The sequence below is a fragment of the Leiobunum rupestre genome, chromosome 5 (assembly GCF_980474605.1).
Source record: "Leiobunum rupestre chromosome 5, qqLeiRupe1.1.hap1, whole genome shotgun sequence".
Classification (NCBI taxonomy): domain Eukaryota; kingdom Metazoa; phylum Arthropoda; class Arachnida; order Opiliones; family Sclerosomatidae; genus Leiobunum; species Leiobunum rupestre.
The window spans coordinates 56179871-56251959 of record NC_143388.1 but is presented as its reverse complement, the minus strand read 5'-3'; the positions used below and the strand labels follow the sequence as shown (position 1 = coordinate 56251959).

The window sequence follows — 72089 nt, the reverse complement described above, 5'->3', positions numbered from 1 at the left end:
AAGAAAATTTCCACCTATGACATTGTTTTCATAGGGCTTGCTTCCTCACTTACAATGTATTCTAACGGGGTTAAGTTGGTAATTAACAATAACGCATATACCCATAAGTAAATTCTCACTCTCACGCCACCACCGTAGACGGAAATGCACTCAATGCAGCCTTTTTATGTCACCCTCAACACCCTATACTCCCGACCCTTGCAAAGCAGGAAATGAACTGGACAAGATGTGTAACCCTGTTTCTGACATCCTCTAAATGAGGCATGAAACATAAAGTTTGGTCCAGAATGACCCCCAACACTTTGACAGTTTTGACGTTACTAATCTTCTCACCATTAAAATAAAAATCGGAAGACGATTCATCACCCTTGTTTTGGGCAAGGTGATTGCAAAGGTCTTAGCACAGAGCTTTAACTTGTAAATTGTGCTCCATCATTGAGAGTAGTTAAAACGTCATTACCGATAAATTCAAGGCCACGTATCGAAGTTAGACCATCGCCAGAATAGCATCCATTATTAAATTAAAGAGTATAGGTCCTTTACAAGATCCCTGTGGGCACCCCTTGGTGAGGGACTTACTAAAATGATTACCACCAATATCAATAGAAGCAACTCTGTTCCTTAAGAAACTTTTATATAAATAGTACAAGTTTTTAGGGCACGCAATTTGTTGGAGTCTCGACAAAACGCCTGCAACCCTGACATTGTCATAGGGAAATTAATCTAGTATGCAGATTGTTCTTCAAGTTTCTGTCAGAGATAAAGAAAATAGTTTACGGTTATGATATTATATATAAAACAAACTAAAATACAATAACAATGTATACAAAACAATATTAAATCAAGAATGAATAAATTTATTTCGGGGTTTGGAACAGAAACTTCCCTTTCATTTGTTTAATGTCCAAAACCAAAAAATATCCGAATAAAACCTTAGTTTTTGCATCTTAAATCAGTTTATAGCCGCCAATAATATCAATATTAAACAGTTAATAATAACTTTCTGTTAATAATCTAAATTTTTGCGGTAAATTTATCTGTTCCCCCGAGCTCCATTTATACTGAGGGAGAACTTGTAGCAGTATCTATAGTACACATTAAAGAAACTGTGGGCTCTATCTGATTCTTCGATAAACGCGACTTTACTGGAGAGTGTGGTGTCATCTATTTATGGAAGCTAAAATTTCAAATAGTCAAATGATAACGTCTTCAGAGAGCCATTGTAGAGAGAGAGAGAGAGAGAGAGAGAGAGAGAGAGAGATATATATATATATATATATATATATATATATATATATATCTATATATATATATATATATATATATATATATATCTATATATATATATATATATCTATATATATATATATCTATATATATATATATATATATCTATATATATATATATATATATATATATATATATATATATATATATATATATATATATATCTATATATATATATATATATATATATATATCTATATATATATATATATCTATATATATATATATATATATCTATATGTATATATATATATATACTCTCCCACCCAGTTCCTTTCGTATTTTCGAGGTGTAGCTTAACCTGGAAACTTTAAGGCATGGAGACTTTCGTACCCTCCACAGGGCGATCAATAGATTTTTAAACGTTTCACGATCTTAAATCAGGTGTCGGCTCGACGTGTAGTAACTCGTTTTTCAATAGCCCCCAAATTGATTGCTCAACTACCGAAAGATAAGACAGAAAAATATTTGTACATTAATCATAAAGGAAAATCACGTTTACTAGCGAGATACATCACAATAAAATTTCAGTAAATATTTCAAACCTATGCTTTATACTATAGTTTTGTAAAATTTTGTTTTCGCGCGTTTTACCGCACCAAAAGTTGAAATATTGAAAACAAAACTATACAAATTTCGGAAATGTTATAAAACAACAAAAATTACATGGACCAGTCAATCAAAAATGTTTCGATGGATATAACATTGCCTTGGTATTTTGGTGCTACACCAGGGTACACGAAAAAGAGAAAAGAGATTGGATACTATAACAATAGTAAAACGTCCATAGGACTACAATTCATGCTTACTATTTCATCGTCGTGTATCCTGCTATATTGTTTTCAACGAAATCAAAATTTATAATTTAATTTATTTAACAAAATAAATTAAATTTTGGTATATTTACTATAATTTCATGAGTGGGAGTTAAAAATGACGATTTCGGTATCAAGGCATTGGCACCCCCCAAAATTATTGGAGCGCCCCGGAGTTTTGGCGGCTGGGTACGTGCCTGGACAATCCGGAGGTATAATGTACGAATTTTGATCTGGCCCGAGTGGGAAGGGAAGTAAAAACGTCACAGGCGTGTGCTTCAATCAATAGGGAACCAATGAGCTTCCAGACTGATTTGATTTTTCAGGAGGAAGAAGCTTACTCTTCGAGTGTGAGGGCGAATGGAAACAACACTAAAAATTTGTGATGGACACCCTCCTTTGAGAGGAGGGGAGATGCTCTAAGCTTCAATGGAGAGGAGCGTGAGGTGAGTTTCCAAGGTATGAATTTAAGTTGAGAGGACAGTGAGAGGAAATAAGATTTTTCAAAGAATGCATTTGGAGTTCGAGCCAGGTTAGTTTAATTAATGAAATCCGATGATAGGAGAGCAGCTAAAAAGCTAGTTTGCGGTGGTGTAAGAAGGTGAGTTTGAATTTAGATGTAAGAAAACCAAAATAAAGGAGATATACAAACATTAGACTTGTTGAGGTTAACGGTAATAGTGAGTGTAGGGAGCTGTTGGCTCGCGTGGCTTGAAGGGCTGGCCACCACCTTCCTACGCATTGTAACCAGGCCACCTGAATTAATGGCTTCAAAAGTCGCTTGATGACTTAGGCCTAAGGTGGTGCCTTGGGTATTAGCCTAGCTGATTATTACCTTCTTGGAAATAATTATGCAACTTTGGCTAATAACAAAGCCCAAACGTACAATAAAATAACACGCTGACGTTAGAAGGTTATAAAGAAGTTAATTACAGTAAATCTAATGTGGCCACTGGGCCCTGGCCAGTGGTGATAGTTGTTCTACCCCTGTGAGAACATTGTGATAATCTGAGAAGAGGTGAGATGCGCAAAACTTCAAAAGGAGAGGAGAGTGAGAGGAGTTTAACAAAGTATGCATTTCAGAGAGAGGAGATTGAAAGGAGATATTTTATGACTTCCTTAAACGAAAAAAGAGCATGAGATGAGATCAGATTTTTAAACAAAACTAACTGGAGTGTGCGTGAGATTAGATTAATTATCGAAATTCGATGAGATGAGATGAGATAAAAAGTTAGTTTACGGTGGTTAGAGGAGATGAGTTTGAGTTTCAAAGTTTAGAAACGGGAATGAGGTGGCGTGAGAGTTATCACAAAATCTTCAAAAATGCCACCCCTGCTAAAAATAATCTCTACGAAGAATTATCCCTTACTATAAATACATTTAAAATTAAAAAAATTAAAATTAAATTAATCAAAATGAAATGAATGTAATGTTTACTCTTGACTGTTGCTGTAGAAAATGGCGTAGTGCATCATGTCTGCAACAAGAAATGCCTCTTTCGATGTTGTTCTATGAAATCGCCGGGCATTCTCGTCAAAAATCACAAACGGAGCAGCATCCTAAATTAGACAAATTATACAGAAACATACTTATGAGAGTTTCTGTTAAAGGGGAATTGTCACAGAACCAAAATTTACGAAGTTTTTTGAGAGAATGATAGAAAATATATAAATGATTATGTCCCTGAATTTTTATAGATATTGGAAAAGTATTTAAAAAGTTACGCTTCTTTACCCGCAACCAACATCCAACGGCTCCAAAAATTTCAGAAATCGCGGTTGAACCTACGTGCAGCGCCAAAAGAATGAAGCGGCAAAAAATAGAGAAAGTGCGACGTGTAAGGCATTTTAAAAACACGATAAACTACAATCTACGAATATAACTCGGTTAAAAAGCCAAGGAGAATGTAGTAGCAGACGACAGTTCCGACCAAAAAACAATAAAACCGGGGAAAAAAATTTCGTTCACGAGATGGCGCTGCAGGTAGGTTCAACCAAGCGGTTCTGAAATTCTCGAGTCAGGGGGGATAAAACATTAAATTTGGTCAAAATACTGGAAATATTAACATGAAATTTTTGTATAACCATTTTCGGACGTCCTCTATCCATTTAAATGGTTTTTAACCAATTTTAGGGTGGTGACATTTCCCCTTTAAATATTATTATTTTTAAGAAGCTATGACCATTTGAATAAAAATTGACTTTGATATGGGTTTTTTGGATGTAGTGTACCGGGCAGTCGCACAAATTAGAAATAGGTGGTCAAATAAAACATTCTTCAAGGAAATCGCCAAGAAGTAATATTTCCGAGAGCCACGACCTGCAAGGACTGTTTCTATAGTGCTTGTTGAATTTATGGAATTATTGAAATTATGTCAAAAAAAGCTACCTGGTTAAAAGGATACACTTGTTGCATACCGTATAGGTGAAACGTTTTCATTATTTTAACAAGCACTATTTATTAACAGTGACTACTGTGACTTGCAGGTCTTTTCTCTAGGAAATATGACTTCTTCGCAATTTCCTTGAAGATGTTTTATTGAAGCGTCTATTGCACTCGAGGTTTCAGAGGCAGACCAATTTTTATTAATTGTTAAAAAATCCTGAATACGGGCGATATAATTAAAAACACATTTTATGAACAGCTTTGTGACAGACTGGTCTAAGATAGAGGGTCGGCGTTTCGTTTATTTTGTAAAATATATTTCGGACTAGGCTCAAGAGATATTACATTTTCCTTTTAGAACCTAAATAAATCTTTATAAAATATATAATTCCCGATAAATAATACTTTTATATTCCCCATAACACAACATTCCTGAACATGTTCATTTTATTTTATTTTTATTGGAAACATGAATTATTCAAAATTACGAAATCGAGTTTCGTTCGCGCAACCTTAACGCGCATCCTACCTTATGTTATTGGTCTGGATGCTATCTATCATAGTAGTGACTCGCGAGGTACAATTAATTTGTTTGGTCATTAGCTGCCACTGTTGAGGACGATTTTTAACGGATTAAATTTTCCATGTGTAAGGCTTAGGCAGTTCAGTGAGACATAATAGTTCACCATTCTAGGGAATTATTAACAACCCAAATTTAAAACTAGTCTAAAGCAATGTAAATAAATTAAGCCTTTGCGCCATATGATGCTCAGCCTCGCGCTCAACAGTACTGAACTAGACTCCGCCTCGTGACGTGCTGCGCGCAGAAAAATTAGAGATCGAGTGCCTGACCCTAAAGGGGGAAAACATAGGCATTTTCGGCATACACTCTTTTTCGCGGTATTTCTCTGGGCACCTCCATCCTTAGTTTCCCCTTTAACCCCCATTCTCCATACCCTCTGGCCATGGACAAATTATACTACTTCTTACAGGGACGCCCCGTTCCCAAAATTTACCCGGGGTGATTGTTAAATGTGCGCTCTGGCGGCAAGTTTTGAAACTCGCGGAAGTCTAGGTTCAAAAAGGGGGGAAGAGAGGAAAGTAAGGTAAATTTTAAAATATGACGGGTCAGATATTATTTGGATCTCCTACTAAAAAAAAATAAAAAAAAATAAAAAAAGTATGAAGTCTAGACTTAAAACCAGCCTTGTGTTAAATTTTAATGTTGTTGTATAAAAAAAATTTGTTATAGATGATGATGATGATTTTAAAGAATGGCCAAATTTTTAAAATGAAATGAATGAGTTTGAGCTTTTAGAAAGGAAGTGATAGTTCATATTAAAAATTAATATCATGGTTTCTGTGTTTTTTCGGTTGTACATTATTACATTTTGTTTTTAGTTATGGTTTCTGTGTTTTGTAATTGTTTTTGCTTATGGTTTTCCTTTGTTTTCCTTGGTGCATTACTAAATTGTTTTATTGGGCGGAACTCACGACCAATCTCTTTTTTCGTGATAGTGTGTACTAACTTTTGCTATACTTTGTTCGCGCAGCATTCTTCCTAATTTAATGAATTTGTTCTCCGGCTTCGCGTTTCACGTTTGGTGATGTCTTGGCAAGGATCACAACCTTCCTTAAGTCTTTGCAGTCAGTGTGGCAAGTCGTTTAGAAGTTTGAATGGCCATTATGGCCGTTCGTCCACGTGTTCCAGGCCCCTATTCGCAGTCCATCCGCCTTCTACTTTATTGCCTGCGGAGGGTTGTTTAGATATCGTCCGTCTTCTAGTTTAAAATTGTCTCGGCGTTTAATCCGCCGAATCCCGAAAAACGCCCGGTACATGGCTTCGATGGCCCTTTCCACAGCCATTAGGAAGGTTGTTCGCGACCACTCTTTTGTCGCGTGGAAGGCTTTTCTATGTTTCCCCGCGACCTGTTTTCAGGCGCCGATCTTCTGCGTGGGCAGGAAAGTTTCGTTGACTACTTCGGTCAAGGCGAATATCCAACGATTCGACGCGGACCTCGATTTACCTTCGAGCCTATCGGGAATACGACGTCAAAGAAAAAGGGCTCGCCAAACGGGCTGTTGGTAAGATCGTCGAGGCCAAAATCGCCGACGGCGATATCACCGGAGCGGTGCGTGTTATTTCGTCGGAGGTTTCTTTCGCGACCAACGATTCTTCAACCTTGGAAATTCTCCAGAGCAAACATCCTTCGTGAGACGATCACCAGGACTTCAGTTACGAGCCTGACACCTGGCCCACCCTGCCGAATCTTAACGTCACTGACTCTAAAGTCTGCAGCGCCATCATGTCCTTTCCGTCGGGTTCAGCAGGGGGTTTGGACGGTTTGATGCCGCAACATTTGAAGGATTTGATCGGTCCAGGAGCGGGTGCAGCTGGAGAAGTTTTGCTCAAATCCCTTACCAACCTTTGCAACCATATGCTCGTGGGTCAAGTTCCACCTGAGCTCTGCCCTATCATATACGGCGCCTCGTTATGCGCTCTCAAGAAAAAAGATGGCGGCGTTCGGCCTATAGCTGTGGGCTGTACTATTCGTCGCCTGGTTGCCAAGCTCGCCTGCTCCCACATCATGCCCTCTTTGGGAACTTCGTTCCGTCCCATCCAGCTAGGGTTTGGGACCCGTGGTGGTGCCGAAGCCGCAGCCCACGCAGCGGGTCGGTACGTTAACCACCCTCACTCGGACCCAATGGTTCTTTTCAAAGTTGATTTCCTCAACGCTTTCAACATGATTCGACGGGATCGCCTTCTCGAATGCGTTTATAAGGTACTAATTCCAGAGCTTTATACCTTTCTGCGCCAGTGCTATAAGAACTCTACGCACCTCTCGTTTGGCGACTCACTCATATCTTCCGGGCGTGGCGTGCAACAGGGTGACCCTTTGGGCCCCGCTTTATTCTGCCTTGTAGTTCAACAAGTTGCCTCTCGCATGACTTCGGAATTGAATATTTGGTATCTGGACGATTCCTCGCTGAGCGGTCGCCCCAACATAATCCTCAACGACCTCATCCTTCTTAAAGATCTTTCGTCCGATTTTGGTCTAGAACTGAATCTATCAAAATGTGAACTCCTCGTACTTAACCCGGGCGATTGTGACGAGGAGTATTTTAAATCTATCTTCGACGCAGTGGCCCCTGACATCAAAATCGTAGACCGTTCGAGGTACGTCCTCCTGGGTGCTCCACTCTCTGATGAGGCGATTTCATCCTGCATGAGTGATAAAATCCAGGCTTTGAAGGTCATGGCTCAAAATATCCACCAGGCGTCGGCACTACACGGGTTTTTCCTCTTGAAAAACTCTTTGGCTATACCCAAGCTGTCATACCTTCTCCGAAGTGGCCCCGTTTGGCTTTGTCAGGAAGACCTTATTTCTTTCGACGATACCCTCCGCTCGGCTCTTCAAGAGGTCACCAACACTTTACTGGACGAACCGGTCAGGGTCCAGTCGTCACTTCCAGTGTCCAAAGGTGGCCTCAGAATTCGCCACGCTAACGAACTCGCTCTTCCCGCCTTTTTATCTTCATCCTCTAGTGTGGCGTCTTTGGTGCGAGATATCCTTCCACGCTCTCTCATCGGTCAAGACCACGTTTTCGACGACGCTCTTTTGAAATGGAAATGCTTCACGGGGGCAAATCCCCCTCCCCTAGATCACCAAGGTTATCAGCGTTCCTGGGAGAACCCCGTTTTCGAGCAAACCATCAGGCGTTTAACGGAACTCGCCTCAAGCGACCGCAATAGGGCTCGGCTCCTTTCGTTGAATTCAAAGGAATCCGGCGCCTGGCTGAACGCACTTCCTTCGCCTTCACTGGGAACTCATCTCAACGATGATTCTTTTCGCATCACTATCGGTCTTCAGTAGTAGGAAAGTGCCGGTTCATTCATCACGGTTGATAAAATTTCCTTCGTCAATATTCCATTGACAAGTTTGAAGAAAGAGATTGGCGTATGATCGCATAAGCAGCTCATCTTTGAAATTTGGATTTAATGGTTTTGCCGGGACAGTACTACCATCAAGATATAGGGCGTGTTCTTTCAATCCTATTGTGACCACTGTTTAAAAAACACGGAAATGCGTGTGGTTATTATAAAAAATATCGACTACATTGAGATTTGTAAAAATTTACTTTAAAAACCTTTTTAAATGAGGAATTTTGTAAATGCATGGTCGCTAGAATAGTCTGTAACGCTAAACAACTTTTGAAAATAAAAACTGGTAGTTTTAGGGAAAATGTGTCATTCCTCAAAATGGATTTCAGGTTGCAACATCCTTTTAACGGTCTGATCGCGGGTGCGACTCAGTCTGGAAAATCCTTTTTCGCCGGGAGTAGTGGCTCACTCCTGTAATCCCAGGCGTCCGGGAGGCAGAGTTTGTGGAAGGCCGTGTGAGGACGACCACTAATCCCCCAACGGGTGGTTGTCATACTTCCGCCACGGGTGTCCCAACCCTGTCCCCAAGTATCCCCCCGTTGGCGTGGCCGTAACACATATCTCGCACCTGATTAATCAAATGGACGAGCGGACTGTATTGTCCCACCCGTCACAATGGCTCGTAAAGAGCTTCTAAAAAAAAACACACACATTTTTCGTGGCTAGTCTTATCAAATATAAAGATACGTGTATTTTGCCCCCACCAGAGATAATTATATGGTGCTATACGGAATATCAACCCAAACTGTTTAATTCGGTATTAGAAGATACACCCACCGTTCAATTTCACTAAGGATTATTAGACGCTAAAATTTTAGACCCAAATGTCAAGAATTTGGTTATTCTTGATGATTTACTTTGTGAAATATCAAGGATGTGACGAATTTGTTTATAAGAGGTTCCCATCATAAAAACACGTCAGTTTTGTACTTATGCAAAATTTGTATTATCCTGGGAAGGAAATTAGAACGTTAAATTTAAACGCGCACTATCTAATAATTTTCAAGACACCCCGTGACAAATCGGCGACATTTCATTTGGCTAGACAGATTTCTCCAACTAACAGTAAATACATCATCGATGCCTTCATCAAGCAATCGCTAGAGACTTTGGGTATTTATGGGTGGATTTGAAACCAACTACGTCAGATGATCACAGACTGCGAACCGGACTTATACCAGGAGAAGAAGCTGTTGTTTTTATTCCAAAATGAAGAGAATTCATAGTCATAAGGCGTTTTTAAAATATCTGTCTAAGTGTTTTTCGTGCCAAAGAAATGCCGCCATCAAATTTGCGAATAACGACGCGATTAAAGCTATTGTGGAATGTTGTGAAACTGTCAGATGATCATAAGAAGCGATTGAAGCGACATTGTCAAATTTTGCGGAAGATATCAAAACCGAATGCAATCGCAAAACGGAAAAAGATTCTAATACAGAAGGGCGGGTTTTTACCGTTACTCTTAGCACCTCTTCTTTCAATTGTAAGCAGTGCAGCTGGTGCGGCTATAAGTAGAGCTATTACAAATGGCTAGAAAGATGATTCTAGTTCCCGAGGAAGTTTATCGATGGTTGAATTCTCAACAGAAACTCGACGAAAACTTGGATACCAAAACTGTTTTAAATAATCAGAATCTTAATCAATCACAAAAAGTAGAGTTGTATAACCACGTTTTGCAACGAAACAAAAGGACTAAGAAGGCAAAAATCGTTGAAGAACCGAAAAGAAAGAAAGATTGGTATTCCGAAATAGCTATCGCAATACCAGATTCTCATCTTAAACCCGTCATTGCTGTGTACAAGTGGATTAAAAGAAACAGTAAAATTGAATGGTCTTCTTATTTATAAAGGACGTCCTATGGTTAGATCGAATATCATGGACATTTTACACGAATCTGTTAAAGGACATAAAACCAAACCAAAATACAATTCTATTGGGATAAATGAGTTTTACGAATTGCTTAAAAATGAAAATGTACCCAAACCTCTTGTTAAAAATAAATTTCCATTTTCCATCTCCATTGGTAATGTTGTCCCTACTGATAAACTAAATGAATCGGGAAGGGTTCCCCAAACTGAGAAACCGAATGACTCGGAAGGCGAATATTATTTTGATTTATCGCAAAGTCCCGAGTCTATGGATGGAAACGGGTTATTGAATTGGATAAAATTGAAATAAAGAATATAAACTTATATTGCGTGTCATTTTCTTTCACTTACGTTTTCGACTTCAACATGGAAGGAAGTATCGACCCCACTCCCAATGGGTTGCTAACCTCTTTATCTGTTTCTTATTTAAAATCACCTAAAGTTATAACGGCGTTTTTGCTATTATTTATTATTATCGTTTTTGAGCTATTTGAGTTCGCGTACTGGTATCACGAACGGAAACTGAACTGTACGATGAATGGACAGGCTTGAAGAAATATACTTTAGTGTAAAGAACCCCGGGCGTTATGGCGGAATACACGGTCTTTATCGGGCTACCAGAGCAAAGGGTTTTAAAGTTTCCATAAATGGCGTTCGGGAATTTCTAAAACGTCAGTATACGTATACTTTACACAGGCCGATAAAACATAAATTCAGAAGAAACAAGACAATCGTATATGGAATAGACGAACAATGGCAACTCGACCTGGCAGACCTGCAAGATATTAAACGACATAATAACGGTTTCCGATACCTATTATGTTGTATAGACGTATTTAGTAAATACGCTTTCGCTGTAGCTACCAAGGATAAGAAAGGAACGACCATACTTAAGGCTTTTAAATCAATCTTGGAATCAGGTCGAAAACCAAAGATTGTACAATCAGACCACGGGAACGAATTCCTTTGCAAGGAGGTACAACGGGAATTAAAATTTCGAGGTATCAAGTTTTTCGCTACCCATTCGGAGGAAAAAAGTAGCATCGTAGTGCGGTTTAATCGCACCTTGAAAAGTCGTATGTACCGTTATTTCACGCAAAACAATAAGCATAAATACATTGACGTATTACCGAATTTGTTGGACGCTTATAACAACAACTATCACAAATCTATTAAATGCCAACCAGTTGAAGTGACGAGTGAAAATTCAAAACAAGTGTGGCAAAATTTATACGGGAAAGTTAATTTTTCCCCTCCCGTTTCATCCCCCTTTGACGTTGGTGACTTGGTTCGAATTAGCAAGAATGAAAACACTTTCGAAAAGGGGTTCAAAGCGAACTTTACTGAAGAATTATTCAAAGTAGCGCAGTGCATACCAAGAGACCCACCAGTATATAAACTCGAGGATTGGAAATCCGAACCCATAACGGGTGTGTTCTACAAAGAGGAAATACAGAAAATCGGGAAAGACCTCGAAAACTGCCTATTTAAAATCGAAAAAGTTCTAAGGAAAAAAACAAAACCAGACGGAACTACCCAGCAAACACAAATCGTCCCTGGGACGTCCCAGCATGGTCCATAGAGCCCAGCTTGGTCCCGTCCAAAATTCGTCCTACGGGACGAATAACGGACATCCCATTTTAGTCCTCGTAGAACCAATTTCGCGACATCCGATATTCAGCCCAATCGACGTCGCATGGATCTCCACTATTCGTCCGAAATGTTTCGTCCATCAATGCTATCTAGAGGTGCGTTTATCAGCAATTAATTTTAATTTTTTTCACCTGTATTTCTATTTGAGCTGATAATGATTAATGAACCACAAAATATTAATTTTATTAAGAATATTATTATTTAAATTTACGAGTTTATTTAACGTGAATTAATGAAATTACGTGTTAAATCAAAACTACTTAATTAATTAATTAATTTTATCTGTTCTTAATTTTTATATTTTTTTATATTATTATTTTCTTAATTTTTATTTCCATTATTTTCATTTGGTTAATTATTTCTACAATCACAGCCAATTACTGCGAAAAAGCTGATCTAAGTTGGCCGAGCTAAAGTCCTATTAAAATATCTGGTAGCCCAGTTTGTAGTTTCTTTTGTACGACGCCTTTACTCGATAGTTTGGAATCGGTCACCATAAAGTCCATTATGCGTTCTACACAAACGTTAAAGATTATAACATAGAAATCTCTAGTATTGCTGATAATATATCATAAGAGTAAGTATTTTATTAAAAAACTGTTTAATTTTTTTTATGATTTTAACTCGATTTTTTAATGTGTCTTTTACAGAGGTAGGAAGAAAATATGTTTGATCAAAGTCTATTCATTTTGGACCTGTACATGTTTCAATTTAACTTTTTAAGTTTATTATTCATTACTCTCACCGAACGGTTCGCCTAAAGCTTTATTTCATACTGTTATATTTTATATATTGAATTTGGAATTCCAAAAGTAAGATTTGCAGTGTATTCTCATTTTGGACCTGTACATTGTAATGAACTCTCTTCTACGTAGCGAGTATTACAATAAATTACTTAGATTTTAAATATAAGAGACGCCTGAGTTTGGTTAAACAACATAAATTATATTTTATTAGCGCTCACTAGTTTACTCAACGATCCTTTCTTACGTTTAATTGTTCCGCCGCTTGTCTCATACCTTCCCTTCTCTAGTCTCGTCTTCATCTATATCTATTTCTCCTGCACCTCTGGTATTTAATCACTAGAGGTGTTGGAGTTTGCCCCCTCCTGGGGCGCCCTCTATGGCGGTCCTTACACCTCCCCCCGCTTACTTAAGAAAGGATCGTCTGTGATTACAAAATTGATAATGATAAATATAAACATTTCTACTATTTGAAATGATACAAAATAATAAAAAGTTCATTTAATTTGGGCTTTGGTTTTCACTTTATCGTTGTAAATGTCTTATTTCTTGATACGGTCGTGGCATCTCCCTTTCAGTTAAGTATGGTAACTGGTGGCTGTGGCGTTGTTGTTGTGATCTTGCTACTCGCCTCTCAGCTCGACAGTCCTTTACGAGATGGTTGTGACCACACCTATAGCATTGTACCACTGGGTGTCTTCTTCTAGTAGGTGGTTGGCTAGGTGCTCGCAATGGGACTTCACGTCGTAGGGCTGGTCGGTTGACAGAATAGCGTTTCGTCTGTTGGGCAGCTGGCTTCTTTACGCAGCTGATATGACGATTATAGCCTGCGGGCTTAATGTCAAAATTCCCATTAAAACGTACAACTGGTTCGTTGGACACGGTACAAACTGTTTTCAGACTCTTAGATTCATTATTAGAGGAATATTCTGCTGGCTCTACCTGGTAATCTTACGAAAACATTAGTTCATACTCGGTTGCTGGGTCGATTAATATCTCATTGTCCCTTAGGACTGTTGAAACTCCCATCTTCTTAATTAATTTATGTTCTCCATACCGGACCGCTACTCTAGTGGTGGCAATTACTCCGGTTACCCCATATTGCTTTTGGAAACGTTCCTCGTCTACTTCTTCTTCATCCTGAGGACTCCTTTTCATCATATGGTAGGTTTCTTTTGAAATAATGGGAAACGGCAGATCGTTTCGGTATTATCCGACCACAGTACATTCCTCTTCTCCTATGAAGAAGGTAGGGGAGTCCATCTGAAATATTTTGACTATTAATAATTAGCGGGCACTTCTCAACCATTCCTGATCAGGTGTTTCTCCAGGAACTGGTTCGGGACTAAAGTTAAACATCCCTATATTCAAACCTTGGACTGACCCTAAATCGACTAGGGGGTCCCACATTCTCTCCAATTCTTTGCTGGATCTTATTTGTTTTTTGAACGGGACAGGTGAATAGTAGTAAACGTCCCCAATTCGGCCTTTCTTACCGCCTTGTGGCTGCTTCTTCCGAGTGATTTCTCTTATCTAGCCTTGGTTTAGAGGTTCTAAATATGGTGACGGTTGCTCGATTTCCTCTATCAATGGCTCAATTTCGTTAGGTTCATCTATGTTATCCAGTGATTCTTCCGAGTTGATCATCTCTGCGTTACATATGATTATGTTACCAGGACTAATACTGTCTTCTCCGTCAGGCTCTGGCTCTATCAAGCTAGTCTCAGCCTCGGGTTCTGCTACCTGTTCACTACTCGTACTAGGCGTTGATATCACAGTTTCAGTGGGCGGAGTGTCAACTTCAGGTTCTTCATTGATATCAGCATTTTGAACTTCATCAAACTGACTCCCATCATCCTGTTCCATGTAAAACTTTAATTGGTTAATATGCCATTTCCCAGTTAGTTTACCAGTTTTGAGGTCCTTGAGCTCATAAGATACAGGACTGATCTTTTGTACTACCTGTAACGGTCCTTCCCATTTTGGCATCAGTTTGGCCATAATACCTTTGGCTGCGTTGGACAACTTATGGTTTCTCTTCCATACTAGCTGTCCCTCTTCTAACTCAGCTGCACTGTACCGTTGGTCGTAATAGTACTTCTGTTTTTCCTGTGCTATACGAGAGTACCTGCGTGCTTCTTCTAGGGCGTTCTGTAGCTCTGTGAGTGGACGTTTCTCATAATCTTGTAACACAGAAAGGTCAACTTCGTCAGCTACTTCTCGAATATTTTCTACGTCCCAAGGTAGACGTACTTCTCGACCATAAGTGAGGAAAAACGGATAATTATTAGTGGTTGCATGGTGGACTGAATTGATTGCTAGCTGATGTAATTCTAAACCAAGATCCCATTTATTGTGGGCGTTGCCAACATAAATACTTAGTTGCTCTCCCAACACTCGGTTTACTCTTTCGCTGAGGTTGGTCTGTGGATGGTACGTAGTAGTAAAGGTGGGATTGATTTTCATCATACGGCACATTTCTTTCCATACTGCAGAGGTGAACTGCGTGCCATTGTCTGAAAGTACCCGCTCAGGACAGCCATGTCGCGAGACATATTTTAAAAATGCATTGGCCACTGTATGGGCTGTTATGTTGCGAATAGCAAAAAGCTACATACTTGGTGAAGTAGTCAACGATTACGACTATGTATCTGTTCTGGCGTTGAGTTGGTAACAATGGTCCCATCATGTCTATACCGACCAATTGTCCAGGTCCATCTGTAGAGGTGTTAGTAATCATTTTACCAATAGGCTTAGTATTACTTGCCTTGTATTGATGACATATAACGCAATTCTTGAGGTGTTGATATATAATCTTCCGAAAGCCAGGGTAGAAATATTTCTTATTGACTTTTACTTCCGTAACCCTTCTTCCTCGATGTCCAGAGGTGGGATGATTATGGTACATATGTATGAGACGTTGATGTATAGTTTTCGGTGCCACAACTCGAGCGGGTCTGAAAGTAGTAGCTTTCCTGAAGATTATACCATTTCGCAACTCGTATAGATCATGTTCTGTGCCCTTCAACAGAAGGTCCAGAATTCCGGTCCACTCATCGTCAGCTTCTTGTGTCTGTTTGACATCTTGAAGTGTTACAGGATTAAGCATTTGATCACCAGCAGCTAAATAAATTGTCATTAAACTTTTCAACGGAATGGCCTTGTCTACACCTAGGTCTTCAACAGAGTGAGATAGCGCGTCCGCTACTCGGTTACTTTTACCCGGTTTGTAAATGACATTAAAGCTGTAGTCTTGAAGTTGAATAGCCCATCGGACCAACTTACTTTTTGGCTTTTTCTGGTTAAACAGCCATGTTAAGGCTTGGTGGTCTGTGACCACAGTGAAATGTTGACCATGCAGATGATAGTGGAACTTTTCAATGGCATATACGATTGCTAGGCATTCTTTCTCTGGGATTGCATAGCTCCTTTTAGCTCCTCTAAAAGCTCGGCTGGTATAGGCTAGTGGCACCTCGACCCCATCTTGTATCTGTGAGAGCATAGCACCGATAGCGTGGTCGCTTGCATCTGTAGTGACGATGAACGGGTACTCTGGGTTGGGTATATGTAAGATAACCGCTTTTGCAATGAGCTCTTTGATCTTTTCGAATGCCGTATTTTCTATCTCAGTCCACCTCCACTTTGCCCCTTTCTTCTTCAGTCGCTGCAGTGGTGCTACAACTTCTGCAAAATCTGGTACGAAACGTATATGATAAGTTACCATACCCAGGAATGTAGCTAATTCCACTTGAGTCTTAGGGATTTTGTACTCCCGAATGGCTTGAACTTTAGCGTGATCAATGCTTAGTCCTTCGGTGTTGACAATATGTCCCAAGACCTTGACTTCTGAACAGGCAAAGGCGCACTTTGATATTTTCAAAGTTAAGCCGGCTTTCTGCAACTGTGATAGTACGTATCGAAGTGCTTTTATATGATCGGCCCAAGTGCGGCTGGCGATTATGATGTCATCTAAATACCAGGCCACCCACAGATGCTTGCCGTCTTTAAGTACTCGGTCCATCAACCGCTGGGCATATACTTAAAATGGTACTTGCCACTTTCCACTATAAATCCGGTATACTTTTCGCTGTCCGGCTCCATGGCGACCTCCCAGAATCCAGCTCTTAAGTCCAGCTTCGTGATGTATTTTGGCTGTTGGATAGAATCTAGTATATCATTAATTCGTGGATAGGGGTAAGGATCGTCTTCGATTTCATCGTTAAGTCTTCTATAATTAACAATAAACCTTCTTCCTCCATCCTTCTTTCCAATAACTCTGACGGGACAGGTATATGGAGTGTCAAATGGTACTATGACTCCGTCCCTTAACATCGACTTAACTTCCTCCTCTACAACAGCATTTTCTTGTCTTGTAAATCGTCTTGGCTTACTCTGGACCACCTTGGCTCCAGGTTTGAGTTTAATTTTATGGTACACCCAATCAGTTTGGCCAACACGATCTGTTACCACTGTAGGAAATTCTTTAATTAATTCAACCAATTCACCTTGCTGTTTCTTAGTGGTGTTTTCTCCACTTATGGCTTTATCCATATCGGCCATAACATGGTCTGGAATAACTTCTTCTTTCACCCTTTGTTCACTGTCCATGCGATGTAACTGCGTTGAATAATTACCCCACGTGAGCTTGTACCAATTGAAATTAATGACGGCACCTATACGAGTCAGATAGTCTGTTCCCAAGACTACGGGACAAGGCAACGACCCTACAACATTAAAGTGCAGACAACCTGTAGAGTGACCATTAATAGATGTCTGTAGTGGTACTGTTCCAAATATCGGTATAGTTTCTCCACTTGCTTGAAAATATATCTGGTTAGACTTTTTTAATAATTTGATTAGTCCTAAAGATGTTAAAAACATTTTAGTTAAAAAGCTTGCTTCGGCACCAGTATCCACACATGCCAGTTGGGTAGTGTTATTCATAGTAAAATAGATGCCGTAGGCTTGGCGTAAGTTAATATTTAAAACTGCAGGTTTAGTTATATTCGGAGGCTGAGTCCCTGCCTTGCTCAGTCTCGACTTTCGTTTTCCTTCCTCGAGGTGTCTTCGTGGGTTATGTTGTTGGTGGTGTGGCGAGGCTGGCCCCGACGCTGTCCTCCTCGAGATCTTCCATAATTCGAACTGGTTTGCTGGACTGGACTATAATTTAATCGAGGTTGATTAAATTGAACTGGGGTTTCGGTAGCATTCGGTCCGAACATCTGTTCCATCTCGGTAACCTTCACCCGAAAACTTTCAAGATCGTGGCAGTTGTATCTACTTAAGTGTGGCGTGTAAATCGGCAGAACATTTTTAATCATATACTTCACCAGTTTTTCCTTCGGCAACGGTTGTAGCAACGATAGGTTCTGTTGTTGTATCCGAGTTACGTAAGCTCCTACAGACTCCTGGTCTCCTTGTTTAGACAACTCAATCTCGGCCTTGATCCGATGTTCTCGTTCTGCGGTCAGATAGTGTCGTTCGAACGCCTGCACAAAGCCTGACCAGCTCCACCCCAGTGGTTCTGTCTCCAGTTCATAACCTTCATACCAGACTCGGGCTTCACCTCTGAAAACACTGCGGGATATTGCAGCTATGCCTTGCATATTTAATTGATTAGCTTCAGCATAAAGTTTTAATTCTCGTAAGAAACTACGTGGGTTTTCCTAACCACCAGAAAACGTAGGAATATTTAGTTTTACCTTACCCAAATTAGGGAAATGCACGCTATTGTTGTTACTCGGGTCAGGTCCCATACTCGACCCAAAGGATAAACGGTGCGGATCATCAATATTACCCATATCCGGAAAATGTACTGTCCGTCGTGGTGTTGGAAGTTCGGTTGAGTTCAATCCATTCATTGGTCTCGTACCATTGTTAGGTGGGAGTCCAACTCCAGAAGAAACATGGTTCAGTAATTCAGTCATACTGGTTTGTAATGCAACCATCTGTTGTCGTAGTTGTTATAGTTCTCTGCTTTCCGGCGATCTATTTGCATCGTCCACAGTAGTAGTTGTTGTCTCTGTAGAGCACTGGTCTTGTGTGCTATTGGTCGGAGTTGATGGTGGTGGTGTTTGCTCAGGCTCAGTAGTATTACCCCAATCTAGGAGATTTCGTCCCAACTTATATCCAAAGTCTTCTGCTTGTTGGCCATACTTTAGACCTATTCTACTTAAAAAGGTTAAGATTCTCCACACTCCTATTAACACGCAGGTAGGTATTAACATCCACAGCGATTTTGCCCCTCTTATTATATAAGAACTAGGCCACTTCCATAGCCATAGCCAAAAGAATGCCCAGCAAATCATAAGGTAAAGGCCAAGGGACAAATAAAGTCCCCATGCTACACTACGGTACAGCCAGCAAATCAATTCCCAGCTATCAGTAACATAGTTTTTTAGCTGAACCAGCACGATGTATATTATATTATTCAACTGCTCCACAGATTCCATATCGTCCCGGATATATTTTATATCCGAATTATTATTAATATAAACAATAGTTAAAGTATTAAAAGTTATTAAGATTAATTTAATTAGTTAAAATAAATGCAAGACGAGCTTACGATTTGGTTAACCGTTCTTCAAAATGAGAGGGAAAGTCGTAGCGTGATATACGGGACTGAATGCTTCCACCAAAATGGCGACGCGGCTGTTGTTTTGTTCTGTTCTTTCCCAACTAGATTGGTGCAGGAAAGTCACGTGCTCGTATTTTGGCGCGAAACACGGCAGCGTAAAAACAATATGGCGCTTAAAGGTACGGACCGTATTTTACGTTGTTTAATTCTTTTTTCGAAACTCTGAGTGGTGAGTTTTCTACTCCGCAAAATAATACTGATATTTTTTACAAAGGCATCCCCCCATGGGCCACCATTATGTAATGAACTCTCTTCTACGTAGCGAGTATTACAATAAATTACTTATATTTTAAATATAAGAGACGCCTGAGTTTGGTTAAACAACATAAATTATATTTTATTAGCACTCACTAGTTTACTCAACGATCCTTTCTTACGTTTAATTGTTCCGCCGCTTGTCTCATACCTTCCCTTCTCTAGTCTCGTCTTCATCTATATCTATTTCTCCTGCACCTCTGGTATTTAACCACTAGAGGTGTTGGAGTTTGCCCCCTCCTGGGGCGCCCTCTATGGCGGTCCTTACAACATGTTTCAATTTAACTTTTTAAGTTTATTATTCATTACTCTCACTGAACGGTTCGCCTAAAGCTTTATTTTATACTGTGATAATTTATATAGTTAAATTGAAATTCCAAAAGTAAGATTTGCGTTGAAAGTTAAGGAAGGTTAGCTGTTTTTAAAGTTCATTTTGGACCTGTACATGTTTCAATTTAACTTTTTAAGTTTATTATTCATTACTCTCACTGAACGGTTCGCCTAAAGCTTTATTTTATTTTGTTATATTTTATATATTGGATTTGGAATTACAAAAGTAAGATTTGCGTTGAATTCTCCGAATGTTAGGGAAGGTTCGCTGTTTTTAAAGTTCATTTTGGACCTGTACATGTTTCAATTTAACTTTTTAAGTTTATTATTCATTACTCTCACTGAACGGTTCGCCTAAAGCTTTATTTTATACTGTGATATTTTATATAGTTAAATTGTAATTCCAAAATTAAGATTTGGATAGATATTAAAATTAAGCTTCGAGAAACAGTAATTTTTAGAGTACATTTTTCATCCGATAGTCTTAATTTTTTTAAGGAATAGTATTAAATGGCTTAGTTTTATTTTGCTTCTGATTTAAAAATTAATTTTATTGTTTTTTTACATTTGTATAAGGAAGGTTATTTAATTTTTTAATAGTTTAGTTCGAAATTTATTTTGTTATATAAAAATTAAATAACTATATAAGTTTTGTAATTTATATGTTAACTGCTAATACTTGCAGAGTTCGGGTTATTATAATCAAATTGTACACTTGTTGCTGGATTTTTTCCATTATCTTGTATTTTAATGTTTCGAATAAAATTTTAATATCAAGTTTGGCTTTTTAAATTATTTGTTCAGAATACGAGATCCAATGAACGTCCTAGTTTCATCCCTATTGAGCCATAATTGAACCAAATTAAAGGCCTAAAGACATCTCTAGGTTTTATAGAAAGACATCCAGGGGACGACCGCCGTAATCGCCGTTGAACGTCCGAAAACTCGTCCCCGGGACGTACTACGGCTATAGACAAACCGGACATTTGGACGTCCTTTAACGTCCAACCGACGTCAACCCCGGATTTTGGGATGTCCTACGGACGAAGGCAAGATCCGAGTGTGACGTCGATCGGATGTCCATAGGACGTGTTTGTGTTTGCTGGGTAAAGAACGTAGAGTTTATATTTATTTGTATATCGGAATGTAATTTAACGTATTCGTATACCCATTTGAAATGAGCTAGTCGAGAGCTTTTTTATTTTCATTAACCCCTCACACGTCTTGTAACCAAAAATGGACAAAAATTGACCGAAAGTACCCTAAAAGCGACCAAAGTCACCATTACCGGCCCTATGTACCCTATTTCAAACCTAAACTGGACCTATTAGTTTTATTGTAATGTTATACTCTTATAGAGATTCACCCAAAAGAAAAAAAAACTTGCGGTCCAATTTTGGGTAGATTAAGTATTTTGGAGAGGGAACCCTCACTACCGTGATAGGCGCGAATACGTGTATGTTGATTTATCCACTTTTAAAACACTGAAGATCAATCCATGATGTTTTCATTTAGATTCAAATTAACCGTGCCCCCGGGTAATCCAGGCACGCGAAAACCGCGCCCCACGCAATCCGCGCACGCGCGCGCGCACTATCTCCCACCCAGGTTATCAAGTATCAAACAACTTACATAATTTCAACTTATTCCATACGATATTTAATACGCGAGATAAAGAGAAACAAGCCGAACATATACGTTCAAGTACCATATAAGTGTACTATTTAAATATTCGAGATAAGCGGAGATAAAGATAACGTGAAACAAGCTGGCCCTGAACACAATATGTTGATATACGAAAAAGCAAATCGTCGCGAGAAATATCATAAATACATTGACTTTTCAGCGGTTTTACCCCCATTTCTCCCCTAAAATCCCGGATCCTCGATACTGGGACTGATGTGTCGACCTTACTTTCCTTCTACTTGCTTTATTAGATAATAATACTAATAACACTTGAATTTATTTATATTAAATGACCATTTATTTGAATAAGCAATATTACATTTATATTTAAATTTTTTAAAATTTATTAACGTTGTAAATCTTACACCAAAGCAGTTAAAGTGATAAAACAAACATACCATGCACCAAAAGTAGAGAGGTTGTCACTGCGCTTCAGATTCGTAATCGTGGTCTAAATAGTTTTCTGGTTGTATTTTAAAGAACTCTGTTTAGTGAAAGTTACGTGGGATGGTCCTAAACTTCATGCATCGACACCAAGTTTGTTCGAAATGAACCAAATTATGCCATTAAAACGCTGCAATCAGACTGATCCAACAATTCGCTAGGAAGGATTGTAAAAACCATCAATATGGTCCATGGTGTTTGACCTAAAGCGTTACCAGAAATGGGGACTGTGTAGAAGCCCACCGTCCTTTTGAAATATTAAAACCAGTCAAGAAAAATGTCGAAACGAGTTGACCTAATTTTGGATTGCAGTTGGCTTCTGTGGCTAGCTAAGCTAATACGCTAACAGACTAACAATAATCCCGTGCAAAGGATGTAATGTTTGATTGAATCGTCATTTCCCCGATTTACGGAACCAGCACAATTAGTTCTTATAGAGACATGGTTCATATATTGCGAAAAGCTATAAAGAAAATGGGACACTAGATGGCGTTGGTTGTTGGCCATTAAAATTAATTTGGAACGGGTACGTTTAAACCTCGTACTCTTCTGCTTGATGACTTAAGAAATAAGATTTAACACAAAATAAAACATAATTATAATTTGCTGTTTGCTTCGTTCAAATCCGTATTAGGTTTAATTTTTTTCCTTAAGAGACTAGAGAAGAGTATTTTCTCCAATTCCGCCAGAGGCGCTTCAAAAAAGATCTTGACGACAAAGGCGAAGGCGTGACCCATTCCAATAATTCCCGCTGTAATGTATACCTAAAAAGAAGGAATTGGAGTAAGTCCATCTTTTAAAAGAACTTATTACATAGTTAATAGTGCAAACTTTGTCGTACTAGAAGATGGTCGTACGTGTCTATAAGTCCCCGTAAAGATCCGTAGAAGTACATGACGAGCAGAGTGTGGGTGAGGTATGTGACGTACGTTAGGCGGCTCAGTGGGATGAAACCGCTCCAAGAGAGAAGGTCGTTTGAAAGTCCTGAATTAACAAATATTAATTAACAATTTTGATATGGAAACTTGCGTTAGCCCTATCTCTAATTGAAAAATAAAGGTGAGGTAAGCTGGGGTGGGAAAGCGGTTAGCACTTTCACATAGCAGCATGATGGGCCCGGGTTCGATGCCAGCTTGGGCACTGGGTGATAAGCTGGGAACGACTTCTGCGTTGAATTGCAATATACTCTCTCCAGATGTCTCTTAAAGGGGTTGTTCTCTCGTTTTCTCTTTCCATAATAAATTGAAGTGGTTTTAAAGTAATAGTTAGTGTAGGGAAGCTAGTGTCAAGGCTAGCCACAACCCTTCCAAGCGCTGAAAATTCCCCAGTATCACTGTGTTGCTGTTGCAATGCAAGTCATAAACATAACTTGTTAATATTATTATTTGCTGACTAAAGCGATATCTCACTTGTGAGAAATTTTAGAGCAATGACTGTATTGACTGTCAGTTTTTTAAAGGGAACTCGTGGTGCCACGCGAAGGCCTAAAACAAAATTTGATCATCACTTGGTAAACAATTGCCTTCAAGCCCAAATTAGATAAGAGTATATAAACAGAAAGCTACCATCAATTTAATGAAACTTTTTGGTGCAAAAAATTTGAGGGTGGTTTCTAATTGAAAAGTGGTTTTCAATTCTCAAATTTAAGATAAATGATATTGTGATATTATTTATCATTATTCGCGTGACTATTTTCAACATTTAAGGGCATTTGTAATCATGTGTAAACGTTTTGTACTTTTACTTTTTGTTTGTTAGTAATTTGCTTGTGTCGAAAGTGCTCATGATTTAGGCGCACGTCTCACGAAATCATTTCGATTCATTGACCCACTTTTGAAATATAATTATAGGCTTCCGGTCATGTTAATTTACAGCAATTAACCTTTTAAGGTTCATTACCTCCATTGCCAGTGGCACATAAATATGTAATGACGGTCAATCCTAAGGCCCAGATTGTCCTGAAGAAAGTGGCAAAGACGAAAGCTTCTTCTGCAGATGGTCGTCTGCGCCTAAAGGCGTAGGCTGAGAATAACGACACGAAAAGGAGAGTGACACCTAGCGTCCAGGCCAGGGTGCTCAGCCACTAAAAAAAGAGTTTAAGTTTCCTAATATTAATACGAATATAAGCTTGACGTAGGAGTTATTTCCTTTAATAAAATGGTGATTAGCGCCATCCCTTTATTCATTGCCTAAATAATAATTAGCAAAGCATAGCGCTCCAGATTCTAGAGACTATTGTAAACATCGCGCTACATGTATTTAATAGCGAATTTTAAAATGTTGCCAAAAACTTTCATGTTTAATGTAAGAAATTTAGAATAGGTTTAAACTATACCATATATTAACGATCCGGCTATTTACAATTTTACACCCGTATTAAAAAGGTTTCAATTTCAAACCATGTGTGTTCTCTTTGCCTAAAAAAATACTTTTATACGGTTTTACCATGGACAATATTAGGTTTTCAATTTATCGATATTTATGTTTTGCACCTCCCTCGAGACAAAGTGCAAAATTTTATAGTGTTACCTTTGCCCACCGCGTCAAGAAGACATATGAGGCTCTCGGTGTAAAATCAAAAGGTGCACGATATTCCAGTGGGTTGTTACATGTAGTTCAAATGTTTGTTCGCTCAACTTACAGCTGGCATCTTTTTCTGAGGTTTACCCTTCCTGGCGAAGTAAATTCCCAGAAGCATTCCCAAAGCATAAGTGGTAAAATGGACGTGAGGATAAGTGTGCGTGTACAGTTGAGTGTCGAAGATATCTCTAAAAGGCAAGAATGATTTTAATGTTAAAGTGGGCTTTATTCACATTTATAATGTGTCTTTAAAGACTGCCTCGAGGTTTTAATGAAACCGCCAATAAGGTCCGTAGGTGACAAAACTAATTAACATTTCACAGTACATTCTCAAACCACTTACATCCAGCGATATTGGAAATATATTACTTAAATAACGGTAGTGGATAAAGGTTTGTGGCGCCATCATTTGTCCGTTTATGTAACTTTTAAAGAACCCTTTCAATGTTATTCTTAATAAATTATAAAATATTTAATATTTTCACTAAATACTAATTTAACAAGCATATGCAATAGTCATATTGATACAAATTCTTGAAATTATTCTTATTTTATTAAATTAATATTTTACGAAGCACCTTTAAAGTAGAAAGAAACTGACTGATTTGTAAAACGTTATCGGCGCTTATGCGAAGATACTTTTTTACTGGCGGTTTATAAAACTTACGTGTACGGGATCTAAGGTCAATAGATTAGCTAATTTTTGGTAAACTTACTGTTTGTCAGGCATGTTAACCATCATAAAAATCGGTTGAATTTGCAGGAAGAAGACTAGCCAGCCGCTGATAATCATCGAAGCAATGAACATTATAAACACAATAATGTAAAAAACACGCTCTCTCCTGCAACAAAGAAATCATGTTACAATTTTTTGGGAATTTTGAAGATATTAGCAATAGCCATACATGAAGAAAATTAGCATTAAGACCATTGCTAAGACGAAGAACTGAACATCCACTGCTATGTACCACAAGTGCACCATCGGCTGGTTTCAAGAAAAAGTTGGAGCATGTTTATATCATTTAAAGGAGTATAATTTTCCTTATTTTTTGCGGATCATCGAATTTTAAATTTTCCCCTCTACATAGTTACGTTAAAAAGGGTTCCTATTGCGAGTTAGCAGATAATTTTAAATACAGAAATACTGCCTTTTACTAATAATTACTTCGAAAGGCAAAACGACATGCTCCACATTAATTTTTCTAAAGCTTTCGGCCTAGAGTTTTACTGTTGGTGTTCTCGAATAAATGTTTCCGCGTTTAACGATGCCCACTCTTTATAGTCGAAAAGGTGTTTTAAGATAAGAGTCTATACCATTTCGAAACTTGAGTAGAAGTTGGAAATGCAGAGGGGAACTGTCCACCAGTTCTTCCTGATTAGTCTGGCGGTGGTTGATGTCGTGTCTTTCCAAACGGGTCCTTCGTTCGCCAATGGTAGGACCACCGCCAAACCCATGGTCAACATGGCGGTTGGAAGGAGCCTGCGCGTATTTATAAATTCCTGTTAGTTATATTAGTCACGGTTAATGAAAAATCCACGAGATCTTACTTCCATAGCCTTATCGCGAGTGCTATCGGAATACCGGCTTTAAATTGTTTCAGTCCATGTTTATCAACGGCTTTTACGATGGTGTTCGCGCTCAAAACTCCTCTGAAAAACCAAACTGTTCTTAAACAATGACATTTTTCTGAAAGCTGTTTCTGTACCCAGATATTTAAACATGGAGAGCCTTCATTAAGAGATGGATTTTTTTAGGTTAAAGTTATTGGAGAGGTTGCAAAAAAAGTTTTTCTGGAATATGTAAATTTAAACTTGGGCCGAATGACTATGAACCAATGATCTGAGGGCAAAATGATCAAATTTTATCGCGATACTATTGGGGGAAAAGTAGTGGCGTAGCTGACGGTCCACAGGGCCCGCGGCGCGGGGGGGGGGCGAACTTCGAGGGGCCCCACTCAATATAAAAAAATTGAAAAGGGGGGCCCCATTGAGACGAAACGAGCCACTTGAACTAGTTTCTATTTTCGTGAAAACTTTGTCTCCAGCAAAACATTCAGCTTATTTTCTAGTGGGACAGTAGCTGGAAACTATGCACCAGTTATTTGAACCGAAAAAGCAAAATTTATTTACAACAAATTTAGAAATGTGACCTTTGGTCATCTTATTCCTTTAAAGCTCTAATTTACGAGGTCGGTTTTGTCGAGTATGATTAATATTCCAGTGTGACCAGATATATTCAACTTGTAAAACTATCTTAAAAATTTATTTAAAAAGAATATAATAGCTATTTTTATGATTTTTATCCACCATTTTCCAAGATGGTGGAACAAGCATATGGATTTCACCACGAGGAAAAACGACCCCCATAATTTAGGAGATCACAAATAAAATCCTTTCTTAATCGTACCTGGTTCGAAAGTTCATTTTATTTCACAAAACTCTAGTAGTCTTAAAGGGACCACTCGGTTAGTATATCAGACCGAACTTTAATCAGCTTTTTCTTTAAATCTTAGACAGGCTTCGCGAAAAAAAGTATATTTCGAAATATATCAATATGATAAAAATCATATTTAAACAATATAATGTTGGTATTGTACTGTATACTTTAGTTCAAAATGCTCAGAATTTCTGAGTAAGGTTTTTCATTAACATCTATACATGCATATTTAACCTAGAAACCAGGAGTGTAGGTTTGCCAGATGAGCGAGATAAATGGGCCAGCTTTCGTTACTTGTTACTCAAAGAGGCGGAACAAAGCAATTTAAAAACAGTTCTTTAGATCGATTCTGAAAGACAGTTTAAAGACAATTAAAAGATTTACATTTTGACGGTCGATATCGCTCTTTTCGTAAACGTTTTTGATGAATTTAGCATATTTTCGAGACACACATTTTGAAGGACGAAATCGCCAATTACTAAAGTTTTCCCATTTTCGCACACTTTGAGTATGAAATGGAATCAATAAGCAGTCACTTACGTTATGAACAAGAACGTGTCAACAGTGATGGAACCGCTGCTGATTACTTGGAAAGATAATCTCTCCGCGAATTCTTTTAAATGTTCTGTTTCGACTGAAGATAAATAAGCAGACATGATCATTTCAAAGAAAATACATTTTATTCTAAATACGTACGGCCGAGGGACGCAGCGGCCAAGCTGTAGACGTGGCACGTTATGATCCAACACATGGACACGACCTTCATGCCATACAAACAGGCGAACGTCTGTTGTGGTCCTCCTGGAACAATTCGAACTACATTTCGAGAATTTCGAGCCAGTGAAAAAGCACCGACCAGTTTTCGAAACACTGAAATTATACCAAAAATAATTCGTTTTCGTAAGGCGGTTATCAATTTAGTAAAGATTAAACAACATCTTTTATAAATGTACTAAGTGGACGATATCTTCAGGTTATTTTTACGACGTTGAAATCATTCGTTGGGTTATATTTAAGAAAACCAAAAGCATATTCTAAACCCAATTAAAGGTACAACCCAAATGCAACGTTAAAACGCTTATTAATAATAAACCTTTAAACCTATCCAGAGCATTGATAATCTAAGTTTTATGTACGTTACTTCAAAATCTAATCTAAAGTATTAACTAAGTTAAGTAATCGGTAAACCTAATTTACATCACAACCGCAATTAAAGAAACAAAGATATTTCTAATTTTAAAATGAATTTTATAACCTAGTCTTTCTATTGAAGGTTGTTGCAACTTTGATATTGGTCTTACAGTATCCTATTGTGCTATATTCTACGAATAACTTACGTGTTTTTTGACTAGGTACCTTCGTCTCAATGATTGTTGCAAAAATGGCGACGAATACAAAAATAGCAACTGTTAACCTATTGAAATACATTAAATTAAGGTTTTTGCCTTTTGGTTAAAGAGTAAGTGCTCAGTTTTTTAATGGAAAATGTTACATTCCTTCATACGCTCTTAGTTATTTTAGTTATTTTCGGAACTTTATTTTATCGTGGAGCTGTGTCGTTACAGAGTAGTTATTTTAAATTTAAAAGGATAACAAATCCATTAGCGTTGTTTAGCAGCGACACAAGATAACTTCCTCTGAAATTGAACATGCCACACTTTCCCCCTTTCTTCAGTGTCCCGGTGTAGTTTGAGCATTTTATGTCACTTACAAGGAGACTACCCGAGGTGTAACACACAGTGGCGTAGCTAGAAACCCCAGGCCTCCCCCCTCCGCGAAAAACAACTCTGGGGATTTTTATATAGCACCGAATTTACTCATAAACGTTTGGGGCCCCCCTAGTTCTCGCCCCCCCCCCCCCACCGCGGGGTCTGCGGGGGCTCAATTTACGCCACTGGTAACACACCGATTTTGTTCAAACTCGGGGGTTAAGTAGTCCTTAATGAAAATTCCCAAAAGGAAAAGTTTCAACGGGTATTAGTTTTTCCGTTAACTTAAAAGAAACCACCTATGAACTGTAATGCAAAGGATGATCAATAAGGGAATAAGTAGATTAGTCCATTAAAAGAGATAAACCTAAACAATTTTGAATAAATTTAAAAACTTACAAATAGCTCGTACCGATAGGTCTTCGAGCAAACAAAAAGACACGAAACTCGGACCAAATAGATCTTCGAGTGAAAAATTAAATTAAATAAAATTCCCAGAATTTCCAACGGTAGCCCGGTTTCGTCCTATTTGGAACTCGTCAGTACCGTGCGGGAAGGCTGACTTGCGACTATTACAAAAATTTAAAAAAATTTAAATGCAAAAAAAAATAAAATTGATCAAAATTGACGAAAAAAAATAAAATTGATCAAAATTGACGAAAAAAAAAATAAAATTGATCAAATTTTACCAATTTTTTCAATTTAATGAAAATGGGTAAAAATGCAAATGATCTGATAGAAAATTAATAAAAATGGATTTTATTGGTTAAAAAATCTTAAATGTGATAAAAAAATTGTTTCTCAAATTTATAGAAAGAGATAACAAAACGAACTTGAAAAAATAAATTAATTTACATTTTGAGAAATTATTTCTAAAGTCTCTATTTACGAAGACGTAAAAACCCAAAATTGTGTAATTTCGTTTTGATGTATTTGAACGAAAAGTTTAAGACTTCAAAATACATATAATTATAAAAAAATGGCTATGAGCACATTTAATAAATTGATTTTGGCAACAATTACTTCGACTACATGAGAGATAGTCGTTCGTTGTGAACGTAAAACACGCTTCCTTCAACGAATAGAAAAGTGGCTTATCTTCAGTAAGTCCTGATGAAAACCAGGAATATTCGATCATAGATTGAAAAATTGGTGACGAAAATTGTTTATGCAATAAGGTATGCAGTCGAATTAGGTAGTTCCTTGTTGTTACTTCATATACAGGGTTTTCAGAGGAAATCTCCAGAGTAGCGATAGAAAATATTTCTTTGGTGAAATATTTTACCTGGCGGTGAGATGTCGTATCCATTGAGTTGGGAATATTAATCTAGAGATCCAATCAAATCTGCTCCCCGCGAAACAAGTTTTTGAATAATTACGAATGTGCCTTCTCCTCTAAAATGACGAGAAAACGTTATCATATGACCCGTGGCGCGATCCATTATTTTTGAAAAAAAATCTTTTTGCCGGAAAACGCGTCTTATTTGAACGAACCATTGAGAGATAGACGGCGCCACGGGTAGAATGATAAAGTTATCTCGTCATTTGGGAGCAGACGGCAGTATTCTTATTTATTAAAAACTTGTTTCGCGAAATACTGAAATCCGACGTTTTGATTGGACCTCTAGATTCCCAACTCAATGGTCGTATCCAATGGTTGACAAATTGAGGTGGTTTTTTCAGGAATAAATTTTATTTCACACTTTGAATTTCCACTAACTCCAAAACGTTTATCGTATATCATTTGTTTTGTTTGTCCTGACCACGGGTCAAAAATCAGAAGAAAATGTTCGTTTACTGATTTTAAAACGACCTTGTCAAGGAAGTATACTCAACATGCCAGGAAGATAATTTTCCAGACACGCTACATGTCACCATAACATTGGCGCGACAAAGAGACCTTCCTGTACTGCAGGGCCTTACCTATTGGATCGACCTTGTAAACATAGGTAGATATCGCCAACAATTTTTCCTGCCATACTGATAAGATACTGTACAGTATATGGATGGGTTAATAGGTTTGATGGAGATTTAGCGCAGCCAAATGTTAGCTTTTCTCCTTTATGATATATAGTTCGTAAGTTGTGCAATTTAAGAATTGAAATTATAAACACAAAAGAGTAATTTTCCATTAATATTAAAACAAATCCCTATAAGTAATCAAAAGTTTCATTCTTACAAACTAATTTCAATTAAAAAATATTTTAAGAGTATAATTTCTTACCAACTAGTTTTCCTCTTCTAGCAAAACGTATTCAGTTCATATTTCACACATGCTTTTCAATATCTCTTTTGCAAAATGTTTTTCCTTTTCGTTATACAAATATGAACTTGCAACGTACGAAGGGAATTCTAATTCAACTAACTCTTTTAAACACTGCACAACATTTACTGGATTAACATCCATCTTCGAATTTGCCAAATTCAAAAGTCAGTGACTTCGGTACCGAAACAACCGATATTGGTTAAGTGTGGTGCGGAACTTACGTAACATTAATAGACTTATTGAACAAAGTGAATAAATATACCATTTGACTCAACTATCTATTGTTATTTGCACAATATTTTTGCTATGGAATTCTATTTATTATTATATCTATTTTGATCCATTTTTACTCATTTCGATCAAATTGACAAAAATTGATCAAAAGTGTCCTTATATATCGATTTTATCATACTTTATAAGATATTATATTAAATATATCAATTTTTATTAATTTTATTAAATTTTATCAAAGTTGATCAATATTTTATTAATTTTATTACATTTTATTAAAAGTAATCACTATTTCAAAATGAGGTCAAATTTATTTCATTCTATCAATATGATAAACACAATTTTGTTTATCACATTTAAGATTTTTTTTAATCAATAAAATCCATTTTTATTAATTTTCTATCAAATCATTTGCATTTTTACCCATATTCATTAAATTGAAAAAATTGATAAAATTTTTAGCAATTTTATTTTGTTCATCAATTTTGATAAATTTTTTCTAGTTTTTGCATTTAAATTTTTTTTAATTTTTTTAAAATTTTCAAAATCCCATGTTATATTCGGTAAGGAATTTTCAATTTTGTGTTGTCAAAAACATTTCCGGTTGCCATGGCAAAAATAATGCCCGTTGAAACTTTTCCTTGTGGGAATTTTCTTGATTCATTAACCCCCGAGTTTGAACAAAATCGGTGCGTTACACCTCGGGTAGTCTCCTTGTTAGTTCCTTCCACATGACTTTCGTTGCCCTTTAAAATTTAAAAAATGGGAGTCGTTGGGAACCTACGCCGTAATGTTTCGAAGATCCCATTTTTGGCCAAGAAATTAATGGTCTAATTGAAATAAATTGAATATGTTGAGACGAAAGAAAGGCCAAGGAATGAAATTATCAAGCTGCGCTTTCTATCGCCAAAGCTAGCTCCCCGAATGGAACTCGGGGTTTTCTCTGGTGGCATTCGGTACCACAAAGTCGTGTTTGAGCGCATGTGTTGAATCTCTATCTATTTCAAACAAAGCAAGTGGATATCCAGAATTTTTTGGTTTTCTAGGAAACACTCCAGTAAGTTTATATTGTAAGTATTGAAAGTTTACCTTTCGCACTCTAGCTGAAATTACTTATTTAATTTTTGGAAATTAAACACGTAATAAGTAGACCAAATTTGACTTAAAGAACAGAATTATTTATTTTTAAATTAAATAACGGTACTATGGCCCGATGATTTACGTGAGGCTAAATAGGGCAGTTTCATCCAGTTTTGAAGTTATGCACTTACTAGTTTAAAATATAAAATCTCCTCAAACGTTGCAATAGAAGACTAACAATACTTACCGGAGTATTTTCTATACCTGAAATAAATGTTACCCGATACATTTAAAGTGGTCGGCATTTATTTATTTTTTGCGACTGTAATCAGGGCGAGATATGCGTAACGGCCACGGGAGGATTTGTGGGGATAGGGGTGGGAGGATAAGTACGACAACCACCCGTTGGGGGATTGGTGATCGTCCTGAAACGGCCATCCACAAACTCTGCCGCCCAGACACCTGCGATTAGAGGACTACACCACTAATGGCATTTAACATAAATACACATCGGAGTGACTTCGTTATCTGATCAAAAGATGGCCTTAGTCTTCTTCAGTTTGTTAAGGGAGCAATTTTCAAATAATATCACCCACAAATTTAAAATTATCTCACAACTTACGGACCTTGCACTTAAGCTCACGCAAAAAATAATCATGTTAATGTAAGTAAACAAATTAGCCGTTTTTGTGTCCAATCGTTATTGCTTAGTTGTAAAATCTTTTAAAACACGGTGGACATCATTTTTGAATGAAGAAGCGGATGTTATTACAAATGACGATTGTTGAGGTACTTACGTCAGGGTTTTACTTAAAATCAAATTTTTAGGTGGGAAAATATTTCAGAGATAATTATATATTTTTTAACAATCCCTTTAAAGTTCTTACTTCATATTAGTGGCCGACAATAAATTAATCTTATAGTATTGCACATAGATCACTTAATTGGGCGGACTGTATTTCCAGTCGAGGCTGAAAAATCCCCGCCTTTGGTAGTGGTCGAAGGTAACAGTGACTTCGAAAAGAGTAATCGATCGAAAAATTCTGAATATCTACTATCTTATTTTGGAATAAATCAAATGGTAAACATGATTACAAATGAAATTTTTGGTCTTTTAATCTAATTGAAAATAGTGTTTAATTAAACTAATAGTTGACCATTTATTTCCATGTTTCAACGTCACTAAGGCCTAAGGGATATCTAATCCACCAAAGAAAACCATTTGTGGCTTATGGGAATCTTACTAAATAACTTTTAATAATTAATTAAGTTTTATCCCAAAATAGGCTCTTTGAAAAACTACGGCCCATTAAAAAAATATTTTCGGCAATTAGAGTTAGTGGAAATTCTTGCAATTCATTTAAATCTGTATTCCGAATGCATTAAGAGGACGCATGCTTACAGAACAGCTATTTGGTCTCCAGCGATTGGTTCTGCGTCTTCCGCCGTTTCACACGACTGAACTGCGGCATTGATTCCCATTGCACGACCCACTGTCAAGGATAGAAACATTTAGAACATAACAATGATCTCGTAGCCACCATAATTGTAGAAATTAGAACTACCCAAATATTATTTTTAAATAAATTTTGGGTTCTTACCCCTTTTTGAGTAGTTCTAAGACATCTTTCCTTACAAAAATAGTCGTTCAAATTTGATGCCAAAATTAAATTAAAAATTGGGGAGATTTTAACACAAAATGTGCCATTTTTCATCCAATTACAATGTATGAAATTTAAATTTAATCCAATTTGATCCAAACAGAATTTAATTTAAAATCAATGTGGCTAGGTCTCGTTTGGTTCAAATTCAGACATTTGATCAAGGGTTTTTGCTTCACTAAAATTCACTCTCTACGAAATTAGTTCCACCTTCACCGTTTGATAAACTTACGTGATTTCGTTAATTCGTGGATGTCGTTGTCGGTGCAAGTTGAGGGAACACAGACTCCGAATTTAAGCGCTTCTACGTAAAAAAGACTTGACATTCGGACCAACTCTCTTCCAATCTGTTTAAGAAAACAAATCTTTTTGTTTATGAAAAGGGTGATTTGCGTTGGCCCTAAATTTCTAATTTATTTAAATACCTATCCAGTAAAAGAAGTAAGCGTGTTATTAATATCGGCTTAATTTAACTCAATTATATCTCGTGCGTGTGTTTTTAGTACAAATTAAACTCTGATGAGGTTAAATAAATGGTATTTATATACAGTCTAGGCTAATTTAAATCAAAAATTTAATTGAAATTAGTTAAAATTCTACGATGAAAACACCATACCTTAATTATTTGCAATATACCCTATAATAAATTAATATTCATTTCAAGATAAACTAAAATTATTGGCCTAATAAAATATTTTTTTTGAGACCTATATAAACTATTTTTCAGGAGAGTTCCAAGTTTATTTAACTAACCTCTGTTTTCATAGTGAAATTGAGGAATTCTTCTGGTATCGTAGCTAGCGTGAGGTCTTTGGGCCTAGGAGGCATTTGAGGTCTGAGGTTGACTAGGCAGTACTTGCCCTTGAAACGTTCAACGTCGGAGTGGGTATCCTTGGCGGTTGTCTTGAGACACAAATAGTGTGAGCCGAGGAAAGATATTGTCCCGACCAGTTGGCCACCCATTGGTTTCCCCAGAGCATCCAACACTGTTCATTGAAAAATCTTTATTGTTAACAGTAATAGTATTTTAAATAAATTCGTGTATAACCCCACTCAAAATAGTAACTTTTAAAAGCTTAAATAAATACTTAACATCTCAAGATAGTTGTATTATCACGATTTTGTCACTCGTGATTCTTTTGTGCACGAAAACGCAGACATTGCTCGTGACAGTAGCTAGCACTCGTAGTCTCGTAGACCTTATGTAGTTAAGACTAGATTTAAGAGGCCACATTGAACATTAATATCCCCTCCTTTAATAAAATATTTTTTTATCAAAATCTGTTACGGCTTTACCACTGCCATCGTCTTGCATAAAGGTTTTAGCAAAAGCAGCAAACGATATTGGGGCCGCTCAACAATTGCGTAAGGGAGAGGAGGGGTTGCTGAAATGTTACATCACTTATCGTTATTCAATACCGGAACTTAAATTATCAAAACCTTAATGAACGCGAACAAAGAAGTAATTATTTTTCTCATTTAAAAGAATACATTTCGTTTTCGAGAAGTGTGTCAAAAAATAAATATATTCTATTTGGAAATTATGAAATAATTTTCAGGTGCTGGTATAATTGGAGATGGTTTGATTATTTGTTACTTAATTCAAGGGGGACTTTCTAATTGTTACTGAATTCATGAATTATTGAACTTTAATAATACATGTACTGTATAAAAAATATCTTTCTTAAAGGGAATAGAACCTCCAACGCGTTCTTTATGGAAGACCCCATCAATTTCCTTTATTCCCATCACAATCGGCGATTATCAGCGCCGCAAGTGTGAAAAGCCATGGGAGGCAGCGGACAATATTGGAACCCTCGGAGGGCGACAGAAATACCAGAGGTTATATTCCCTTTAACAAGGATTTCAATAACAAAATCTATTTTACACATCTGTGGAAAAATGTCAAGAATGAAGAAAAAATTATTTGTTCACACACTCTTCAGTAGAGGGAAAGTAAGGTCGACACGCCGATCCCGGGATCGGGATCGTCGGGATCGTCGGGATCCGGGATTTAAGGGGTGAAATGGGGGTAAAATCGTCAAAAAGTCAATGTATTTATGATATTTCTCGCGACTATTTGTTTTCCCGTATATCAACATATTGTGTCCAGGCCAACTTGTTCATTTATCTACGCTTATCTCGAAAGATACTTGAACGTATATCTTATCGAGTTTTATCGTACGGAATAAGTTGAAATGATGTAAAAATTGATAACCTAGACGGCGCGTGCGCGGATTACCCCGGGGGACGCGGTTAATTTGAATTTAAGAGTGTTTTGACGTCATGGAATATTCGTTGTTAAAGTAGAATGGAAATATTTTTAAACTTCATTTTAATAACATTATCACGTAAGTGGTACTTAAATATGCTTGGCACTTGAATCTATCTCACAAGTATTTCTTAAAACGAATATTTTAAGTATGAGAAACGTATCGTTCTCAAATGTAATTTGAATTTAAGAGTGTTTTGACGTCATGGAATATTCGTTGTTAAAGTAGAATGGAAATATTTTTAAACTTCATTTTAATAACATTATCACGTAAGTGGTACTTAAATATGCTTGGCACTTGAATCTATCTCACAAGTATTTCTTAAAACGAATATTTTAAGTATGAGAAACGTATCGTTCTCAAATGATACTTGAATATACTATAAAAGGGGTTGTATAGCGTTGTGGGAGGTCATTCCACAGTTAACTGCGGTAGCTATATTCAATATGCCTAAAGCTCAGTATACATGTCCTACGTGCGCGAAAAGTTTTTCTATCAAATCAAATTTAAATCGGCATGTTAGAGAAGTACACGGTGATAGACATAAGTTTATCTGTGAAGTATGTGGTAAGAATGTTGCTAGATTAGAGCATTTTAAGAGCCATCAACGAACTCATGACTTGAACGCACCCGGCCCTTCCGAACCCATGGACCTGTCTCGCACACCATCACCAATGCAACGTTCGCCAGCATCTTCCCGTACACCATCACCTAGTTTGCTACAAGACATTCAACTGGAATCTACCCGTACACAGCCATCTACATCAGCTTTACCCAACAACCTAACACCATCACCTGTTCCCGCCTCACCAATACTTGATGAAACACCACCAGCATCTCCAAGTATGGTCCAGGCCTTGAATGATACGTTAGCATCTATTCGTTATAATGCCGAAGACTATGATATTGATGCGGGGATGTTTATTGAACGTTACCGAGCCGCTTTCAGTAAATTTCTAATGGAAAGACTCGCCAGTAAACGTGGAATTAAATGGTTCCTACTCGTAAGATCTGTTTATATGAGACCATTAGGAGGTGCGGAACAAAGAGCGGAAGTACGACCCTATTTCCGGAGCACTATGCAAACAACATTAACGCTCGACGTCATTGAAAACCAGCTGAATGACTGCATTGAAACAATACAGTCAGCAGCGGAAAACTTTGAAGCGACAGGTATGTACTAAAATTTATAAGTTATATTTTCAACTAAAACATTATATTTTTAACAGGATCGGGTTGGGTAATTGATCGTATTCTGTATGTAGAATTAAATGTAGCATCTTACCAGCCGCTACGGGGGTCATCGTATATGGAACTACCTAAAAAACTCTCTCAACATCGTGCGATTCTTAATATTAGAAACGAAAATGATGAGAAATGTTTTCTCTGGTCAATTCTAGCTAAACTTCACCCAGTTTCTTGGCTTCATCACTCTAACAGGGTTTCCAAATATACACCTTATGAAAATGAACTTGATACCAGTGATATATCTTTCCCTTTCAAATTAAACGCTACGGAACTTAAAAAATTTGAATTAATGAATAATTTATCAATATCTGTGTTTGGCTTCTCGGGAGATATATTCCCCCTTTACGTAAGCGCTAACAAGTGTGGTAAGGAAAGGGAGGTTGATTTACTATACATCACCGATGAAACTAAGGATATTGACGATGGGAATAGACATTACTGTCTTATACGAGACCTAGGAAAACTGTTACAGCATCTAACAAAAAACAGAAGTACAAGTTATTATTGCAGGTAATTTAGTTTCCAATATATTAGTTTGCAATCTACTAATTATTTTCTGTATTAGAATGTGTCTTCACCGATTCAGCGGTAATAACGCTGAACAGCGACGTGATGCGCATATCGAAGAATGCGCCACCCACGGCGTCCAAAAAACAGTTTTCCCTACCAAGAAGAAGACGCTTTATTTTGATAAATATGAGTGGACGGAAAAAGTAAAAATAAAAATTATTTAATTTAACTCTTAATGAAATGAAATTATTAGGTGCAGTATGTATTTTACGCCGATTTTGAAGCAATCCTACCGAGAGTTCAAGGATGTGATCTAGATCCCGATTTAAATACCAGCAAAGTAAACATGCACATCAGCTGCGCGTATTCGTGGGTGCTTGTTGGGCCCAACGGTAAGTTATTTGGCAAAATTCCCTTTTAGATATATTATAAGAGAAGACTTATAGGTGTACCTGTTCGAACCGATTGCTACCGAGGTCAAGATGCAACTCGAAGATTTCTGGAGTCTATTCTGCAATTAGAGAAGGAGTTGATGGAACTCATTGAGACCAATGTACCAATGATTATTACCCTGGAGGAGGAGGAACAGTTTCAAGCTGCTACGCATTGCTACATTTGTCAGAAACAGCTAAATCAGGGAAATATGCCCGCTGTTCGAGATCATTGTCATTTCACTGGGAAATACAGGGGGCCAGCGCATAACCTCTGTAATCTTCAAAAGAAAGTTCCAGAATTTATCCCTATTTTCCTTCATAACCTTAGCAGGTGAATTTATTAAGTTAATTAACCAGGAAATAAACCTAATAATAATAAATCTTCATAGATACGATTTACATCTTATATGTCAGGAGATTGGTCATTTTAAGGAACAGACACTTGACTGTATTCCTTCCACTAGCGAAAATTATATTTCGCTGAAACTAGGTAAAATATATTTAATTATGAATTTAACCTTAACATTAATTTTATTATTTTTAGGGAGATTTCGGTTTTTAGACTCTTATCGATTTCTAAGCGATAGACTCGATGCTCTAGTATCTAATCTCGTTTTCGAAGGAGCCAGTAAATTTCAGATTGTTAAGAAATATTTTGAAAGTGAGAAAGTTCAACTGCTTTTGCGGAAGGGAGTCTACCCGTACGAGTATATGGACGATGAAAAGAAATTTGACGAGACGATGCTGCCACCTAGAGAAGCGTTTTTCAGTTCATTAAAAAATCAAAATATTTTAGAATCTGATTATTTACACGCCCAAAATGTTTGGACAGCGTTTAATATTCAAACACTAGGTAAAATTACTATAGTATAAATATTTCAAATCTCTTAACCTCGGTTTTCGTAGGAGAATACACCGACCTCTATGTGAAAAGCGATGCGTTGCTCTTAGCCGACGTTTTTGAAAATTTTAGAACATTATCTATAACTCATTATAAACTAGATCCCGCTCACGCTTACACCGCACCAGGTTTAGCCTGGCAAGCAGCTTTGAAGATGACCGATGTTCGCCTCGATCTCATACTTGATATAGATCAACACTTATTTATTGAAAAGGGTAACGCTTTTGTGATATTTTAAATATTATTGTATTTACATTGAATTTTTAGGGATTCGAGGCGGTGTTTCAATGATCTCAACTCGTTATTCTGAAGCGAATAACAAATATATGCCCGACACATATGATTCGTCTAAAGAGAGCAGTTATATATGCTATTTAGGTAATTTACATTTTTTTTTAAAAAAAATAATTTTTTTTTTTTTTTTAATTATTTTAATTTTAATTATATTAATTAACTTAATTTAACTTAATTGAAGATGCTAATAATTTGTACGGTGCTGTTATGTGTGAACCACTACCGCTAGGCGACTTCCAGTGGGTTCAGGAGGATGATTTACAAACACTCTGTGAAAATATTCTGAGTATTCCCAATAACGTTGAAAACGGATACATTTTATTGGTAAATAACAAGTGTTATAATTATTGAATTATATTTTTAAAGAATTGTTTCCTTTGCAGGTGGATCTTGAATATCCTCCAGAGTTGCATGACTTACATAACGATCTCCCAGTAGCGGCGGAATCTAAAGTTATTACACATGATATGCTATCTCCATACTCCAAAGATCTCTTAGGAAAATTAAATATTAAGGAGAATCAAAGTCTACCAAAACTTCTTCCTAATTTAAATAATAAAGAGAAATACATAGTACATTACCGCAATTTAAAATATTATGTAGAATTAGGTTTGAAAATAACCAAGGTTCATCGAGCTCTAACCTTCACTCAAGGAAAATGGTTAGAAAAATATGTTAGATTCAACACTGAACAGAGGAAATTATCCAAGAGTTCATTTGAAAAGAATTTCTGGAAACTAATGGTTAACTCTGTTTTCGGGTAAATCAATTTAAATAATTTATTGCTGTTTTTTCCCTTACTTCATTTAATTCTTTAGAAAAACAATGGAAAATTTACGGAAGCATATAAATTTCGAGTTGATTCATAAACCAGAAAGAATGTTAAAAGTTACAAGTTCCCCGCAGTTTGAACACTTTACCATCTTTAATGAAGAGTTAGCCGGCGCTCATAAGAAGAGAGCTAAAATTTTTCTTAACCGGCCTATATTTACCGGATTCACCATTCTAGATTTATCTAAGGAGCTCATGTATCGGTTCCATTATGGATTCATAAAAAATACGTACGGGGACAAAGCATCACTATTATTTACAAACACTGGTAATTTAATTTAATATGCATTTTTTATTTAAATAGTACTAATATATAAAATATTTACAGACAGTCTAACGTACAACATTAAGACAGATGATGTTTATAAAGACTTTGAAGTTCATAAAAACCGCTTTGACTTCTCTGATTATCCACCTTCGCATTTCCTTCATTCTAATCAGAATAAAAAAGCTCTCGGTTATTTTAAAGACGAGACAAATTCGCAGTTAATTCAAAGCTTTGTAGGACTTCGTCCAAAGCTTTATTCTATTAAATTGTACGGGGAGTCTAAGACCGCTGAAGAGATAGAAAAGGAGTTGCGATTGGGGAAATCTTTAGAGTCAATTTTAAACCATAAAAAGGTTTGTAAGGGCGTTGCCATGAACGTTATTAGAAACGTCATCCGCCACGAAGACTATGAACGTTGTCTTTTTAATCAAGAAACCATGTCAGCCGAGATGATGCGTATAGCTAGTTTCAAGCATGAACTATTTACTTTAAATACTAGAAAACTTTGTTTATCACCAAATGATGATAAGAGATACATTCTACCCTGCGGGGTTCGTACATTAGCGCACGGTCATAAAGATATTGAAAAATTATAATGAATGCTTGTATTTATGTATATATAAAAAAAAAACTGCTATTGCTATAAATTGTAAAAAATTATTTTATTGAATACATTTTGCATATAAACTCTTTAATCATTTTATCGTTTACATATTTATCTTTCTTAAACCTAGACACAATGTTATACATTTCTATTCCTTTACACCTGTTTATAGCAAAATAGATACAGAATGCTCCACACGTATTACTAGAATTACTCTGTAATTGATTAGAATTAAAAGTTACAGTTTTACTGTTTCGTTCAATAAAGTCATTAAATTTAAAATAATCTGGCGGGTTTCCAAAGGAATCCATGAATTCACAATTTTTATGTTTAGAAAAATATATTAGAACCCAGTGTTCTCCAGGTTCAGCACTCGTATCGGTATTTACAATAAATAGAGAAGGGAATATTTTTACGTATTTAGGTAGCTTGTCAGCCGCGAACACGCCTTGAAATATACTTTTAGTACTTAAATCTTTTTCAAGTATTTTAGTTATCTGTAGCGAATCCATTAATTACTGTAATCGAAAATCACGGTTCGATTTTTATCAATTTCAATCAAATTTTGAAACTCGGCGTAAATTAGAATGGAAATCGTCTCCGGTAACGGTTTTGCAAATTTTAATTCTAATCTCAGGTTACTGTTTTTTACAAGATGCAAGTGATTAGCGTTGTTATTAAGATCCGAGGTTAAATTGTACGCGAATAAACAATTTCCGTTAGGGTAATCTTCCCGACTTATCTGATTCCCTTCATCTACGTTCCACTGATTAGTTTGAATGAAAAGATTGCAATACGCTTGAATATATTGATTCTCCTCAAAGTTTAGAGATAACGCCTTATGAGGGACGCTGCTACCGTCAATGTACAATCCAATGCTTCATAAATCGAAATGTTGAAAGTTGTACGGGGATTTTTTCAAATCTCCTAGAAACGCTTTTTGTTCCACAAACCCGATAACAACTTTCTTGGGTGCTTGTCCGGTAAATAAATGATCTTGCACACTAGCCATAAGACCAGCGGGTATAGAAAATGAGGTGCACTCCGAACGAGTTACAGGATATTTAGCGGTTCCATATTGTAACGCCTTGGCTTGAGCGAGCGATAGTTCCGGTATCACTTTAACTTTCCTCAGATAAAGGGAAGCTGATAAAATCTCCACTTTACATTTTACGTCGGAATGAACGCAAAAAGCTGCTCTATTTTTATCGAATTTAAATTTCAAATCAACCATATTTAATAAAAAGCGTGGTTGTTGACATAAATCAGTATGGACTACACCTAACAAGTCAATCGCCCCTTTTTGCGCTAAACTCGCTCGTTTAGAGAAACCATCGTTATCGAAAAATGAATCGAACTTCCCAGGTGTATCCCGATAGAAAAGTGAACTCGTTAAATAACTTTTTTTCGCAGAATCTCCGAACGTTAATAAAGTTTGTATCATACTTTTATAAGCGTAATTTTGACTGGAAGGTGTTACTGATCTTTCAATAAGAAATACGTGGACGTCGCTAAAAAGCGAATGAAGAAACAAATTCTCGGGGCCGATATTGTCGGCTGGAGTTCCGGCGGCCCCACCCGCAACACCTGGAACCGCGGGTTGCGGTAGTTGACCATTATCTTTAGTTACCTTAACTCGAACGTGCAACAAAGTTTGTGAAAGGTCTATATACGTTTCAGAGTTACCGTTGATAGAAAATGTAATTGATGCGTTATCAACTATATTTGATATTGGATTATACTCAACCCATTCTCCACCAATAATCGAAGATTGTGTCATAGGTACTTGAAACAAATCTAGCTCGTAATTTATACACTCAACTGAGTGCGGGTGTAGAAGGGACATTATGAGAATATATCGGAACGTTTAGGGAACCGTCCTTTCGCTATCCTGCCTGCTGTTGAAATGGCGCTTTTCGACTGAGTTCGTTTCCTTTTATTTCCGGAACCCGTCATTCTTTTAATATGATCCGTAGCTGAAGATGTTAGTCTCATGGCTTCATCAGCTGCTGAAGCTAAAGTTTCCCTTCCAGCGTTAATAGAATGCGATTTAAGCGCTGTTTTAATTGGGACTCCGCTAACAACATCGGTCGCTACTTTCGCTCCGGTACTTAAAAGTTTTTTTCCCAAGTAAGAAGCGCCTTTCTTCAGTAAAGGTACCGCGAATCTAAACGCTGAAGATAATATATTTCCTAGTCCATGTCCTCTTTGCACGGCTAAACCTCTATATACAGGTATTCCACCGAAACCAACCTGGTTTAAATAGTAACTTTCATAATCAGTTCTTGAAGGCGAATATTCAGACCTCATGATGTTAACTGTTCGCTCTCTTAAGCTAGAATGAGGGTGTGTCCTGAATGATTAAAGGTTTATAGTGAAGTCCACATTTTACGGGGTTTAAAATGTAATACAACGTGAGCTTTTCCACTATGAAACTGTATTGGCTCACCTAAATCATCTGTTATATTAATCTCTATAGTCTTAATATTATTACACACGACTGGTAGGTAATGAGGTTGTGAAAATATTTTTGTAGCTGTTTTCCCATTAGACTCGGCTTTCTCTTCGACGCTTATGATTCTTAATAGAGGTGCTAAACTATCCCCAACAACGCTATTTTCAACCAGATCTGAATAAACGAATAAGGAATGTAGCCCAGCGTTCATATCAACTGGGTAGGGGGTTATCATTGAATTTAAAATGGTGAAATCATTATCTCTTCTATCCTTAAAACCTAGTAAAATCGATAGATCGGGACCAATTACAGCTCTGATTTTCGGTTGCAATTTAACTTTAATTCGATTAGAATAATTTAAATAAGCGAATGTAACTTGTTCTTCTTGGTTGTGGACGTTCATAACATGTAATAGTTCTTCCGGAGTTTTATAAAAACCCGCGGGAACTTCAATTATTTTATCATATTCGAGAGGGTCTTTAACTACAGGGTTATCAGTCATTTTATCATATTCGAGAGGGTCTTTAATAACCAATAGATTAGGTTTTCGAACGTTATGCCATGTCCGAGGATAGCTTATTTCCGCTAACCCAACTTCGTACTGTTCCTCAAATCTTAACGGTTCAGCTAAATACGTTCGAAATTTACCAACGCTATTATCTTGGTAATATAATGACGAGGAATCTGAAGGTAGCGTGACGTAAAAACTCATTTTAAATCCACTTCTTGTATCCAAGAATTAAATGTAGGGTCGTAATCTTGCCACTTGACATACAGTTCTACGCTTCCGTCCGATTTTTTCCTCTTTTTTATTACTTTTTCGATGATGAAGTAACAGTCTTTTAAATTTCGACCAACAATCTGAACCTCCTCGCGATAGAATACTCCTAAAATGAGGTTATTATTTAAATCCGACAGCTTATATACAGGTGGGTCACGTGGTAGTCTCTCAGCTATTTTAAACAATTCTGTAGTAAAATTCGGGTTATATTTCTTATCGAAAATTGATAAATTTCTACTTATTCTACAAATATCTCCAATTTCAAACGCGTATGTTAACGGAGGAGAAAAATTTACCAAACCGTAAAGATTTTTCCATATTTTAGCAGAGTTATCTAGAGTAACTTCCGCGGGTTTACATTTAATTGATCTGTGATAACTATTGTTATAAGCGTTTATAATATCATCTAAAACTTCGACATATTTAAGAGTGTTATTCTGCGTGAAATTGCGATATAAACGAGATTTAAAACTTCTAATGAATCTTTCAATAATGGACGCTTTCATTTCTGATCGAGTAGCGAAAAAGTTAATACCCCTTCGTTGTAATTCACTCTGCACTTCTTGACAGACAAATTCGTTTCCATGATCACTTTGAATTCTTTTCGGTTGACGACCTTTTTCAAAAACGTTACGTAACGCTTCTAAAATTGTTACACCTTTCTTATTTTTAACCGCTACAGCCATAGCGTATTTGCTAAATATGTCGATAATACATAATACATAGCGAGATCCTGAATTATATTTAGACAGCTTCTGAAAATCTGCCAAGTCCGCTTGCCACTGTTCGTCAATTCCATAAACAATAGTTCGATTTCGTTTGAATCGTCTTCTAGCAGGTTTATGCAGCGTATATGTATCCTGCTTTATTAGAAATTGTTTTACTTTTTCCAATGAAACTTTTAAACCTTTATGTCGAGCTGAATTATAGAGCGCTCGAACTCCGGCGAATGACCCTGGGTCTGCGGGATTAGTATAGATTTTCTCAAGTTCTTTCTCCATATCGGGTAATATTTTGATGTAATGGCATGTAACGCCAAAAAAGGAAGTTAAATAATTCTAATATTATAATAACTATGATAATTAATACAGCTGTGATAATTTTTGGTGATTTTGAAAATGATTGTGATAAATAGGCTAAAAGTCCTAAAGAGACCGTTTCTGTACAACCTTCCATTGTAGGCTTATACTATGAAATGAGAACAAAATTATCAGGTTAATATATTTTATTTAGTATGCAACCAAGGTCTTAGAGGACTAGGTGAAGATGATGATAACATTGAACTATTTGGTGGTGTATGAAATACAGCGAATGTTTTTAACAGTGTCAATCTTACAGGATTTTTAATTAAACGTTTTGAAATATTTGACTTATGAATACCCTCGTAAAACTCTGTAACTCCTATAGGATCAATCGCTGTTCCAGGCGTTTTTCTCACAGCGTCATACAAAAGATCGATTATATTAGATCCTCCAATCACTTGTCCTCGAATAGAAAGCTCTCCTGAGTTAGCCCATCTAATATATCTCGGATCTTCCGTAGTCGCTCGGTATAATGAAATGGCGTCACTAACATAAGTTGTAGGTAGAGAATAAGATATTTGCGCGAACCAGGTTTTAGGTCGTTCAGAGTTTTCAATAACGGGAGAGATTTGTTCTTTACGTACGTAAGTTAACCGTCGTTGGAGAGTTTGATTGTATAATGCTAATTTCTCTGATTCGTTTAAATCTGGATTATCTAGAATAGATTTCATTTCATCATCGAGTGTCTTCTCTTTTTGAAGTACAGGTGTTTCTTCTGTTTTGGAATGTGTAGCGTTTTTTAATCTCTCCATTACATCTTCAGGTACTAGAAGCATTTTTCGAGCCATCATCGGTTTATAGCTCGGCTTATTGCACTTCCGGCGACTGAGCTAACGATAGATAGCAGTGGCGCTAATAAAAATGGAAGAAAACCACCCTTTTGTACCAGAATCTTTCGTCGTTTTGATAAAGGGTTCTTCTTCGACACGTTTCGTATAACCGCGCTATGTTTCTTTAACCGCTTACGATGACGTTCTGACAGTTCAATTGTTCCGTGCAATACATTTATACAACATTCAACGAGAGCCAATATAGCTTCCTTGCTAGCGTATTTAATAGCTGTCTTTCTTTGATTTAGATTACAGGATGTCAGGAAACGTAGAAAGTCTAGGTTTTCCTTTACTCGTTTTGAGACATCCATTTACAGATTTTCTTAGCCTTTCTTAAAGCGCAATGAATAGTTTCGGAATGAAAAGGACAGTTTAATTCAACGTCTTCTAGTTCTGATAATTTAGGACAACCAGTATCTTCGATGTTAGTTACTGAAACACCGAGGAGTGTCGTTAATACTGCAGCTTTTTCTAAACCTTAGGTGAAAAACGAAGTCGCTCTCTCCGCTATCTGATTACAAATGTCACGTCTCGTTCTGTAAGGACGTTCGCCGTCATCCCATCGAAGATGACAAATGTTATGAGATATCCATCTGCATTGTCTTTTATCTTCGTTTGAAAGCTCTTTGAAAGGGCATGGAGATTTGAAAGTAAACACTTCCGATTCTTCAGTTTCTAATACTACGTAAGCTAATTCTTTAATAATCCACTCTCGATTAACCCTAAAAAAATTCCCTTGTATAATACACTTCATTTTGGAATAAAGACAGCCGATTCTTCACCCGGTATTAAACCTGTTCGTAGTAAATACTGATCTGGGGTGTGAGGTTTCAAGTCAACTAATAAATACCCAAATTTCCGTGACGTAGCTTGTTGAAACGCATCAATAACGTATTTGCTATTGGTTGGAGATATCTGCCTCGCGAGATGATAAATTGTTGATTTATCTCGTGGTGATTTAAAAATAAATAGATAATGAGCATTTAAATTTAAAGTTCTTATTTCTTTTCCAGGATAATAAAGGTTTTGCATTAAAATTAGTACGGAGGTGTTTCTGTGATGAGATCCACGAATAAATAAATTAGTTACATCTTTATTATTAGATATCTCGCATAATAAATCGTCTAAAATAACTAAATTCTTAATTTGCGGGTTTAATATATTAACATCGAGTAACCCTTCGTGAAACTCGACTGAAGGTGTGTGTTCTAATATTGATTGAAATAGTTTCGGCTGATACTCGGTATAACACCATATTATCCTCTCCGGAGGAGGGGATATGCAGGTCTTCTTATATTGAATCAACCGTCCCACCAGGAATGACTTTCCGCATTGGGTGGACCCGGCTACAAGCCCATTCATTGGATGTTGTAAGCTTAAATCCATAATGGTAAATGAGAATCGGAACATTAGTGCAATCAATTTTATTAGTTTTTTAACAAGTTTTTAGCATTGCATATTATTAGTGACATTATATTATTTAAAATTTCTTTCGACAATTCACAGCGAATAGTAAACATTTCAATAATATTTTCACAATCTACTGACATAATTATTTCATAAAAATGCAAATCTACACGCTTAGAATAATCCGTCATGATACAATCATGCTGGAGTTGAGATGGATGATCAATTTGACAGCCATTGCACGCTTTCTTAAGAGCTTCGTGTAATTGTTTAATTACAACGTTAGTCATCGCCTCCTTTATTTCCTTGATTTTCTTTAAACACTTCTGAATAGACTCGTACTGGTCGAGGAAATTCAACCAAGAAGATTGAGCGAAAGCTACCCCCTCTTTAGTCGGTAACAGTTTTCCATAGTTTACTCCATAACCATGGTACATTTGTCTAACATCTAAAACCTTTTGTTGGGCAAATCTATGAACCGAAAACCGTTTGGTTTCAGAACCTGTGAAAACCCACGAAGTTTCAGCTTCGTTATTGAAATAAGCTTCAATGGCATCTTTCTTTGTCCATAGCTCTTGCAGTTCCGCTTCTTTTAGTTTGATACCCTTTGTTAAATCTAATAGACCGCAGTAGATGGTTTCATCTGCATAAACGATTAACCCTTTGTCAGCAGACACAGGAAATGAACAATTCCTATAAAATAAATACATTAAGACAAAGTTAAGAATTATCACTGAGTATTCCTACTTACATTTTAAGGTTCCTCGGAGTCACTTCCAATACAATTCAGATGGTGAACTTTCTAAATATGGTCTTACTATTATACGGTTTTCCCTTTTTATACTCTGAAATTATTTATCTTCGATATCTTATTTATTAAAATGGAGTTTAAAATTAATTCCATTCTACGTATACGCATTTTGAAGTGTATCGCGTTACGTATATAGGAATTTACCCGGTCCTCATACGGAATCACGTGTACAATTACAATACTTGAGAAAGGTTCAAGTGTCAAGCATATTTAAGTACTACAATGATATTAAAATGAAGTTTAAAAATATTTCCATTCTACGTCATTTTAACAACGAATATTCCATGACGTCAAAACACTCAAATCCATATTTTAAATTCAAATTAACCGCGCCCCAATCCGCGCACGTTAACCGCGTCCCATATTCCATGACGTCAAAAAAAACTCTTAAATTCAAATTAACCGCGTCCCCCGGGTAATCCGCGCACGCGCGCCGCCTAGGTTATCAATTTTTACATCATTTCAACTTATTCCGTACGATAAAACTCGATAAGATATACGTTCAAGTATCTTTCGAGATAAGCGTAGATAAATGAACAAGTTGGCCTGGACACAATATGTTGATATACGGAAAAACAAATAGTCGCGAGAAATATCATAAATACATTGACTTTTCGATGATTTTACCCCCATTTCACCCCTTAAATCCCGGATCCCGACGATCCCGACGATCCCGATCCCGGGATCGGCGTGTCGACCTTACTTTCCCTCTACTCTCTTCGTTGAAAATTGAAGTGAAAGAATCATACAATAATTATATAAATACTATGGTAACTAATTTCCCTCGCATTATTTTATCCTTCGAAGTTATTTTGGAAATTCAACCATGAATTACATGTTTCAAACCATTTACATTTCCAGCATACAAAGTTGCCGGGTTTTAAATCAAGTCATTAAAAAAATCATTGATTTAAGTCTCCTATTATAATTTGATGTGCTGATGATAATGTACACAAATAGGCTCTCTGGCAATATGAATTAGCAACAAACTATATTAACTATATTAAATAGTTATCACATTTAATGAGGATTAATAACATTTTTAGTTAACCTTGCTGCTTATCTCAATTATTTCATCAATTTGTTCATTAAAAATTTAATAAAATGAAAATTATTAAAAGAAGTTCTTAATTAAATCAAATTTATTGTCTTTTTCGATTAAAAAAGAAATTTTTACTTACGTTTCCACCAATTATTTGCAATGTACATGTAAATTCGCGATAAACTTAACCGACATATTTTCAGAACAAACATTGGAAGCTAAAATCTGTTGAAACAAAAATAAAAAGAATAGTGGAAACAAGTGTATTTTGTTCAAGGAAATGCTGAAAATAGTACGATGGAAGCTCTACTATAAGGTTGTTCACAAACTACGTAAGGCCAAAAGTAATCTGCTTCTGAGTGCTCTCCCCCTCTCGTAATAAAGCGGAACTTCAACGCCTCTTTATTTACGAAACAAACACACTCAGTCCCTCAATTATATTACTACCATAAAATAATATTTAAATTTTTTATTAAAATTACAATGAATTTTTATTCCAAATCAAGCCGATTTATTAAGTAGTTAAAATAATATTAAAATACCATTGCTATACGATAAAACAGTTTTATTTAAATTTCAATTGATTTTTCCTTCAAACGCCCGTAATGGGTTTAAACTAATGGCTTTAAAAGTCTTGATGACTTAGGCCTAAGGTGGTGCCAAGGGTATTAGCCTAGCTGATTATTGTTATTATTTTTAAATTACACTGTTTATTATTGTACAAGAGTGGTATTTTATGCATATTTAAACTAATTGTTTGTACAAAACTATTACAAATTTCCAATCTAATTACCATTTTATATCTTTAAAACTAATCTTAGTACTAAGTACAGAAAAATACATTTTTGAAAAATCACTCTCAATGTCATTCCCATAAATTCAAGAAACGGTAGACCTTCTTCTAAAGGACAAACTGCTGTTATTTAACGGTTACACGATCATTAAGATTAATATAATCTTGTTGTGTATAATGACGTATCCGGCGGCAGTTTTGGGTGAAAACGAAATCTACCTACTTATTTCAAGTTAATTTTTAAGTGATAAAAACGTTGTTTTATTAAACCGCTTTCGCAGCTGGTATTTTTTGTAAAAGAAGCGTATAAATTATCTCTGGCGAATATAGAAGCGAAATATTTATTATGGTTGTAAGCAATGTAAAATATTAATGACATTTTTGTCGTAGCTGAGTCGTTTAAGATATACAGTAAGATGTATTCGATATTAACATTTATAACACGCAAGTTTCTGACTAGCACACTTGCGAGAGATCCCCCTAGTGTCGATTGTTCTTAAGGGTGGCTGACTAGTGGGAAAACGAATTGCGTCATTCAAGTTGAAGAATTATATACAGCGGCAAAGATTATCAAAAATATAAAGTTGAGACTAGATTTTTTGATCGCGAAATGCAGAAAGTCAGAAATAGTTGACACGCAATTAAATACTTCGAAATATATTTTTAAACATCAAAATTTTCTCATCTAAATTTTAATTAATGATTTATTACGAGGATCCCAGAATTGGTTTTGAGAATCAATGAATTGACTTACGGCACACTCGGTGGCATTTTAAATTTCTATATATACTTATTGGTGTTTTGTTTGGACTCCACGCGCTCGTATTGAACCAATTAATTTGTACTAACAGCCTCTTTACATGAGAATATGTTATCGTAAACAGATGTGGGCTGCCAACGTTTCAGTCAGTGGGGTCCCTCGCCGCCCCACGTTACACCTACTAGAACCGGAAACTGGTGCAGCGGAACATTACTAAACTTAAATACGTACTTCGAATTTTGATAACATATATTCAATAAAAATAAAATTTGGGGTCGACAGTCCCTTTAGCATAGTGACTGACCACCAAAGCAAAATTTGGTCACTGACCTGCAGGATCTGACCCACTTGACTACGCGGCCATCAGTCAAATAATGCGACTGATATTCGTTCGCAACAACTACTCACTACTTATCGCCATAGAATCGTAGAAAGAACAGAATAAGCAACTTAACTGCTAAAGGCCCAGAGCTTTCCTTGACTGAGTCCGGCGACCAATTCGAGTAACGAAGAAGCGCAGTCTTCAGTCATCTCGATGTCGGATGACGACCTCAACAGATCCGGCAGGAAACGTTGCAACGTGCTTCGAATGACTCCCATGATGCCATCTTCCGTAGAACGCCATTGTTCGTACAAAGCCGTCACATTGTCCTGAGTCTCGACGTAAACTTTGTCCTGAAACCCACACTCTGTTCTAGGAACCACTTGACTTAAGATAATAACTGCCAACAATCTGATGATGCTCGTCATTCTTAGACACGTCCGAACAGATCGAGAAATTGTAACAATTGGAAATGTTTCTCCTATTAACCAAAGTATTATTATTACTTCCGCTTAGCAATTAATAAAATATTACTTAATATTTGGCTGATTAATGTTTATTATTTGATAAAATGTGTTTAATTTGGAGGATTTTTCCATGTAGAGTTTTTAAGACTGCTACCTTCGTTTTCTCGTTATTTTATTTGCAAGCTTGGGCGTCTCTTGGCCCGTTTTATTGTTACATAGCAATACTTAATGAACTTTCATTTATTGTTGTCCGTTCATATCTAATAAACTAAACACGTCTATCAGTTCAGTTTAAATTAATTCTGAATAAAAGGTCTTTCTTTCTTTCGTTATCAGATTCTAATGAGTACAATTAAACATATTCACTCTTAAAAATAGATAAAGTTTTTAATTAAACATATTCACTCTTAAAAATAGATAAAGTTTTTAATTAAACATATTCACTCTTAAAAATAGATAAAGTTTTTAATTAAACATATTCACTCTTAAAAATAGATAAAGTTTTTAATTAAACATATTCACTCTTAAAAATAGATAAAGTTTTTAATTAAACATATTCACTCTTAAAAATAGATAAAGTTTTAATTAAACATATTCACTCTTAAAAATAGATAAAGTTTTTAATTAAACATATTCACTCTTAAAAATAGATAAAGTTTTTAATTAAACATATTCACTCTTAAAAATAGATAAAGTTTTTAATTAAACATATTCACTCTTAAAAATAGATAAAGTTTTTAATTAAACATATTCACTCTTAAAAATAGATAAAGTTTTTAATTAAAAATAAATGAAAAATATGTAATAGAAATTTAAAATACAACAAAACATTTAAAAAAAATGATAAAAAGAAAAATATCAAGATATCAAAAATTTGGAAAGTTAGTCAGAGGGGACGGTTGGTCCCCACAGCAGGGCCGGGAAAGGGACTAGCTTTTCGAGACCGAGCTAGTATTATCCCGAAGCAACTAAGGGCCGATTTCAGCCCCTTTTATCTCCTCAACCACTCAGAGTAGCGAGACAAGCAATATAACATTGGAAAGACCAGGCGCATACGACAAACATACAAAAGAAATATAAATCTAGGGCTGTTATGCGACGTAGTTCAAAGATAGCCAAAATGTAAAAAACAAACTTTTATCTTCTTCTTCTTTCTTCTTCTTGCAGACCACTCTAGAGCAAAAACTACTTATCCGATGTGCATACAAATTGGTGACCACCTTGAACTTGTATTCCTATTGTGGCTTTCCAAAGGACAAAGGATACGTCTCAGTGCCTAACCTTCGTCGAGTTTATGAGGAAACACTTTAGCCCCACCACAATATTTTATAAAATTTTTAAATTGCATCCAAACAGAACCTGTTTGTTTCCGTGGTTTCGTGTCTGCGCTATATCTACAAATGTATTATCGTAACGATTTAGAGCTAAACTATAGAACGTTTCAATTTAAAATAGTATTTAAGATTTTTTATTTAATAAACATTATCATATAATAAGAAAATCTTGTCATAACTCCCACTATATTTATTTAGCTGAATAATTTGAATACATATTCAATATTATTTTTATTTAGCAGAATAATTTGAAAACATATTCAATATTATTTTTATTTAGCAGAATAATTTGAATACATATTCAATATTATTTTTATTTAGCTGAATAATTTGGAAACATATCCAATATTATTTTTATTTAGCAGAATAATTTGAAAACATATTCAATATTATTTTTATTTAGCAGAATAATTTGAAAACATATTCAATATTATTTTTATTTAGAAGAATAATTTGAATACATATTCAATATAATTTTTATTTAGCAGAATAATTTGAATACATATTCAATATTATTTTTATTTAGCTGAATAATTTGAAAACATATTCAATATTATTTTTATTTAGAAGAATAATTTGAATACATATTCAATATTATTTTTATTTAGCAGAATAATTTGAATACATATTCAATATTATTTTTAGCAGAATAATTTGAATACATATTCAATATTATTTTTATTTATCAGAATAATTTGAATACATATTCAATATTATTTTTATTTAGCAGAATAATTTGAATACATATTCAATATTATTTTTATTTAGCAGAATAATTTGAATATATATTCAATATTTTTTTTAGCAGAATAATTTGAATACACATTCAATATTATTTTTATTTAGCAGAATAATTTTAATACATATTCAATATTATTTTTATTTAGCAGAATAATTTGAATACATATTCAATATTTTTTTTAGTAGAATAATTTGAATACATATTCAATATTATTTTTATTTAGCTGAATAATTTGAATACATATTCAATATTATTTTTATTTAGCAGAACAATTTGAATACATATTCAATATTATTTTTATTTAGCAGAATAATTTGAATACATATTCAATATTATTTTTATTTAGCAGAATATTTTGAATATTCGGCAAAATTGAACTACAGCGGCCTCATGTATTTTTCTTTGGCGGAGAATGTAGCACTTGACGCGTAGATTATGAAGTGATTTTGACAATGTAGATAGAACTAAATTATGGGAATGCATGAGACAGAGGAACATTCCAGAACCCTTGGTAAAATATATTTCGGCACTATATGAATCTTGTCTCTACACCTATAAAATTGATTCAATAATTACGCATTTAGTGGAGAGTCGAGTGGGACTAAGGCAAGGATGTCCCTTATCTCCGGTTCTTTTTGTAATATTTCTCGACGATCTAGCAAGAGACCTCACTGAACTAGGAGCTGGGGCAAATTTGGACTCGAAAATCTATGGACATGCAAGGACGTATATAAGGGGGGGGTTAGGGGGTTCAACCCCCCCCCCTTAGGACCCGATTCTTTTTTTGCGAAAGGAGCGCAACATTAAGAAATTAACAGCAAGACGTAAAAATGAATTGAAATATCCGCAACGCAGCACAGTAAAATATATTAATATATTAAATATATTAATAGGATCATTAATATTATCATTTTATCGCAAATGTATTAAAAAACTTCGTTTGATACACGTGCGGAAGTGACATCGTCCCTCATCCCGAGTCTAGCTTACGAAAACATTTGCGCTCGCGATTTTATCTAGTTGTCCCCCCCCCCCCCCTTACACTTTCTATATCTACGTGCTTGTGGACATGGAGTGCCCTCTCTGTCGCATGTTTATTCTATGCGGATGATATCGCGCTGTTTGCAAATACTGAAGATGTTAGATGTATGTACAGCATATTAAAAAAAATCTGGTATATCATTTAGTGCTGAAAAATCGGTTCGTATGACACTGAATGGCGGAGAGACATCTACTACACTGACTCTCCAACAAGCTCCCATGGCATTAGTCACAAGTTTCAAATATTTAGGAGTTACATTTACCTCTTCTAGGCATTATCTGTTGGACATGGAAGCATTAGTACTCCAACGGTGCAAAAAGCTACGGTGGGCAGTAAGAAACCTTGCTTACCGGTCATATAATTCATATTCAGTTGGCCGCCTGTTGTGGAAATCTATAGCTATCCCAGCATTAACCTATGGAAATGAGGTCTTATGCTTTTCGTCACGGACCCTTGAGGTATTGGAAAGGACGCAATACGAGGTGGGCAAAAATGCTATAAATGTAGGTCCCTTTGCAGCAAAGGTGGCCGTTCAGGGGGAGTTAGGATGGTCTCTAATGGTCCAGAGAGAAGCACGTAGCAAGTTATGTTATCTGGGACGGCTGAAATTTCTACCTGTATACTACAAGCTTACCTAGAATGATTTTTGAATATATCCGGATGAATGGTTATAATACAGCTTGGACCAAGAGAATTGCCCAATTGGATAGACAGTTTGGTGTTAAGACGGAGAGAGCTAAAAGCACTACTTATAAATACTGGGCAAAAATGGTTACCAGGGAGGCAAATACCCACGCTGAGGCCAAATGGATAGCTGAAGTCAAAAAGAAAAAGAGCCTCTGTTTTTATAGAAACAAAAATAAGCCAAAGTATGAAGACTGTTACAGAGGGACATGGAACGGAGGTCTTCTTTTTCAAGCAAGGACAGGCTCTCTCGTGACCAGTGCTAGACAGTCTGAGTTAGTGGGTCTCTCAGTGGCGTAACGACAAAATTTGCCCCCCCCCCCCCCGCGGGATATCAAAAGGTTCCTTTATTAAAAAAATCATTTATTATTTTCCCCATTTTTACAAGTTCTCTGAAAATATTACCAGATTTCTACATTTTTACCAATAGTTAAAGCATAATTTTTTTAATTATTTAAAAATTTAAATGAATTAAAAAATCACTACTTTAAACGAAAGAGCCCCCTTTTTGGTGAAAATGTCATGAGCGTTTTGCGACCCATGTTAATTTGTAATTTTCGACTCAAAACGATCCAAAGAACACGTCACTTAATTCACATGGCTATCCGTAACATTCTGTTTAGAAACGTTTTCGACTTATTGTTAGTTTTTAGAAGTATTCTTAAATAGGATATTTTAATGTTTCAATAATTTTTCTCTAGAGTAGCTTTAAGCTGAATAACAATGTAAAACTATTAATGTTTGTATTATTTTTACTGTTATTAGACAATTTATATCGATAAAAAGCTAAAAAAAATTAAGAGTCATTTATGTTTCAATGTTTTATTTTTCCGATTTGCGGAAAATTTTGAAAACTTTGATATAAATATATCGGACTCTAATCAAGCCCAGTTCACACTATACAATTAATTGGGCCACTTAATTGTATCCAATTAATTGTAAGCAAGAAAATTGTATAGTGTGAACAGAAATATTGTAACAATGGTTTTAACTATTTCTGCTCACACTATGCAATTTTCTTGATTACAATTAGTTGGATACATTTAAGTGACCCAATTAGTTGTACAGTGTGAACTGGGCTTGAGTGTAAAATTATCAGTAATACATAGTAGTTTTTAAATATTATTTTAAACTGCATCACTTTACTCACAACATTGTTTAAAACGTATTTCTATGAATTAAAATGGGTATGACTTTAGGTTTTAATTGAGCAATAGTAGTGTGCAGTGGTCTCGAACGGTGCCCAGGCTCGAATCTAGTCAAAATGATTATTTTTTAAATTTAGAAATATTGTTGACCTTTTCAATTGTTAAGCGGCCTGGGCTGTACACTTATACCAGGGCCCAAAATTTCGCGCTACGGCCCGGCGTACAACAAAGAAGTTCATGACAAGTGAATGAAACATTTATTTAACATTGTTTAATGATTTTATAAATGTTTAATATCGACGTAAATCTTATAACGTTTATACTTGGTTCATTTGCCATCTTTTAGTAGTTTGAGTAACGTTTACTCTTGACGTTAGATAAACGTTAATCATACAACGTTTATACTTGGGTTTCTGTTAGTATGAAAAGACTATATCAACCGTTTTATAAACCATCTATTTTGGTTACATCTTCAATCATTTCATAACGTTTATCTATATCAACAAAGTTTCAACGATTCGCAAACGGTTCATAAACGAGAATTTGCTACATGGGTAGAAACCTAGCTATAAGTTAAGAAAGTATGAAGTATTTTGGGTTGTCTCAAGGAATTTTATTAATTACTTCAAAAAATTTGTAGTTTAAAATTTTTTTAATTTTATAATTTTTTTCAAAACTTTTAAACGGACCAAAATTGTATTTAACTTTAGCTAATTAATCGAAATAAACTCAAATTATAGAAGTTTACCCAATTTTCGCAAATTTTGACGCAACTTTTATTAATTTTATCAAATATGCTGAAATATTCGCAATTTATTTGAATTGGTTTAATTTTCCTTGTAGAGACGCAAAACAATATTATGTCGTGTAATTAGAAAATTATAATTTAAGCTAAGTGTTTTTTCATATGATACCTCGGATTGAAAACAGATTATTATTTGTGGTAATGAAATTTTCCTTTTATCTTTTTATTAGAATAACAGAATCAAAGGCGGCTGCGCCCGTACGTTCGAAAAACCACACAAGGTCGACAAGTGACGTTGCCCATTTAAACATGTTAATTATTCCCTCTATGCAAAAGGGTATATACCAGAAAGTTAAATTATTTTAAAATTAACGTTCGATATTTGTGTACAAGGTTACACTTCTTATTTATTAATATAAAAGAAAAAATATTTTTGAGAAAATTCACTTTATTCTGGTGAGAGATTCCAAATCTTGCTTTTTAATTAATCATAATTTTTAACTATTTTATTTTAACTTATAATAAAAGCTTTTATAGACATTTGATGTATAGAAACTACGCGAACAAAATAAAAATACAAAATGATAAACTGTTTTTATTGACATTTCATTTTATTTATTTTTACCTTTTTATAAATTAAATTTAAAAACTTGCTCCCTTTAAAAAATAATAAACTCCTTGACATAAACTGAATTACAGAATAACTTGTCTCAAATAATTATTTTAAAATAAATTTAAAAGTAGATCAAAGGTTTGAAGTTTAGATTGTGCTATAAAAACGCGATGTAAAGTTTCTACAACATCATAAATCCGACGCATAAATCATGTTGTCCTCCAAATTTATCAAATTAAGAAAATTCCAGCGGAACCTTTAAATCAACTTCAACATGTTGGTTATCTTCAAAACCAAATCCGTTCCATTATCAGGAATGGGGTTGTTGTTCAAATGTATTATGAAGAGGGAATTCAACATAAAAACCGCTCTTTTACCTACGTAAATACATTACAACAGCATAAAATCAAAGAATGTTTTAGGTTAATATTTTACAATATATTCATTTAAATAAATAATTAACTATTCCAAATTTTGGCCTGAATTTCGAACCTGGTACCTCATTTCTTAATAAAGAAGAAAAATATATTTTACGAATTAAGGTATTTAAAATTATATTTAATTATATCTTTAAAATATTTATAATTTTTTAATTTTCTTTTTTTTACAAAATTTGAAATGTTTTTCATATTTATAATTCTATCTTTATTGTATAGTCTATTTCGTATATAGTTTATTTTGTACAGATTTTGTAATTGTTTTATTTTTAAATCTTTATTGATAGGATTATTTAATTTGCAATTCTTCAAAAGAATAATTTTACTGGTGTAAAATTTAATTTAATCTAATTTAGTGGTTTGTACTATCCTGGTAGCCATTACATATAGACTTTCCCTCTGTGGAATGCCTCCTGGTGAAAAGTGATCAGCGTTTATAATTTACCGTTTTTTAACGCAATCTTTGTGTTACAATTTTGGTGATAAAAAACAAGATAGAGTAGGATAGATGTTACCAGATGTTAATAAATATTTATGCGTTTGTAAGTGTGACATCATTAGTAAATTATTGAAAAACACAATCCAAACTAGTTTTACAAGGTGGATATGTAGTGGATAAATTCTACACGTGATGATAATTAAGGGGTTGGTCATTAAATCAGTTCTACAAGATTGTAATGGAATGTTAGTTTTACAAGTCTAAGACATCGTCCAAGAGGTGGAGCCATCTAAGCAGCTATGCAAAAGGTTTACCAGTGGTGATCGTAAGTATGTTGTGCAGCGGTAATGAAGGGGTGTGGTCTCTCAATCAAGGTGAACATTCCAAACAAGGGTGTAACAACAAAGAGTACAAAAGCACTGTTCAAAACTAGCAATGGTGTGATTCTATAAATCCTGGTTTTACAGCCCGCTATCTTGGGACCTTTGAACTCGTTAATAAGTTTTCTACATATTCAGTTTCTTAAAACGAAGTTACCACAAGGTCCACAAGTGAAGCAGACTCTCCAAAAGCACTGTTCAAAACTAGCAAGGGTCTGGTTCTACAAATATTGGTTATACATAATATACACTAAACAGAATAGGAAAAGAGCATCTGGAAATACAATGAAAAATCCCATGAGCGTGAGCATTATTTTAAAACCAAGGGTTAAACAAATGTAAGCTACAGATTAAGCGTTACGGTTTTGTCCAAAATAAACCTATTATAGTAACAAATGTAAGCTTCAGTCTAAGCGTTACGATTTTGTCAAAAAAAACTTTTTAATAGAATAACAAATGTAAGCTTGAGTCTAAGCGTTACGATTTTGTATAAAAATACCTTTTAACCGAATAACAAATGTAAGCTTGAGTCTAAGCGTTACGATTTTGTCCAAAAAATACCTGTTAATAAAATAACAAATTAAAGCTTGAGTATTAGCATTGCGATTTTTCCAAAAAAAAAATACCTGTAATAGAATAACAAATGTAAGTTTCAGTCTAAGCGTTTCGATTTTGTCCAAAAAAATACATTTTAATAGAATAACAAAGGTAAAATTCCTTTTAAATACATACATGTTTTAAGTCAATGTCATGTAGCATACTTACATTACACCGTTGGGCCATATGGAATCGTACCTATTGATATCGTAGCTAGTGAAATAGCGAAATATTAAATTTTTAAACAAAAATAGTTTTTTTCGCAACAAAAAATATTTACTCAACAAAAGATTTTTCTCAACTAAAATTTTTTTTTCAACAAAAATATTTTTTCTTAACAAATATTTTTTTCTCAACTAAAATGTTTTTGTCAAAATAAATATTTTTTTGTCAACAGAAATATTTTTTTAAACAAATTTAGAAAATTAACGAGCGCTACTGGTGCGAGGCTGCGAGCTACTTACGCCCAGTTGTCATGGTTACAGGTGGGTTTCATTTGCTTAAAGGGAGCGTGAGCTATCAAATTTATGGAGGATCAACGAATTTCACATTATTGCCAGCAGGATTAACTTAGCCGTATTACATTTCAGCAGACGTTAAATTATATGTTTCATTGTCCGTACGCTAATTTTAATGGTATGGCGCTTCTTTTTGGTTTTTTTAAATTGGTTAGAAGGGAGAAATCGCTATTGTACGGTTGTGATTCAACTGCGGATTGGGTAAGTTTAACCATGTCTAAGAATATATTTTTATAATAGTCAAGTATGTCATTAAAAGACTAAAATATCCTTAGGCAAATTACTAATAATTTGAAATCCAACATCACAAGCGATTGTACATTAAAAGATACTTGGAAAGACGAGAACAAATAATTTTTTGGCTTTTTATTTAAATAACTACTCTATTATTTGAAATATTTAGTGTCTTGTTCCTGGCGCGATAACTATCTAACTCAACCTCTTGATATACCTTTCTTGGTCGTGTAGATTTTCGGATCATTCTGAAACACACTTTTGGCAACACATTAACTAAATATCTAGGTTTAGATGTTTTGTAAATACTTTGTTACAAAACAAATGACTTCACATAGATATATTTTTAAATAACATAATAAGCTTCTTCATTATTTGGCTAAGATCAACATGTAGTATTGGTTCGCATCAACAATGAAACATATCCCACCATCCCATCATTGAAATTGGATTAATCGATAAGGTACATATCCACTCGACCTTAAAGATATATCGTTGATTTAACTAATTTCCATTTAAAATCCTTGTTTAAAAATTATCAAATATTATATTTATCAATGCATTCCTTTTAAGCCGGCAATTGGCATAAAACAATAAAAATTCAAAAGACGAAATTAAATTTCTGCCTGTTCTATTGGTTATTGATATTTTTTCTCGTTCTATAGCTTCTGGTTTTCACAAGAATATATTTTTGTACCTAGGAAAGACGACTATTGTTGCCCTTGATACCGATCATGTTTCCCACTAAGACAATCAAAGCAGCATGGCATTTAATAGGGTGTCTAAGCCTAACGTTTCCGACAGAATTGAAGCACATGCCGATGACACTTTTCCTTCCCCCACTCGTGAGGGGGCAATTTGACCATGAAGCCCGCGGATCGTTTCAACTTCGTATTTATCTTAATGTATGAATAAATTCGACCTTAGTTTTCACCCTCAGCTCAATTACTTTTATCATTAGCTATTATAGCCTTTCCACGTGTTATTGAACATAATTTGGAGTCCATTTTAGTCTAGCTTGTGCTAAGCTTACCGAGTGATGAACTTCTCATTCCATTCGTATACAAATCCAGCAGAGTCACAAAACGGAATACAAATATTTACTTAAAGCAATACTTCGAAACGTGAACCTTGGATAGGCTTTTGCGACAGCAGCATCGCTTCGGCGAACATAACGGAGAATTTCCGAAACTCCCGTAACACGTAGCCTTCTACAGAGTAGTGGCGCTAGCAACAGGCCGGGGTAGGCCTGGGCCTACTCGAAATTTTGGTAGGGGCCTCCAAAAGTCGTCTTAAAGGGGCCTCCAAAATGTAATATATGGGCCACCAAATTATTTAATATAAAAAAATTCTGTAATTTGTTTGGGAAATAATTTATTTATTTATCAATTTTCCAATATTTAATGCAGGTGATTGGCTTAACGACACTGCCGTTTTTATTCCTTTTAAAGGTACGAGTAACTTTTCTTTGACAGTAGTTTATTTTTTAGTTTTAATTTTTCGCGAGCGCAACTATATCGAAATTGTATCTTTAATTTTATCTTTACAAATTAATGGTTCTTAATTTACTATACTTTGTGTACCTACGTACATTCATTTTCGTAAAGTCGTAAGTTCTGATGTACATGCGAAGTACCGAAGGAATGAATGTAAATTGATAGACTGAAATTCAGTGGTAGAAATAAGTAAATAACCACTCATTTTTGTTAAGTGTTATCGGTACACAAAAAAGGATCAACACACACTCAGGTTTTAGTAATGTTTAAATTCATAATTAACTCTAATTTTTTCGTCGGGTACCGATTTTACCCAAAAATTTCGCCCTTGCTTCAAAAAAATTAAATAATCCACGTGGACGGATTTCAAAAAATTGTGGTGGGGGGGGGGGCTCCATAATTTTGGTGGGGCCTCCAAATGGTTGGCCTACCTCCCCAAAAATCCTGGCGCCGCTACTGCTTCTACAAGGCAGAATCCGTAACAAACACTTAGCAAGTGCACGCGGAACGCTAGATCGATATATCCAGGTAGGTACTACTATTATTAATCCCAGCGTGAACTAACCGAAAATCGTTTACGGCCAACTTCAACCAATTTAAAGCTTCGCTGATTTTGGTCGCATTCCAGTACGGCATTAGAAGTATAATTAACGTAACTAGAAATACTAGGACGTCACAAAACCCCAAAGGGTATTTTTGACACAGACTTGAGCGGAGCGAGCGAGACGTGAAATAAGACCATACAAGAAATAGTTATTAAATTGAGCAAACATATTTTATACATCGCCCAATAATAATAATAATTCATTATTTCCAAAGTAGAAACCTTTTGGAGGACCCAGCGTTCGACAGCGACGACGAATTCAACGAAATGGCCAATTTCATTCCAGTTACTTTAATGTCTGGGGAAATAGTTGTAGGCAGTAGAGTCATTGAAATTGAAGTTGTGGAAACCATTAATTTCATTTTGGACAGAATTAAATAAAAAAATGAATAAAAAACCGCCTTTCATTCTTCTCATCTCCCTCCCTCCCGCAATGCATAAAAAAGCCTTTCAATCCCCTCCCCTCTTACACACACTTTACGTGCACTGCCAGGTTCTCTATCGAAAGTCGCCTTACACACATGCTATCTAGCGATACTATTAGACCCAGGCTTCGGATGGTTTCTACTCTCTCGCCTTTTACGCGCGCTGCGCTGTCAGGTTCCCTCTACACGCGCGCTATCTGGCTTCTCTCTCTCCCTACTTTCTCCCTTTATACACGCGGTCCCCTTTTGCGCGCGCTTCCAGGTTCACCGGGTGTTCACCGGGCGCCAGGCTTCGGGCGGTTTATACTCTCTCGCCTTTTACGCGCGCTTCACATAGGTTATTTTGACGGCTTCGGACAATCACAGGACCAGCATTTTTTCCCCATAGCAGTCGTTGCTAAGGGAGCTACGCTCAATAATTAACATAACTAGTTTTTTCCTGAATTTAGGGTTATTATTCGGATTAAATAAGAAAATGATGGCTGGGAGCATTGTAGCGGTAAATTATATTTTTGACTATCTAAGCTTTGGTAAGTTAGAGTTCATGGTAAACGTTATTAATTTAAACATTTTGGAATCAAATAGATAGAGTGACGAAATGTTCCGGATATTATTTTTAATGTGGGATCGCTTTGAATCTTAAATTTCAGAAAAATCGGAAATAATTTCGGCCCACTGTAGACCTAAATTGCCGTTTTGGTAAATTAGATGTACTTTTTTTTAAGGAATTTAATGTTTTAACGTGATTTCTTTCATTTACGTAGAAAAATGCGAAGGCTATTGGCCCCTATGGATAACTTGTTTTTTTTTCATCAACTCATATCTTAGTTAAGAAGTTTTCTTTTCCAATGAAACCAATTTCTCTGAACATTTTCGACAGCACTCTACAACTTTCTCATTGAAACGTTTTTTCTAGCACCTACCGGTAAAAAATTATTTTTTATATCCCGATTTTTCTGAAATTTAGGATTTAAAGCGGTCCCACTCTAGAAATAATACCCTGAAAATTTCGCAAGTCTATCTCTTGCAGTTTCTGAAAAAAAATGCCCAGTCAGAGCAATTCAAAACACCCTGTGATATTACATTATTGTATACTCAATTCCTAATTCTTTATATTACTAAATTGTTGAATTGCAATATTACTTCATGAATTCATTATTATATTAATGCGCTATTAGATTACTTCATTTTAATATTGCTTCCATTCAATCGGAGCTAGGCAAACTTTAGAGTCACGTCAAACAAAATACATGATGATAAAAATAGAAACTGCGTAGAAGAAACATTGGTCCCTCTGGTGTACGTTGGAGAAATATGTTAAATATTGTCGGATTCTACCGAAAATTCAATCTACAGCACTCTTAGAAGCACCATCGACTAACTTTTCACTGGGTTTATTTGGGAAAGGGTCCCATAGGTTTGGCCTTTCTTAGTTCCATGCCCAATAGAATATGTTTCTTTGGTAATCCTCGACCTATAGAGTTCACTCACCCTCTAGTGCTTAAAATAGAACTTACATTCACTAGATAATTGTTTGCATTGGATTAAGGCTTATCCAACCGGAACCAAAGACTAGCCTCGAGTCCCGACTTTTTCTCTTAATAACTTAGCAACTTAAGTCGCTAGCCATTTTGCCAACAAATTGAGATTAACTACTGGTTAGCTTATCATCAATAGTGTTTTGTCTATATAAAACACTATTATATCGCCTTGGAGATAGCCCAAGCGGAAATCAAGACTAGCCTTGAGCCACCACATAATATATTTCAATTACGCAACTTTAAATCCCCAAAACTATTTTACGTCCTTCGGGAATGCTCAATCTATACCAGGAATTAAAGTTTTTAATCGGGTAAATGTTAAATCAAACATCGTGTCAATAGAGACTTGGCACTCCGTAGCTTTCGCCATGGCCGCCATTGTGGTCATATTTTTCTCCCCACGATAAAAACTATTGAAAACAAAACTGACGTAGCACTGCCAAGTCCCTATATACAGCGTATCCGGAATTGCTCTGACTAGCCATTTCTCTTAATAACTACAATAGTTAGAGTAGCGAAATCTTTAGGATTTTATTTTTATTATGGGAACGATTTAAAATAAAATTTTCAAAAAAATTGTAAAATATTTTCACGTTTTCCCAAAGATTTTTGGTGGGAAAGTGCTAGAAGAAAACGTTCAATGAGAAAGTTGTAGTGAATTATCGAAAATGTAGAATAAAGTTGGTTTCAATGAAAAAGACCAAATTTTAACGAATATACGAGGTGATGAAAAACCAAGCTCGTCATAGGAGGCAATACTTTTTATGGTTTTACGGAGATGCAAATTGTACTGCTCTTAGAGTTACACTGCAAATCTTTATGACATCTGAAGAGCGCCTAAAAACATCGGTTGAACATATAAAATGCCTACATTTGTCTTACAGATGTTCCTTACGTATGACTTAGATGCTATTTACTTATTTACAAATGCAATACAGATGTTCAACGTGTACTCTAAGTGGTCTAATCCGTACTCTTTATGTCCATAGGACATCTGTTGAACATGGAACATCTATGTTGCATCTAAAGGGTCCTTTAAGGAACGCCTGTGTTACATATTAATACCAAATAACCTATGTCTTGCCCTCTTGTTGAGATAGCTGACAGCGGTTTTCAAAAAGTAACGGTTAGGTCGTGGTAATATCGGACTTTGCCAGAAATTTCCATGCAGATAAAATTATCATCACAACAAATAAGTAAGTAGAATTTCATAATAATTAAGTAATACTTAAGTAAATAATGAAGTCAATACTGACTAATTATACTTAGAGCAATAATAAGGGTGGTTAGATAATTTTGGATTAAATAGTTTTATTTCTGTGGGAAATTGGCATGCATTAAAGTAATCGCGTTGAACAGAGGTACAGTGTTTTCAAGTTGCTTTTAAATATAGTTGAAAATAGGCATTGTTTTCACTCGTTGATTATGGTAGAGGATGGACAATTTAGGTAGTTTTTTAAAATTTTAATTTGAAATTTTAATACCCTGCACCTGAAGTCTGAAACGCTTTGTAGGTTAAAAATAAAGTGTTTAAATTTTTTGGGTTCAATAATTGTATTTCTGGGTGAAACATTTACATTTATTAAAGTTATCGTGTTGAACGGAGCTTCAGTGTTTTCAGAATTAAATGTAAGTGAAGTTGCCTTTAAATATAGTTTAAAATAGGCATTGTTAATCCTAGATTATGGTCAGGGGCGGCTCAAGGGCCGGGCAACCCGGGCAACTGCCCGGGGCGCCGGTTTGAGAGGGGCGCCGAAATTGAGTTGTGAGCCTTTTTGGTTTACCAAGAATCGGATTTGTTTATAAAAATTTTAATGAAAGCATAACATAATTTGAAAAATCTTTAGCTAATTGGAAATACAAACTGTTTTACCAACCAAAATGTCCAACATCGTCGATGAACGTTTTTTGCGACTATTTTTTTACAATAGTAAATAAACCATAAAATTACGGTGCATAGTTTTGACGGATAAAGCATTTTCCTGATATTTTCATTATAAACCAGGGTATATAATATGAAGAAGAAAAAGTGGTTGGGCGATAGTACAAGAATAGAAGGGTGTCAGAATTTTTAGCCCGGTGTACCTAGCAACAGGGGCCATACCACCGGAAGCCTATCATCATAGTGCCCTACGCCAGTGTCCCCAAGCCCGGACAGGTGACAAATCCAGCGAGGGGCTAGCCAGTAAGAATTTGCCTGTACACCAATTACGTAATCAATAATGAGTACAGATGAGTACACATGATTACGATGAGTACAGAATGATTAGGATGAGAACATAATGATTACGATGAGTAAACAGGCAACCAAATCTTTAAAATTGTTACAGATGAGTAATTAAGTACGGGGTAATTCCAATGAATACGCGTGATTACAGATGAGTACGAAAATTACAAATGATTACGGGATTACAAATGAGTTCAAAAGATTACCGAAGATTACAGTTAGGGTGTACACCGATTACGGGAAGTGGTTAGCCCCTCGGGTAGTAGTACCCTACTACTGATGGTTGCACCTTTAACGCAAACCACTCAACCCAGCAGAAGGTGCAGCAATGGGTGGACCAATCCTCACTTCGCACACAGCCGTGGGATTAAGAGTGGATGCTATAGCAACTCCAGCCGACACCCTACCTACGTAGGTAAAGAGTCATACCCTTTGGAGAGAGCTCCTAAAGGGGAACGACGGGAACACAGCGGTCCACATAAAACGGGCACAGCTGGCACCGGAGATCCCGGTGCAACTCCAAAAGGCCGAGAAACAGGAACAGAATTATCAAAATTATTTTAAGCACTAGAGGAAGGTTCAGCCTAATAATAAAAATATAATTCAATTATGTAATTGTTAAACGTTGAACGAAAAAGAGGCTTTTACTGTATTCTTCCCCCTTAATCTGTCGTGTGTCCGTGGTTAGCGTTAGTCACTTCTATTTTAAGCGCACGCGCAGAAAGCCATTTATTAGTTTCAGTTAAATAGTTTTTGTTAGATAGATATTAATTAGAGACACGTTGAATTGAATTAAGATTATAAAAAAAGGAAATTAAGAGAAGCCGTTGAAGCAGAAAAGAAAGCGACAGCTTAAAAAAAGTTCTTAAGTGTAGGCCTTAAAAAATCCCGCCAAATACTGTTTTAATTAAGTTGTTAAAGCAATAAAGCGTTCTATCAAATAGGCCCAAAACCGGCCAAACGTTTCATACAGACTATAGAGCTAGTTCATCAGGACTAACAAAGTTTGTTATTCTTTGGTTTAAGAGAATTTGGCTTATATCCTATCTTTATGTGAATATTTTAGAGACGTACCTTTAAGCATATGTAACATAATTGCTCAGTAGTATGCCACTGTACCTTTATTCCATTCAAAAATCTTCACTAACGGTTTGTTTCACCACGAACCAGTAAAAAGGTGGACTACGTTAGATTTTAACCTTTTTATTCATCCTAGTAATTTTGGGAATCACACTATTGGCTACTAACATATTTATTTAAGCCAATGGAAAACCTCTAAATTGAGAAGGAATTTTTTGCGTCGGAATTTTAGTCAGCCCAATGTAGCTTTATTGAAATTTATAAACTCGCTCGGTTTGTGCGGATGAAGTTAAATACTGAGTAGTTTAGAAAAATAAAAGGAAAATGACCAATACGGTTCGGTTCAGAGATCACTTTCCGAAAATGAAATAAGTAGTCGAAGTGGGATATTCCACCAGCGTTATTAAATCCCATACCAAGCCTAGAAGAGTTAGGCCTAGGCTCAAAAGAATCTGCAAAGACTCCAACCTTATAGATGCGCCAGAAAGATCAACCTGAATTTCAACTATTTTTTCCAATAAACCTGCTTCTTTTATTTGACAATGCAAATTTATTTTAGAACGTGAGTCTCCGAGAACTTAATTAATTGGCAAAATAATTACATTAGCAGAACTTGACACTATATTTTAGCTCCCAAGCCTTGGTTGTTCAAATCGGTTTGTTTACTAAAATAATGGCCGTCGGTTTATCAGACGTAAAGCTATTGGGAGAGTTTCGTTTGGCCGACTTCTCATTTGGCCGACCACAAAATACACGTTACGCCGACTGTCCATTTGGCCGACTGCACATTTGTCCGACTGAGAAGTCGGTCATATGGACAGTCGGCCAAATGGACTGCTCATTTGACCGACTGAACATTTGTCCGACTGAGAATTCGGCCAAATGGGCAGTCGGCCAAATGGACAGTGCATTAGACCGACTGCTCATTTTTCCGACTACTCAATTAGCCGACTACTCATTTAGCCGACTGCTCGTTTGGCCGACTGCTCGTTTGGCCGACTGCTCGTTTGGCCGACTACTCGTTTGGCCGACTACTCGTTTGGCCGACTACTCGTTTGGCCGACTACTCGTTTGGCCGACTACTCGTTTGGCCGACTACTCATATGTCATTTAGACGATACTAGGTGCGTTTGGCTAGGTACTGACCTCTAGGTCGCGCTTTAGAAGGCCCAGCTTGGTTATAAAGAACGGGGCTGGGGGGGCGCCGGTCCGGCCCCCCAGCGCTCGAACGAAGCGAGTGCGCGGCGCCGTCAGGCGCCAATACTTAGAATACATTGCCCGTTCTATAAGTCAACCTAACACTAAAGACATAGATAAGGACAGGCTATAGTATAAGAGTCAGTGAAATGAGCAGTCGTCCAAATGAGCAGTCGTCCAAATGAGCAGTCGTTCAAATGAGCAGTCGTTCAAATGAGCAGTCGGCCAAATGAGTAGTCGGCCAAATGAGCAGTCGGCCAAATGAGCAGTCGGCCAAATGAGCAGTCGGCCAAATGAGCAGTCGGCCAAATGAGCAGTCGGCCAAATGAGCAGTCGGCCAAATGAGCAGTCGGTCAAATGAGTAGTCGGCCAAACGAGCAGTCGGCCAAACGAGCAGTCGGCCAAACGAGCAGTCGGCCAAACGAGCAGTCGGTCAAACGAGCAGTCGGTCAAACGAGCAGTTGGCCAAACGAGCAGTCGGTCAAATGAGTAGTCGGACAAATGAGCAGTCGGTCAAACGGGCTGCTCATTTGGCCGACCAGAATTTCAGCTAAAAGAGTAGTCGGCTAAAAGAGTAGTCGGCCAAATGAGTAGTCGGCCTAATGAGTAGTCGGCCATATGGTCTGCTCATTTGGCCGACCGAAAAGTCGACCAAATGAGCTGTCGGCCAAATGGGCATTCGGACATATGAGCAGTCGGCCAAATGCACCCCACCCAAGCTATTTGGGCGACGGTATTATCGGCATTTGAGATTCGATGACCTCAAATATGACATAAAATATGATATCAAATATTACGAAGGGTATGTATGACGCAATATCTGTGAAACAAACCGTTAGTGAAGAAATAATGCTAGTGGCATACTTATGAGTAATTATGTTATATATGCTTTTAGGAGTGGTAGCCTGTAGGAGGGACCCTAGGTATTGAAGTACGTTTGGGGTTAAGAATATTTTCATGATCTAAGTTTCTTTTTAAACCCATGGATTTGAGACTAGTATTTTGCTTATTTACACAAAGTATTGAGAAAGTGATTAAAGGGATTATTTATTGTTATGAAAACGGTAAATTTATAACATGGACATGGTTATGTTATTTACCGGGGAGGGGGGTAGTTTAATTTAGTCTCAAAATAAAAGGGGCGCCAAAAATCCCCCTTGCCCGGGTGTATAAAATTTCTTGAGCCGGCCCTGATTATGGTAGGATATAGAAAATTTTCATTTAGGCAATTTTTTTTAAATTTTGATATTCTGCACAATATATTATCATTTATTTAAAACTCAAATTTGAAAAAGTGGTCTGAATGAAAATTTTCCATTTTTTACCATAACCAATTGGTGAACACAGTCTAACAATTCCTATGTTCAACTATATTTTAAGTCAACTTCACTTACATTTAATTCTCAAAACACTGAAGCTCCGTTCAACACGATACCTTTTAATAATGCAAATTTTTACCAAGAAATACAACTATTGAAGCCAAAAATATTTAGCCACTTTATTTTTAACCTACACAGCCTGTCAGACTTAGGGAAGGTTGTTTTTAGTGAGGGTTCAATCACATTTGACAAAAATTGCTTGAGCTTTAAATAAATGGTATAGGGTGCAGGATATTAAAATTTCAAACTAAAATTTAAAAAAACTACATAAATGAAAATTTCCCATCTCCTACCATTATCAATAAGTTAACACAGACCAATAATGATTATTTTTAAATGTATTTAAAGCTAATTTACATTAGGTTTAATTCTCAAAACACTGAAGCTCCGTTCAACACGATACCTTTTAATAAATGCAAATTTTTACCAAGAAATACAACTATTGAAGCCAAAAATATTTAGCCACTTTATTTTTAACCTACACAGCCTGTCAGACTTGGGGAAGGTTGTTTTTAGTGAGGGTTTAAATAGAATGGGGGAAAATAGCTTGAGCTTTTAGATAAGTGATATAGGTACTTGGCTACCAAAATATCAAACTCAAATATTAAAAAGTTGTCTACATCAATATTTTTACTTTTCTAGCAGAATCAATAAGTGAACACCGACTGTTAATGACTATTTTTAACTATACTTAAAGGCAATTTCCATTACGTTTAATTCTGAAAACACTGATGATTTTTCTACGCATTAACGTTAATTTATGCAAATTTATCACACTGAAGCAGAATTATTGAACTCAAAAACAATTTCATCATTTTAACCTACACAGCAATTCAGACTTTTGGAAGGTTGTGTTTATTGAGGGTTCAATCACATTTGAAAAAACAATTCTTGAGCTTTTAAATAAGTGATATAGGGTGCAGAGTATTAAAATCTCAACCAAGCTTAAGCTTTTTTTTGCCAATTGTAATTGAACCCTCATTAAAAACAACCTTACCCAAGTCTGACTAGCTGTGTAGGTTAAAAAATAAAGCAGTAACATATTTTTGGTGAAAAATTTGCATTAAAGTTTTGTGTTGAACGCAGATTCAGTGTTTCCAGAA

General features: G+C 36.0%; 2 protein-coding genes across 2 annotated transcripts; one reads left to right on the top strand and one right to left on the bottom strand.

Annotated features, from left to right (window-relative positions):
• Window positions 1–24440: 24440 nt before the first annotated feature.
• On the bottom strand, window positions 24441–37014 carry LOC149945344 (nose resistant to fluoxetine protein 6-like). The gene is made up of 13 exons (XM_090176526.1): window positions 36951–37014; window positions 34765–34997; window positions 34244–34358; window positions 33753–33843; window positions 28402–28478; window positions 27761–27934; window positions 27605–27698; window positions 26176–26277; window positions 25942–26107; window positions 25533–25612; window positions 25344–25469; window positions 24689–24815; window positions 24441–24464 (listed from the first exon to the last, which is right to left on the bottom strand). The coding sequence occupies exons 1-13, from the start codon at window positions 37012–37014 to the stop codon at window positions 24441–24443; spliced, it is 1473 nt and encodes a 490-aa protein (XP_090032652.1).
• A 115-nt stretch (window positions 37015–37129) lies between these two features.
• Window positions 37130–38744, top strand: LOC149945343 (uncharacterized). Its single transcript, XM_090176525.1, has 5 exons — window positions 37130–37457; window positions 37514–38042; window positions 38098–38245; window positions 38296–38382; window positions 38730–38744. Exons 1-5 carry the CDS (start codon window positions 37130–37132, stop codon window positions 38742–38744), a joined length of 1107 nt encoding a protein of 368 aa, XP_090032651.1.
• Window positions 38745–72089: the final 33345 nt, after the last annotated feature.

Coding starts and splice junctions, on each gene's coding strand:
- LOC149945343 (XM_090176525.1), top strand. CDS start 37,130: ATGGTCCAGGCCTTGAATGATACGTTAGCATCTATTCGTTATAATGCC. Junction 38,043..38,097: donor AGTACAAGTTATTATTGCAG/GTAATTTAGTTT, acceptor TTTCTGTATTAG/AATGTGTCTTCACCGATTCA. Junction 38,246..38,295: donor AATATGAGTGGACGGAAAAA/GTAAAAATAAAA, acceptor TGAAATTATTAG/GTGCAGTATGTATTTTACGC.
- LOC149945344 (XM_090176526.1), bottom strand. CDS start 37,014: ATGTCTTGTAGCAAACTAGGTGATGGTGTACGGGAAGATGCTGGCGAA. Junction 28,479..33,752: donor GGAGACCAAATAGCTGTTCT/GTAAGCATGCGT, acceptor GTATTTCAATAG/GTTAACAGTTGCTATTTTTG. Junction 24,465..24,688: donor CTCAGAAAAAGATGCCAGCT/GTAAGTTGAGCG, acceptor GTATTTTTTTAG/GCAAAGAGAACACACATGGT.